Below are 72089 nucleotides of genomic sequence, written 5' to 3'. Positions count from 1 at the left end.
AGTAAGATGTGACCAGGGTCTGACTGGGTTTTTTTTTTTTTGTTTATTGTTTTTAAGAGGAAAGAAAATAAAAGAGAAAAGGAATCTAACCCTCTAGCCAGAAAAGAGAAATTTTGGAGGTATTATTAGCTTTCAGAGTTACTTTGTGGGTAACCCCAAGTTCAAGAGTTTGGAGATCTAGAGCAGAAGAAAAAGGAATTCCCTAAAAAAGGGTGTTTCTTCAAGAGAGAAGAGAATCAGTCATGTTCTCTCCACTATTTTCTTTTTTCTTTTTTTTTTTTTTTTTTAGTGAGGCAACTGGGGTTAAGTGACTTGCCCAGGGTCACACAGCTAGTAAGTGTTAAGTGTCTGAGGCTGGATTTGAACTCAGGTACTCCTGACTCCAGGGCCAGAGCTCTATCCACTGAGCCACGTAGCTGCCTCCCTCTCCACCATTTTCAAGAGAAGTGGAACTAATGTCATGCCCTCAGAGAGTAAAAGGCCTTGGCTTTTCTCTGTGCTATTATGGTGAATTATTGGGATAGTGTAATTGCCTGAGGAACAGCACTAAAGTATGTCTACACCACAGGATAGCACTTTGAGTCTGGAGGTTGTATTTCAGAACTTGTGGGAGGGAGAGACATGGAGGAAACACAGAGGATCAACCATAGAGGAGACAGAGTTGTCCATTGCTTACCAGCTACTTTGAGTCCCTTTACATATTTTCTACATTAGTTTATCAGCTCCTGTGAGTCCTTTGCATTTTATAAATTTTATGTAGTGTAAACTAAATGTTGTCCTATATGTGATACCAGCATTAGAGTACTTGTTACAGTATTGACATTTAGGTGGAAATACAAAGCTCGATTTAATTAATTAACAACAACAACAACAATAGCTAATATTTACATAGCGCTTATGTGCCAGGTACTATGTTAAGTAAAGTGCTTTACGATATTATTTCATTTAATCCTCACAACAACTCTGGGAGATAGGTGCTATTATTAACACTATTTTAAAGATGAATAAACTGAGGCAATGGAAGTTAAATGACTTAACCAGGTTCAAATAGCTAGTAAGTTGTCTAAGGTTGATTTTGAACTCAAGTGTTTCTGACTCTCAACTCAATGCTCTATCCACTGAGCCGCCTAGCTGCCCCATCCCATGTGCCCCCCCCAACATATATATATATATATATATATATATATATATATAAATAATTATTTTTTTTTTCACTGTAAACTCTAGAGGGCCAAGCTGTTGAAGTTGTGGATCCAAGATTGTACTTCATCTGACTCATGAATCCAGGGCTTGGAAAATAGAGACCTGAGCCACATTTTGACATATTACTCTATCAGGCAAAACTAATTTTTAAATGTATCATTTTGGGGGTCAGCTAGATGGCGCAGTGGTTAAAGCACTGGCCCTGGATTCAGAAGTACCTGAGTTCAAATCTGGCCTCAGACACTTGACACTTACTAGCTGTGTGACCCTGGGCAAGTCACTTAGCCCCCATTGCCTCGCCAAAAAAACCAAAAAACAATAAATGTATCTTTTTTTCATATAAAAATGGGTTTCCTACTCAAGATGATGGAGAATTCCCTGGAAACTCATCTTTACAAACAGCTGTCCAGAATTGGTGATCATAGAATTTAACCCCAAATAATTTTACAGATGGGGAAACTGAGAAGCAGAGAAGAGTAGAGTGACTTGTTCAGAATGACACATTTGGTAAATAGAAGGTCCAAGATTCAAACACAGGAGTGTGCAGCCTCTACATCTATGAACTTCCACTATCATCTCCTGGATTTAATTTCAGAAAGCCCAGGAGGTGCTGGATTCAAATTAAACAGGCTCAAATAAAATTGTTAAATTTTCAGTGTAAGCAAACACTACAGATCAGGGCCTGATTTGTTGTTTTGTTGATTGTCTAGACTTTTTTTTTTTTTTTTAGTAAGGCAATGGGGGTTAAGTGACTTGCCCAGGGTCACACAGCTAGTAAGTGTTAAGTGTCTGAGGCCGGATTTGAACTCAGGTCCTCCTGAATCCAGGGCCTGTGCTCTATCCACTGATTGTCTAGACTTTTAAAAATGTTCAAAAATGTTAATAATGCAGATTAAGCGTAAATGTGTGTTGTGAGTACTTTGGGGGGGGGTGGGGCAGGGAGCTGGTTGTTAAACATTTACCAGCACACTCCTGGATCTGTCCATCTTCAATTTCTTTCTAAAGCATTTTGTTTGGGTCTCTGCTATCACATTTTACCCTGGATCATTTTTTTTTTTTGCAGGGCAATGAGAGTTAAGTGACTTGCCCAGGGGCACAGCTAGTGTCAAGTGTCTGAGGCTGGATTTGATACCCTGGATCATTCTTATTTCTGCATGTAAAATATCCCTTCTCTTCGACTATGCTGTCCTTGAGGACAAGGATTGTGTTACTTTTTATTTTGGAGTGCCAGGCACTCAGAAAATAGCACAGCATCAATCAATTGATCCAAGTATAATAAAGGTTTGGTGAATTGAGTGGAATTGTTGGAATATCAACTGTCTATAATATAGAAACAAAAGGTCACATCTTCAAAGGGAAGAGATCGTGGCAATGATAATGAAGAAAGACATTTTTACACTCTTCAAGTCACTGGAAATTTAGGGTAGTTAATAATAGCTTCTATTTCTATATTGCTTTAAGGTTTCCTCATAGCAGTCCTGTGATATAGGCAGTGCAAGCATTCTGATGCCTGCTTTTTGGGTGAAGAAACTGAGGTCCAGAGAGTTTAAATGACTTGCTTTAGGTCACAAAGCCAACAAGTATCAGAACCAGTATTTGAACCCCGGTCTCCTGACTCTAGAGCAACAAGGTGGTGCAATGGATAGACAGCCAGCCCTCAAGTCAAGAGCACCTGAGTTCAAATCTGGCCTCAGACAATTACTAGCTGTGTGTCTCTGTGCGATTCACTTAACCCTGTTAGCCTCAGTTTCTTCATCTGTAAAATGAGCTGGAAAAGGACATAGCAAACTACTTCAGTATCTTTTCTAAGAAAACCCCAAATGGGGTCACAAAGTGTTGGACATAACTAAAATGACTCAACAACAACGCATGATTCTAGCAGCATGATTCTTTCCACTAGACCTTGGTTATTCATTCAGTGTGTAAAGTCCACATGAAATGTGATCAACAAAATGGTAAAGTAACTGTTTTCCACATATGACCCCAAACTAACAATCTCAAAACAAAAACAAAAAATATGGAAGTTGAATCCGTAAGTTACCAAGACAGAAACACCAAAAAAAGATCAAAGCCTCATAAAATAACACTGGGCAACGGAAATACTTAGAACTACTTTTGAGCAACCTTACCACAAAGCTCGTGATGCATACCCAGCCAGTCCAAGAACCCTTGAAGGCTCGTACTTTGCAATCTAGTTGTAGGCATCCATAACTGGTCCCCCTCCCCCTCCCAATTACAATGTTTAACTCTGAACCACATCCACATAAAAAGCAGAAGAAAATTATTTTGTACAGTCGCATAATGTGTTTGTTAAAGTTTTTTTGAAAAGAGGTGGATTGGGAGAGGTCAGCAAAATTCCTTATTTCATTCTGCCATCTTGGCTCCACCCTCTCTCCAGCCACAGGAAAGGAAGAGAATATAACTGGAAGTGGGCATGAGAACAGGGGATGAAATATGGCAGTACAGAGACAGCTAGAGATGTCCCTAACTCATAGAAAGGGAACTTGACATATATTTGTGCTAATTTTTTCCTCATGAAATTTACTTTAGGTGAAGAGTCTGATCCTCCAATACTTTTCAAATCGAATAAACAGAATGTTGAATAAATATTATACTATGCAGGAAAATGAACCCAAAAGACATCATGAAACAATAGTGAATATCACCAGAATGGTTCAAAAGAGAAATACAAGTTTGAAAAGAAGATATTAAGACTAAAATCAGATTAGGTATTGTCTATTATGTTTGTAGTTTTCCTGATATTGAAACAAGCTTGCATTCCTGGAATAAAGTCAACGTGGTTCTGATCTTTTGGATCTGTTAGTATCATCTCTTTGTTAATATTTTATTTAATTTTTTGTTGCATTATTTATTAAGGATAATGGTCTATAACTTTCTGTTTTGTCTTGCTCTCATACTTGTATGAAAGGAATTTAGCAGGAGACATTCTTCCCTCATTTTTGCAAAGAGTTTATATAATCTTAGAATTGATTATTCTTTAAATGTATAATAGAATTCATTTGTAAATGCATATGGTTCTGTTTTTCTTCTCCCCGGAAATTCATAAATACCTTCTTCATTTTTTTTTTCTGAAATTGGGTAATCTATATTTTATTCTATTTATCTGTATATTTTATATTGTTAGCAAATATATTCATACACTTATTCTAAGTTGTCAGTTTTATTGTCACAATTGGGCAAAATAATTTATAGTATTTTTCTTTATTTATTATTCAGTGGTTGTGAATTCTTTTTTCATTTTTTGGTACTGATTATGCAGTATTCCTCTCTCTGAGTGTCTAAATTAGACTAATTAATAATTTCTCTATTCCATTACTTTCTTTCTTTCCTTCCTTCCTTCTTTCTTTCTTCCTTCCTTCCTTTATTTATTTATTGTCTTCCTTTATCTATTTTGGTGAGGCAACTGGTGTTGAGTGACTTGCCCAGGGTCACACAGCTAGTAAGTGTCAAGTGTCTGAGGCTGGATTTGAACTCAGGTCCTCCTGAATCCAGGGCCGGTGCTCTATCCACTGTGCCACCTAGCTGCCCCTATTCCATTACTTTAAAATAAAAACTCACCAATTAGATTTATCAGTCAATTTTTGGTGGTGGTGCTAGTGTTTTTGCTTTCAATATTGTTAATTTCATTTAATTTTCAGAATTTCTTTTTTGTTATTTAGTTCAATTTTCTTTATTTCTTACTCTTCTAGTTTTCCTTCAGTTGCATGACTAATTGATCTGTTTTTTTCCTTATCTGTCTCTTTCTCTTTCTCTCTATCCCATTTAGAGACATAAATCTTCCCCTAAAGACTGCTTTGCCTTCATCTCTAAAGATTTTTGTATCTTTTCTTATTGTCATTTTCTTATATTAATTTTTTAAAATATTCTCCTTCAAATTATTGTTCCCCTAGAGCTCTCATTTAATTTTTAATCTTTTGCTCTAGAGCTCTTATTTCAAAGCATCAAATTTTAACTTCATTTTTTTTACTTCTCCTAGGGAAAGACATTATCAACTTTCTATTATCATTTGCTTTGCAACTGAACCATAATGATCACTGGTCCCTTTTATTTGACTTGCTTCTGGGTTCTTTCCATTAGACTTGCTTCTTTAAGTTCCTTGTCTTGTTTTTTCTTTCCTTGTATCACCCATGCTTAGCATAGTGCCTTTACACATAGTAAGCAATCAATAAATACTTTTTCATTCATTCATTTATTTTCTGACTCTCAGACCCTTTATCTACAAAATAGCCATAAGTACTCACACTAACTACCTATAAGTAGCACTTTTTTTTTTTTTTACTGAGGCAATTGGGGTTAAGTGACTTGCCCAGGGTCACACAGCTAGTAAGTGTTAAGTGTCGGAGGCAGGATTTGAACTCAGGTACTCCTGACTCCAGGGCCAGTGCTCTATCCACTGTGCCACCTAGCTGCCCCTAAGTAGTACATTTTTAACTACCTGCCTGTAATTAAGATTCACCATGAGGAAAGAATCAATCAATCAATACTTCTTAAGTGCCTAGTATTTTCCAGTCCCTATGCTAAGCACTGGAGATACAAACAGAAACAAAGACTCCTTAACCTCAAGGAACTTACAGTTCAGGGGGGAGACACATATACATATGTATAGATACACATATATACAAACAAACTACATAAGGATAAAAAGGCAACCATTAACAGAGGTGGGGTATGAGAATTAAGAAGGGATGAGGAAGGCTTCTGGTAAAAGATGGGATTTTATTTGGGATTTAAAGGAAGCCAGGAAAGTCAGTAGATGGAGAAAAGGAGTGAGAGAATTCCAGGAAAGAATTTAAAGTTCCTATATGATAGGAGAGTTCACAACTGTGCCATGTTGGTGATCACTTAGATCTCCATAAGAATGATTAGGTTTGGGGCAGCTAGGTTGCGCAGTGGATAGAGCACTGGCCCTGAAGTCAGGAGGACCTGCGTTCAAATATGGCCTCAGACACTTAACACTTACTAGCTGTGTGACCCTAGGCAAGTCACTTAACCCCAATTGCCTAAAAAAAAAAAAAGAATGATTAGGTTTGGGGAAATCTTTCATTTATTTAATATTTATCAAGGGACCATTATGTAAATACCACTGTGCCAAGCACTAGATGAGATAGAATGAGTAGATGTTATATCACTTGCCTTCATGGAGTACAGTCTGGTAAAAGGATAAAACAAATATTCTTCCTTACTATTGGACTAATTGTCCTTTTCTCCTTCTTCTCTCAATTCCTAACCATCCCTTTCTTCTAATACAAGCTCAAACCTCACCTTCTCCAGGTATTTTTCTTGGATTAAGGCCCAAATAATACATATGCTAATATCACACTCTGTTCACTCAACCTTTACAAACACGTAATTGAAAAGAAGTTATCCAGGTGACTGATATAGTCAGACTGTTGATGATGAGACAACATGATAGAGCAGAAAAAAGGATGGCTTTGGAGTCAGATGGCCAAGGTACAAATCCCAGTTACCCATGTGACCCTGGGCAAGTTACCTAACATCTTAAGAGAGGAGGATATTTCATTTTTTGTGTGTTGAAATCCCCCGCTGGCATTTATATAGCACTTACTGTGTGCCAAGCACTGTGCTAAGTAAGTACTTTACAATTATTACCCCATTTTACAGTTAAGTTAACTGAGCCAAATAGGAATTTAGTGACTTTTCCAGGGTCACATAAGTCTCTGAGCCTGGATTTAAACTAAGGTCCTCTTGACTCCAAGACTGTCACTCCACCCACTGCAGCACCTAGCCACCCTGGCATAGCAGGCCTTTAATAAGTGCTTGTTGACTGATTGATTGATTGTCATCTGTTTCCTCAGATGTAAAATATGTGGGTTGAGTTGCTTAACCTGTAAGGACAATTCTCAATCTGTGATCATCTTGTAGGTTCCAATGATTTGTCATTTTGTGCTCTCAGCAACTATGCTGAAGCTGGGCATTTTGAAGCTGATCTGTGTCTGCTATAATTCCTTCACAATTTGGCATCAACAAATCTTAGAGGTCAAGTAGTCCAACCCCCTGCCCCACATAAGAATGTCTCTAGAATGTACCTGACAAGTGATTGTACTTGAATTGCTTCAGGCAACTGAACTACCTTCCAAGAAAATCCATTCTTTTGATGGATAGTTCCAATTATCAGGAAGTTCTTCATGTTTAACCTAATTCTTCTTCCCTGTGGCTTCTCCAGTTATCCTAGTTCTCCCCTCAAGAGCTATACAGATTTCAGCTATTCAAAATCTATGACAGTCCTTGAAATACTTTCAGGGACAGAGTGCTCACTACCTCCATGATGAAGTCCATTCTCTTGTTGGATAATGCTCATGGTTAAGAAGCATCTCATTTTTCTTAATACAGAGGGTCCCAAAAGTCTTTGTGCAGTTTTAAATGTAAAGGTCTTGATGCAAAAATCTTCATGCAGGTTTAAGCTTTAAATAAGTTATTAAATCTTCATGAAGACTTTTGGGGCCCTTGTACATAAGTCAAATCTGCTTCCTTGGAGTTCCATTATACTATTCCACCTCAATTCTTTGGGTCTCATTATCTGCTCTAAAGAGGTAGCATTTTACTATTTATTCAAGGAGGAAGGAAGGTAAGAAGGAAACAAACATTTATTAAATACCTATGGTGTTCCAAGTATACTGCTAATCACTTTACAATTATTATCTCATTTGTTCTTCACAACAACCCTGGGAGGTAGGTGCTATTATTATTCTTATTTTATAAATGAAGAAAATCAAGCAGAGACTAAATGACTTGCATGATAGAGTGAATCCAGAATTTGTAGTCACAGGTGCTGACTTGAAGTCCTGATCCTGCTACTTCCTACAGTGAGGAATTTAACCCTTCTCAGTCTCAGTTTCCCCTCTATCAGAGGAGAGTTTTGGACTCAGTAGCCTCTAAGGCCCCTTCCAATGCTTCCAATCCCCAGTTGTAACAGGCTGCCTCTCTTTCCTGCTTCACTGAGGAACAGGCAGCTTCAGCAGAGGATTGTAGCCTAGGTGGCTTTGTTACCCAAGAACATGTAAAGTGTTATGACTTGGAGTGAAAACAGATAGTTAAGTGTAACAATGCCTCCATGGCTTCCCTATAAATCATGTTAACGCCACTGTTGCAGAAGCATCACCCGGCCCAGAGATGAAAGAGGAAAACATGTTTAAAACCGAAGATGACGACGCGAAGAGGCCATCAGCCCAAGGAGTGGGGCTTTGAGGATGAACATAAAGGTAACAGTCTGGTTCATTAGGTTTGTAGCATCATCTTGATGGGGGATGCTCAATAAACAGCAATGATCACACACAGATCAGGAGCACAAAGGGGACCATGTGGGTGGCAGGTATGCATTATTAATAAACTGCAGTGCTTATGTCTAGATGATTATAGATTCCCATGGAGACAAAAGAGGGGGGCGAACACAAAAGAAACATTAAGAAAATGGAAGAATGACACTGACAATAATAACTCCTATTCCTACATATGCCTACATATGCCTCCTATTCCTACATATGCCTACATATGCCTCCTATTCCTACATATGCCTACATATGCCTACACATATTCCTAAAGTTTAAAAAGCCCCATGAGGTAAGGTGCTGCAAGGATTTTTATTCCCATTTTGCAGATGAGTTTGAAAGGTACCTTGCTTAAAATGGCCCTGTGCATGTATTATTAGCATTGCTATTATAAATATTATCCCATCTTCTAGATGAGACAACTGAGGCTCAGGAAAGTGAATGTGCAAAATTGCCCCTCAAATGAGGGCACTGGATTTAATTGTTTCTGAGGTCTCTTCAATTATTTACATGTATGTATCATAAGGAGGGTGGAAGTCACAGAATCAGTTATAAATTCAGTTAACTGAATTATCATTTTTTAGAATTATGTTTTACATTTTCTAAAATTTTGAGTTTCAATTTCTTTCTTTTTTTTTGCAGGGCAATGAGGGTTAAGTGACTTGTCCAAGGTCACATAGCTAGTAAGTGTCAAGTATCTGAGGTCAGATTTGAACTCAGGTCCTCTTGAATCCAGTGCTGGTGTTTTATCCACTGTGCCACCTGGCTGCCCCTTGAGTTTCAATTTCTCTCCTTTCCCACCCCTCCCCCCACTGAAAAAAACAAGCAATATGATATCAATTATACATGGGAATATGCAAAACCTATTTACATATTAGCCATATCACAAAAAAGCAAAAAAATTAAGTGAAAAATAAAGTGAGAAAATTATTCTTCAATTTCCACTTAGGGTTCATCAGTTCTTTCTCTGGAAATGAAAAGAATTTTTTATCATAAGTCCTTTGGAATTTTCTTGGATCACTGTATTGATAAAAGTAGCTAAATCTTTTACAGTTGATCATCATTACGATATTGCTGTTACTATGTACAATGATCTCCTAGTTCTGCTCACTTCTCCTTGCATCAGTTCATATAGTTCTTTTCATGTTTTTCTGAAACCATCCTCTACTTCATTTCTCAATGATACTCCATCATGATCATATACCACAACTTTAATTATTCCCCAACTGATGGCCATCCCCTCAATTTCTAATTCTTTGCTACCACAAAAAGAATTGCTATAAATATTTTTTGTGTATTTAGGTTCTTTCCCTTTCTCTTGATTCTCTTTTGTGTTCATACCTAGTGGTATTGCTGAATCAAAAGTTACGCACTTTAGGACAGTTGGACCAATTCACAATTCTACTAACAGTACCTTAATGTACTATTTTACCTAATTCCTTCCAGCAATTTTCATTTCTGATTGGTATGAGGTGGTTCCTCAAAGTTATTTTAATTTTTATTTCTCCAATAAATAGTAATTTAGAGGGATTTTTCATATGACTATACGTAACTTTGATGTCTTCTTCTGAAAACCACCTGTTTATATGTCTTGACATTTTGTCAATTGGGGAATGGCTCTTATTTTTTAAAAAATTGAATTGGTTCCCTATATATTTGAGAAAAGAGATTTTTATCAGAGAAACTTACTGTAAATGTTTTTGATATTACTTCACTGTCTGTGGTACTTTTTTTAGCAAAATGTAGCTTCCCTGATTCTATCTTTTAATTAAGTCTATTTTTGCTTTGTCTGAGAAAATGGTTGTTACCCCTGACTTTTCTACTTCAGCTGAAGCATAATAGATTCTGCTCCATCTCTTTATTTTAACCCTGTGAGTGTCTTTCTGTTTCAAGTATATCTCTTATAAACAGCATACTGTTGGATTCTGGTTTCTAATCCATTCTGCCATCCACTTCTGTTTTATTGGTGAACTTATCCCATTAACATTCACAGTTATGATTACTAACTATGTATTCCTCTCCATCCTATGTACTTCTGTTTATCCTCCTCTCTCTTTTTATCCTGTTCCTTCTCTAAAGTCTGTTTTGCCTCTGACCATTGTCTCCCTTAATCTGCCCTCCCTTTTATCATCTTTCCTTTCTCTTATTCCCCTCCTATTTCCCTGTTAGGTAAGATAGATTTCTATAACAAGCCGAGTGTACATACACACACACACATATATCCATATCCATATATATGGATATATGTGTGTATGTGTATGTATGTATGTGTGTGTGTGTGTGTGTGTGTGTGTGTGTGTGTGTGTGTGTGTGTGTGTGTATATATATATAGAGAGAGAGAGAGAGAGAGAGAGAGAGAATTTCCTCTTTGAACCAATTCTAATGAGGGTGAGGTTCAAACATTGTAACCCTTCCATTTTCTCCTCCGTTGTAAAAGCTCTTCCTTGCATGCCTCTTTTATGAGATAATTTCCTCCATTCCACCTCTTCTCCCAGTCTATCTCTCTTTCTCCTTCCTTAACCTTTTTTTTTTTGAGATTATCTCAACAGAATAAGCTTACACCTATACCCTCTTAATATATAGACTTCTTCTAAATGCCCTAGTAATGATAAAGTTCTTGGGAGTTAAATGTATCAGCTTCCCATATAGGAATATAAGGAGTTTAAATTTATTGAATCCCTTATGATTTCTCTTACATGTTTACCTTTTTATGCTTCTCTTGAATCTGATGTTTGAATATCAAATTTTATATACAGCTCTGGTCTCTTCATCAGGAATGCTTGAAAGTCCTCTATTTCATTAAATATCGATTTTCCCCCCTGAAGGATTATATTCGGTTTTGCTGGATAAGTTATTCTTGGTTATAATACTAGCTCCTTTTTCTTCTGCAATATCACACACTTTCCATACCCTCTACTTCTTCAATATGCAAGCTGCTAAATCTTGTGTGATACTGTGACTCTACAATATTTCAATTGCTTCTTTCTAGATGCTTTCAATATTTTCACCTTAACTTTGGAGCTCTGGAATTTGGCTATAGTATTCCTGGGAGCTTTCATTTTGGGATTTCTTTCAGGATATGATTAGCAGATTCTTTCCTTTTTTATTTTACCTTCTGGAATTAAGACATCGGGGCAGTTTTCCTTTATAATTTCTTGTATTATATTGTCTAGACTCTTCTTTTGATCTTAGCTTTTAGAGAGTACAATCATTCTTAAATTATCTTTCCTGAATCTGTTTTCCAAGTCAGTTGTTTTTCAGATGAGATATTTCACACTTTCATCTATTTTTTCATTCTTTTGACTTTGTTTGATTGTTCCTTGGTGTCTCATGGAGTTGTTAGCTTCCACTTGACCAACTCTAATTTTTAAGGAATTATTTTCTTCAGTGAGCTTTTGTATGACTTTTCCCATTTTGCTTTTTAAAGAGTTTTTCTCTTAAGTGAATTTTTGTGCTTCTTTTTGTACTTAGTCAATTCTGTTTTTTAAGATGTTACTTTCTTTAGTATTTTTGTGCCTCTTTTACCAAGCTATTAATTCTCTTTTCATATTTTTTTGCATCACTCTCATTCCTTTCCCCAAATTTCCTCTACCAGTCTTATATTTTTCTTGAACAATTCTAGAAATTCTTTTTGAGCTTGTGTCTATTTGACATTTTTCTTCGAGGTTTTCCTTGTAGCTGTTTTCACTTTGTTGTCTGCTGAGTTTTTGTCTCAGACTTTCCTGCCACTGCAGTAGCTTTGTAGGGTCAAGTTCTTTTTTGGGGGGGGTGAATTTGTTCATTTTTTCAGTCCATTTCTTAAATTTTAAATTTATGTTAAAATTGGACTCTTCTTACCTGTGGGTGGGGAGACACTGTCCCAACTTCAAGCTCTTTTGTGCTGCTGCTTTCATACCTAGTTCTGGGAATTTATAATCTTTCAGTGCTTTCAAGATGATGTAATCCAAGAAGAGGTGTGTTCCTGGCTTCCCTTGTCTGTGCTCTAATCTTTACCCAGGAAGGGCTCCTGCTTCCCTTCAGTCACTAGTGCTAGTGTTCTTTTTGGCTCTGGAACTATAATCAGGTGTCCTAGCCCCTGAAATTAAAAGTTCTAGTGTTCTTCTCTGCCACTGAACTGCAATCCAGGGTCCCTTGTGACTGACCATAAGTGCTCCTTTCTTCCCTGAAACTGTATACAGGCAATTGAATTGCCAATCAGTACAAGCTGCACCCAGTGCCAGCAAAGGGTCTCCTATAATCTTTTTCTGACCAGTTATCTGACCATCCTCACTGTCTCTGGGATGGGAGGTCCCAAAGCTGCTGCCTGTACAGCCACCTCCAAGACCCACTGCAATGCTATGCTCCGGGCTGGCCCCTACCCTGGTGTCACAGCGTTCTCCTGCTGACTTCCTAAGTTGTCTTAGGCTGGAAAAATATCTCACCTTGATCTTTTGCTGGCTCTGCTGCTCCAAAATTTGATTTGAGGCATTATTTGAAAGTTGTTTGGAGTGAAATGTTGGAAGAATGTTTTTGGTTGCTGCTTCTACTTCACCATCTTAGCTACATCCCCCTCCTAACCCTAGATTATCTTTTAGGTGACATATTTCCAGATTGTCCACAAAAATAATGTATGAGAGACATTTTTCAAATGTTCTGCTAAAATAATAATAAACTATAGGGATAGGGAATGCCCTGGAGAAGATATTCCCTCTACCAGTGCAAGTTGGCAAGTTCTCTGTAACTTATAGTCTTAGAGAGTTGCCTATAGAGTTGAGAGATTAAGTAACTTGTCTCAGGTCACACAGCCAGCATGTGCCTCAGGTAGGACTTGAAACTGGTCTTCCTCTCTCTCTCTCTCTCTCTCTCTCTCTCTCTCTCTCTCTCTCTCTCTCTCTCTCTCTCCTATATCTGCCTCTCAGGTAAACTCTATCTACATTATTCTCCTGATCTACTAATCCCGTAGCTCTATCAATAAGGGACATATTCTTTTTTTTTGTTTTTTTGGGGGGTTTTTTGGGTTTTTTTTTTATTTTTAGTGAGGCAACTGGGGTTAAGTGACTTGCCCAGGGTCACACAGCTAGTAAGTGTTAAGTGTCTGAGGCTGGATTTGAACTCAGGTACTCCTGACTCCAGGGCCAGTGCTCTGTCCACTGAGCCACCTAGCTGCCCCTAGGACATATTCTTAATGAAGCCATACTGGCTTTTTATAATCACTGTTTCCTTTTCTAGATGTTGACTAGCCATCCATTAAATAATCCATTCTAGAATTTATCTAGCAGTTGAATTTCAGGTAACTGACTTATAATTTGAAAGCAACATTCTCTTTCTGTTTTTGACAAATACAACATCTGTCCTTCTGTAGTCCTACAGCAATTATCCATTCCTTAAGAACTTTTAAACATGATTGACAACAAGTTAGCAATAACATCTGCCAGTCCCCCCACCCCACCCCCCACCAATATCTTAGCATATTATTCTGGACTTTGTGGCTTGAATTAATCAAGGGCAACTAGGAGAACTTTTACTATCTCTCTATTTTTCTCAGGTTTCAATGCCCTCTTAGTCATTTCTCTTATGTCCTTTCTAATTCAAAGTTTATTCTCCTTGACAGATAAAACAGAAGAAAAAAGAGTTAGACCCCTCCCTTTTTCCCATTGGTTGTTGTAATCATGTTTTCACTCCAAGGAGCAATCTTATTATTTTTTTGATTCTTCTCCCACTCTTAACATAGTTGGGGTATTTTTTATACTTTTAACATTCTTCACCAACCTTAGGTCATTCTGTGCTTCAATGTTCTTAATGCTATTCTTACAAGACAATGTTATATTTCTGTATTCCTATTGTGCCACCTGCCCTTACTTCCATGTTCTGTATATCCTTTTAATATCTAAGTTAGGTGATCACATCAGCATTCCTGACACATACTAAATGCTTAATAAATGTTATTTGATTGATTGTCTAGATGTCAGAATCAATTATGATCACTTAATTGCTGATAGTGATGGCATCCCCAACGATCTCTTTAGACAGCTACTCTAATTCCTGCTCACTGAAAATATATCTGTCCTTCTGGAGGTAGAATCATAGGCTACGGGATTCTATCCCTTCTTTCTCTTAGCCTTGTGAAATCTGTTCTTCCAAAATCTAAGATACTTGTTAGATTAGATAGCTTTCCTTTCATTTTATAATACAACTTCTAAGGTAGTCATTTCCCCCTGGGGTTCCCATCATTTCTACATCAGCAATCAGATCTTTCTTGCCTACATTCAGAAGCGGTGATGAAAATGCCACCTGTGATCCCAAGTCCCCCAGTTTCATCTCCAGCACTTTACAATTCTTTTCTATTTTCTAGATTCCCCTGACATCATTTGTTGCTATATAAATCACCAACAGTAGTTAATGTTCCAGGAAAGCCCAGACTTCTCTATTATTAATGTCAGGTCACAGATATCTGCCTCAGTACCCCTTAGCAGGAAGTGATCAACTTACTCTTAATCACAACTTCTTCTGATGACTCCCACCTGATGACACCTATGGATTCAAATTTCAAATAATTTCTCCCTGATCCCTTATCTGATAGGATAGTTGCATATCACTCACTTGGTTTCAAGTGTTCAGAGATCCTTCTCACATATCTCTTCAATGTAGCATTCTTTTACCCCATCTTTTCCTTTAAATCTTTTTCTTCTTTGATTCTACATTGCTGTCCCTCTTCCTTTTTATTTTTTAAAGAAAAAAGAATATTTCACTGTCCTTGGAACTGTTCAGAATAAAGAGGTATTCTTTGATTTCTTCACTTGGAGCCATAGATAATTGCCACCTGTCTGTGGTGATAGGATAACCATTATGCAATTGATGCAGGCAACTCAATGCAATGGCAAGATTTTTCCTGCTCTCCATACTTGCTGTAAGTGAGATTCTCAGTCCTTTATCATTCTTGCCAGTAGCTCTTGTGCAACAGAAATCCATATAAAGTTCACCTGGCCTGTGATAGAGACATGCCTAGGAAGTAGGGGGAGATCACAGAAGGTGCTAGGAACACAGCTGTCACTGACTTTGAGACACGGGATTATTATCACCTAGGTTTCTGATGTTCTCTGATTTCTGATGAGCCCAAATACATACAGCTTCCTCAGGAACATGGGGAATGTAGGAAAATCATGATATTGATGAATCCTTTTTTTTAATGGCCTCTTAAGGTTTACAAAACAATTTCCTTATAAATGATGCTCTGCATAGGTTTTATGGCTATGGAAAATGCGTCTCAGAGTGGGAAAATCACTGGCAATGCTCACATTGCTGGTAAATATTAGAAACTTTAAGTTTAATGCTCTTTCTACTACATACCACTACAGGAATTCAGGGAAAACTATCTAACAACCCTAGATGTCCACTCCCATCATGCCTCAGAGAGGTCCCACTTGCCCCTTTCTCTCCTGCTTTTTCCAAGAAAAACAGCCCTGCATTTACGATATAATGGGTCAACCCAGAACACCAGCCCAGAGAGCTTTGATCTGCTGCCTACAGGCATCCAGCCTCAGAGAGATATTAGTGCCCTACTCCAGGCTGTTGCCTGAGGCTTCGAACTTATTACCCCTTCTTCTTATCATATCAAGATGTCCAAATGCCTTAAAATCCCATAAATCACAGATGAAGCCTATCTGATTCCCAGATCAGTCACACTGTCTGTTAATGTGTGACTTTAGACACCTGGAGTTGGGACAGGACAGAAACCACCCCCAGGACTAGCCCTTTTACCTCTTTTTGACTGTGTCTGTCAGGGTCTCCTTTAAATCTATTTTCCTCCCCAAGAGCAGAGGCCTCCCAGACCCCCTCCAATCCTTACCTAGAAACACTAGGAAATTTTTCTTGGTTTTGACTCTCCCAAATTAAAAGATTTATTACCATGGAGGGCCCCAACTCTATCTGCCAGGGATGTAGAGCTTTCCTATAAGCGGGGAAAAGACTTAATTGCCGCTTTGTATGGTTCTTTGAAGTGGAACAATTCTCTTGGAAGAAATTATGCCCAGGAAAGAGTCCGGAAATTTCTAGTTCTTCTAAGTGATCACATTATACTGCTGTCGAAATGCTCGTCAGAATCCAATATGATTACTTAATTGCTAATAGCTAGTGATGGCAGCAAACATTTTTTGGATTGATGAAATGGAAACACAGGTCCCTAATGTTTGCTCTGACTCAGGAGTAAGACTAGTGGAGGCAGAAAGGAATAAATCACCGCCAAGCTAACGAGACCCCTTTGGCTGGGCTACCAGACACAATGGTTTACTTAAAGGCAGTGGGCTCTGAGAAGAAATAAAGCATTTTTGTAGACTCTTGGGCTACAGTTGTGGAGGGGTTGTACTTTTCTATAGAGGGATTGCAACATCCATCTGTAGATATAAGCAGTGTGTGCTGGAGCCAGCTCTGACCTATTCAGGGGAGTTGATTGTCAAATATTTGTTGTGAGCATTTATACCTTGGAAATCAACAAACCAAAGCTTGATTAATTGTTTTGTTGATTATCTAGAATTAAGAAAGTGATAGAGAAAATATTAATGATAGAGATTAAACCCAAAGTGTACCCTGTGTAACCATTTTGTTTTCTGAGAACCAATTGTTAAATATTTACCAGCATAAATGGTTAAAATGTTAATCTCCCTTGGACTTGTGCTAGTGTTAGGTATATGACAAGAGATGACTTACTTCTCTCAGTGACCCTGGGCAAGTCACTTAACCCTGTTTGCCTTTGTTTCCTCATCTGAAAATTGAACTAGAGAAGGAAATGGTAAACCACTCCAATATCTTTGCCAAGAAAACCCCAAATAGGGTCACAAGGAGTCGGACACAATTGAAAAATGACTCAACAACAGCAACCCAGTGTTACTGTGAGAAGCAAGTGAGATAATAATTATAAAGCACTTACTTAGCACAGTTCCTGGCACAAAGTAAGCTCTATATGCATATTAGCTATTATTACATTTCTTCTCTGGGGCCTACACTGGTTATTGCAATTGCTCACTATTGAATTCTTTTCATTTACATTTTTATAGTCATCATCTCACACTATTTTCTCGATTATGCTTATTTAAATTTGTATTTGTTCATAGCTTTAGAGCTGAAATGGACCTCAGAGATCATCTAGTCGAATGAATATTTAACAAATGATGATCTGAGACCCAGAGAAGTTAAATGACTTGCCCAATGTCTCACATGTAGTAGGCAAGATTTGAACTCAGGTCTTTTGACTTCGGAGCCAGTGTTCTTTTCACTGTTTCAAGTTGTCTCAGATGTGTCTTTGCATATTGCTCAGAATTCTTCACATTAAGTGTTTCTTTTGGTAAATTACTGTTCCATTACAATCATATACTACATTTTATTGTCATCCCCAATCACTTTGTGACCAAGGTTTAGCTACAATTAAAAGTACTTATTTTAATATTTTGATAATATATAGGACTTTTCTTTTAAACTTAGGGTCATAAAGTTAGAAGTGACCTTAGAAGTTTACCTTCCCCCCATTTTGCAGTTAAAGAAATTGGGGGGGGGGCGGTGAGCAGCTTGGTGATGCAGTGGATAAAGCACTGGCCCTGGATTCAGGAGGACCCGAGTTCAAATATGGCCTTAGACACTTGACGCTTACTAGCTGTGTGACCCTTGGCAAGTCACTTAACCCTCATTTCCCCACAAAAAAAAAAGAAAAAGAAAAGAAACTGAGGCTCAGAGAGGTTAAATACCTTGCCCAAGGTCATATAGATCATAAGCACAAATGACAAGATTTAAACCCGGGCCCCCTCCCTCCATAACCCATGTTCTTTCAATTGTACCATGCTATCTCTAACCTCTTTAGTCATGAGTGGCCATGGGATTCCTGGCTAAAGGATATAAACAAAGTTTAGTAAGTTTCCTTGTTTGTTCTAAGTTTTTTTCACAAAACAGTTGGACTAACAGTTCTACCATAATTGGTGGTCCACAGTCCAACCTCAGTTTACTAGCACACCTGTCTTCTTGCAGTCTCACCAACATTAACCATTTCTATCTTTTGCCTTGTCTGTCAATTTCCTGGGTATGAAGTGAAACCTCAGTTATTCTGATTTGCATTTTTCTTTATTATTATTATTATTATTAATTATTGTCCTGGAGCAGTCCTTCATGTGGTTAATGACAGTTTGTAGTTCTTTTTTTTTTTATTTTTATTTTTTGGTGGGGCAATGACTTGCCCAGGGTCACACAGCTAGTAAGTGTCAAAGGTCTGAGGCCAGATTTGAACTCAGGTGCTCCTGAATCCAGAGCCAGTGCTTTATCCACTGTGCCGTCTAGCTGCCCCCAACAGTTTGTAATTCTTACATTGAAATCCATTTGTTTATAGCCTTTGATCACTTATTTATTGAGGAAAATGTGTTATCTTCTCACTGGAGCCCCCAAACCTACCTTGGGCATCCCTGCCCCCTCATAGAAATATTACAGATCAAATTCCTTCAGGTCAGGGTTGACTAGCTGACCCCAGGGGTGCCTTCCATTTTTTAGATTTGGATTGCTTCAGGTGCTTGTTGAATGATACTTTACATCCTCCCTTTTCTGATGCCCATCTCTAAAGCCTCATTTGAAGTGGGTCCAGGAGATCCAAGCTTTTTAGAGATTCCTAGGGAATCATTTGCTCTAGCAGGTTCTACCAACCTGTCCTTCCAAGTAAAGGCCTGGAGACAGAATGTGGGGCTGCTCCCCAAAGACTCAGCAAAGCCCAGTACTCAGAAGCTCATCGCTAAAGGATGGGTCTAAAAGGGAAGAATTTTTTCAGCCATAGCAACTCATGAAATTATCTAATAAGGCATGAAGGGGTTTGTGAACTGTGTTAGGGAAAGGAGCCCCTGTCCTGATGAAATCAGGGACCCTTGAAGTGCTAACCCATTAAAGACCTTATCAATTGGCTGAGGTACATCATCAGAGTGCTAGGGAGGAAACCTCAAATGAGGTCATGGGGCAAAATGTCAGGCAGGTCTTTCCAGACAATGAAGCAGTTTTGTTTTATCTCCTCTTCTGCTGGAGTGGTAGCAGCTGCCCCCCCTCCCCCCGCTTTTCAGTTCTCTCTCCTTAATTGCAGAACACAATATTGTAGCTTAATATAAAGAACTTAATAATCAGACCTGCCCAAGAGCAGAATGGGCTTCCTCTAAAAGTAGTAAACCCACTGTCACTGGGGGTATCCATGCCAAGCTCCGCATCAGAAAGGATGTAGAAGAGATTATTCTATAAGCAAGATGGGTAGTGGATACAGTGCTGGATCTGAAGTCAGAAGGACCTGAGTTCAAATTCTGTTTTCATCATTTATAAGCCATGTGACCATGGACAAGTCATTTTACCTGTCAACCTCAGTTCCCTCATCAGGAAAATGGGGATTTAAAAGGTAAGGTTCAAATGAAATGAGGTACATTTCTTTACACACATTAAACCCTACACAAATCATATGCTTTCCCTCCTCCCATTCCTTTGCTCATACCAGTCCCAACTCCCAGAATTCTCCCCATTTCTACCTGTACAAAGCCTAGCCCTGGTGCTGCCTTCTCTGTAAAATCTTCCTCCAGTAGAAAGAATCACTTCTTCTTCTGAACAAAGTGTACAGACTCAGACATCACATTTTTCCTTGTTTGAATATTATCTTTGAATGTCTTACCTGTTACTTATTGATTCATTGTTTGTTCATTCATTAGTGGTCCCCACTTGTGATGTCATTGATGTTGGGAATTCCCTCCACCAAAGTAGATCAGCATCAGTCCTGCACCTTCTGGTCTTAGGTGAGAGTTGCTTGGGGGTACTGAGGGATGGAAGGGTGACTTGTCTAGGGTCACACAACTGTGAGATTTGAATCCAGGTCTTCCATCTCTCCATTCATTACCTCACAGTCCTTCTCCACTTGCCTATTGTCTTATGAAACACTGAGCTGCTTGAGATCAAGGACTGAATTTAATTCATGGGACTTTGCATATTGAATAAATACATTGACCTATAAATTGAAATGAAGAGTCTTACCAAGGTTCAAAGAATCAGTTGTACATGAATCATAGGGGGATGTGTGCCACTCCCCTACTCAATAAACTCCCTTGGTTATTGCCTCTAGGAACAACTATAAGCTCTTCCGTCTGGTGTTTAAAGCCCTTTACTACCTGGACCCAATATACCTGTCTACCCTCATTATATATCACTCTTTTCCATGCTTTACAACCAAGCCAAACTGACCTCAGCATTCCTCATGAAAGCTATTTCATCTCATCTCTGCACCTTCTAACTGGCTACAACGCATTTCTCCTTACCTCCACTTGCTAGAACCCTTTGTTTTCTTCACAGTTTGGCTCAAGTCCTAGCCTTCTACGTGATGCCTTTCCTCAAACCCCACTTATTAATACTCACTCCAGAGAAAAATATGCATATTTATTTTATAGACAGATAATGCATTTATTAAGGATGTATTATACATCAGGTACTGTGCTAGGCACTGGCAATACAAATACAATCAAGCAACAAAATTCCTATCAGTCAAAAAGCTTATATTGTAATAGAGGAGGAAGACTATAAATCAAGGATGGCACAGTGGATAGAGCTTGGAGTGGGGTTGGAATATGGAAGATGTATTTTCCAAGTTTCAAATCTGGATTCAGACAAGTAATAGCTGTGGGACCCTGGCTGAGTCACTTAACCCTGTTTGCCTTGGTTCCTCATCTGTAAAATGAGCTAGAGAAGGAAATGGTCAAGCACTCCAGTATCTTTGTCAAGAAAACCCCAAATGGGTCACAGAGAACTAAAAACAACTCAATAACAGTAGCAAAGGTAGCTGGGAGGGTGGAATAGAGGTTGTAGGAAAAGAGGAAGTAGGAAGTCAGAATTGTGGCAGCCTGGGGCTAGCAAGATAAGGTAGAAGCCTCTATATTAGAGCCAAGGTTTTGGTGGGAGGAGGATAAGAATTATGGCCAGAGAACAAAACACTGTTTTGCTCCCTATTGACCTACTTCCTTCTTCAAATGAGATAGTATTTATAAAGAAAAAATGCTTAGCACAGTGCCTGGCATATAGGGTTGTTTTGTTGTTTGTTTGACTTTTTCAGGGCAATGAGGGTTAAGTGACTTGCCCAGGGTAACACAGCTAGTAAGTATCAAGTGTCTGAAAAAGGATTTGAACTCAGGTCCTCCTGAATCCAGGGCCAGTGCTTTATCCACTGTGCCACCTAGCTGGCCCCACTATATAAACTCTTATCTCCTTCCTTTTTCCTTCCCTTCCTTATTTTCTCAACTCATACTTGAACTGATGGTCTGGGTCACCAAAGGGCAATTATTACCACTATCTCAAGGTCTTAGAGATAACTCTGAGCATTGCTGGGATTTTTAGTACTTTAGCTCATGAGCCCTCATAGGTGTGCTTCCTCTTAATTATTAGGCAAATTTAATTAACTTTTAGAAAGGACACTTGGTAAGCAGGTATTAAAAAGACAGTTGTAATAAAAACAATTCTTCCCAAACTGAAGGCATACTCTCCCCCTGCACACAAGTTTCCTGAGAAGAGTGGGTTCAAACTTAAGGCATGAAGGTAGTAGGACATACATGTAGAGAACACATGGAACAAAAGGGGAATTCACAGCTCTTGGTTATGGGGGGGGGGGCGGCGAGGTGTCCTTTTCTCTGTTCATAGAATCCTCAGTGAGATCCCTTTGGGAATATCTCTCTGCTTGGTTCTAAGGGCCAGTGCCTTTCTAGGATGCACAACCAAGTATTTTGCTTAGTCATAAGAGGTCATTATCCCTGAGCGGCATTCAGGTGTTGCCTCTGTCATTGGCCACTATCATTCCAGTGACTGATGCTACTAATTTGGGGTGAGGGGTGAACTCAAGAGAAGCCCTTCTCTCTACTTCACCCCTCAGACAATTCTCTAAGCCATCCTTCCCACTTGGCTAACTGAAACTGGAATGATTGGCTCTGAACTATCTTACTATTTTCATAAAATACTACTACTAATAATAATAACCTTACATTTATATAAATCTTTAAAGTTTGCAAAGCATTTCACAAATGTTAATCTCATGTTATCCTTACCATAACCCTGGGAGGTATTATTCCCATAATTATCCCCATTTTACAGATGAGAAAACTAAGGCAGACAGAAACAAGAGTCTGAGACTGGATTTGTATTCAGGTCTTCCTGACTATAACTTCACATGTAGACTAAAGATATGCCTGATTATTTCATCTAATCACAAGACATTTCCTATGCGTTATCATCTGTTTCTATCCAATGTTCAAAACATTTTCTTCCTCTCAAATTGATTAAAAACTTGTTTGGACCCTTGTTTATTCTTTTGATTGATCAATTATCTCCTCATTTCCTAGCACAGTGCCTGGAACATAGTAGGTGCTCAATAAATTGACTTATGGTATCCAAACCTCATAAGGATTAGAGATGACAAAAATCCAAATGGCCTGCCTCAGTACATAGTGAATTTCCATTTAGTGGAGGTCTTTATGTGGATGCTAGATTGGTCAGAGATATTGTAGAGGAGGGATTCTTAATCAGGGGTCTGTGAAATTTTTAAAAATGAAAATTATAACTATGTTTTCATATGAGTAGCTTTCTTTGTAACACTATGTATTCTATTTTATTAATTTAAAGAAATATTCTGAGAAGGGGGTCATAGGATTCACCAGCCTCCCAAAGGGGTCCATAATACAAAAAAAAAAAAGAGGCTAAGAACTGCAGGTATAGAGGACATTTCTGCTCATATGTGGGCTGGACAAGGGAGCCTCTGATGTCCTTTCCATCTTCCAGGTCCTGGGATTCCAGTGCAGCCTGAGTTGGACTGGGATACATACCAATGAGTGCTATACAAGTATAGAACCTGGATCCTTTGGGATGGTAAAGTCTTCCCCTTATTGGCCACTGAGCTGGATTAGTTATCCCAGAATGCCCAAGTCCTTCCAGTCTGAGCTGTGTCCCCAGAAATGGTCAGAGAGCAGAGCTCATCACTCCTGGGTTGCACTCAAATCTTCCCCCGGTCCCATAACATATAAAATGAATCAGTGGAAAACATCCACGGACCCTTATCCCACTGCTCAAATATAGATCTGCTCCCTCTCAACTTTGCACATTTTCCATTCTCTTGAATGAGTCTACCCTTCACTGGGACCTCCCCACGTGGCCTCTGTGCATGGAGGCCATCATTCCTCTGAGAAGCCAAATGACTGTCCAGATAAAATCCCCAGCACCATTCCAGCAGAACAGGAGACTTTCTCCCTGGCCCCCACCCCCACCCCCAGACATTGGGCCATCTGCCTGAGCCAACTAAACACAGAGCTCCCAGCTGCTCCCAAGGAGATGGCAGCTTTGTTTGCCATGCCATTGGGGAAAAGCAAACAAACAAACCCACTCACCAGCTTTGTGAGAGCAACGCATTTGGAAGCTGAGCCAGTGTCTCAGACCAGAATAATGGCTCGAGCTGCTGTAGGTTTCCACATTTACAAAGTCTTCTGTCTACACAGCATCACAGAATTTTAGCCTTGGCATGGACCTCATACCCCACCCATACCCAAAAGGAATTCCCATAACATTCTACCCAACAGGTGTTCCCTGAGACTCCACTTGAGGCTTCCGAGGCTCAGGAACCCACCACTTCCAAAGGCAGTCCATCCCACTTCTAGCTACCTCTAATTGTTAGCAAGTTTGTTTTTTTCTCCTGATATCAAACCTAAAATGGTGTCTTTGTGATTAAACCCTCTACAGTCATCAGAACATGTTTAATAAATATTCCATTAGCCCTTCACATATTTGAAGACAGTTATCCTATCCCCTCCAACTCCTACTGTGTACTCTGTGAGGTGTTGTTCATCCTTTGTTCCCAGAGAAGACCAATGATGTCAGAAGGGTGAAGCCTTGACTTGCAAGTGAACTGGATTTAATTGAGGCAGAGCTGTGCAAACTCACTAGCCTTACTCTCTCCTCCAGAGTCATGTTAAGGCTAAAATTCTAGCTATACTGTCTTAAAAAATCTAATGAGTGGTCACCAATAAATTATAAGCTTTAGCAAAAGTTAGACTTTTAAGCATTTATTAAGAAGAATAAGAATTTTGTAAAGAGAGAGAGAAAGGCCTAGATTCCTCTATCTATTAAAGGGAGAGAGCATTCCTAGCTTCTCTCTCTGCCAGAGTCCACAGGAAAGAGAGAGAGTCAGAGCGCCAGGCTCCCCCTTCTTCCTCCCACAAGCAAACGTCACTTCCTGATGCCAAAGAAAAGACGCATGGTCTTGCCCTCAGAAACCTTCACCTCATGGTGGAGCTTTTCTACAGTAAGTCTCCAGCAGATGGCGTCATTCCAATCGTTAGTCATAATGGCAAGACTCAGGTCAAGACTATTGGAGATAGCCCCACAGTGGGAGACCTTGACCTTTTTAAGCTAAGGTCTTTTCCAGGTCTTAGTTTTTCTGAGGAAACACCCATTCAATAATTAAAGGCTAGGTAAGAATTGAGGCATAAGATGGCCTAGTTTGCCTTCATAAAAGAATCCATTAGGGAGGGGACGACTCTCAGAATTTCTGACCAGAACAGAAACAATTGCTTTTGATACTCACTCTGGGCCATCAGAACCCAAACAATGACCATGTGAGACTTGAACTGGGACCTGTTACTGGCCAAGCAGTGGGAGCCAGAGTAAACTGGGTTTAAGGTAGAGTCAAGTACCTTCATTTGAATCCCAAATGGGCCTTATCAAAACCTAGTTTTCTAGAGCTCTATTTTAAGAAATCATAAATGAAACTACATGGGAGGAAAGAGGTAATTGTCCAGGTTTTTTTGCAGGGGAATGATAGAATAAATAAGTAGGGAAGAGAAAAAAAATCTAGCCACCCAAATCCAAGATATTTTGTGAGGCTTAAGTGATCAGACTTTATATTCCTTTGGGTAGAGAAACCATATGTGAGGGTGTGAGGGTATGATTCCTTATGTGGATAGATAAAGAGGGAGGGACAGAGGGAGGGAGGGAGGAAGGAAGGAAGGAAGGAAGGAAGGAAGGAAGGAAGGAAGGAAGGAAGGAAGGAAGGAAGGAAGGAAGGAAGGAAGGAAGGAAGGGACAGCGTTGTCCAACTGGAACTGGCCAGTTGGGTCCTCAGTGTGGCAATTACTACTGCTCACAAATTGTTGTTTGTCCTTCATTCTCCAAGAGGACCAATAACATTGAGAGGTGATATCTTGACTTTCAAGTGAATTGGATTTAAGTGAGACAGAGCTGTGCGAAGTCATTAGCCTCACTCTCTCCTCCAGAGTCATCTGAGTCCATTGGCAAGACATAGATCAGGATCTCTGGAGATGACCCCACACCCTGTGAGGTAGTTAGTAAAGCTTAGACTTTTTTTCCTTCTGGACCTGTGATTTCATTGGTGTGGGGAATTTCTAGTGAGGAAAATCCCTCTACCAATGCATATTGAGCAACTTAGCTACAATTTACAGTCTTATGCCTAGTACACTGAAATAAACTTGAGGAGTAGTTCAGTTGTGTGCAAATGTGTGTGCACGCATGCATGTGTGCATGTGCATGTGCATGTGCGTGTGCGTGTGCGTGTGCGTGTGCGTGTGTGTGTGTGTGTGTGTGTGTGTGAGAGAGAGAGAGAGAGAGAGAGAGAGAGAGAGAGAGAGAGAGAGAGAAGAGTAATTTGAACCCAGGTCTTTCTGACTTTTTTGACTTTTTTCTGACTTTTCTGACTTTCTGGTGGAGGCCAGCCCTCTACCCATTCCACCCTGGCTACCTCTTTGGTGTGACAGATTAAACCATGATTTCACTGACTTTTACTCAGTTTTAATGAGAAAAATGAGACTTGGAGGTGAGGAAGGTACTTGTCCAAGGTCACACAGTTAGTAAGTGGTAGAGCTGATATTAGAACCCAGGTCTGCTGAATGCAAGTGGAAGGATAATGGGTGAGGAGACCAGTTGAATCATGAGGCCATGTATGACTTTGACTTACATGGAGAGCACCAGCCATGGGAGATCAGAGGGCTCCAGAGTGGGAAGTAAGGGTATATAGGTTGCAAGGCAACTCATGATGGAGACCAGATGGCATAGTTCAGGAGAGTCTGGACTTCATAGAAGTAGGGAATGTTATGGGAGTGAGACTAGATGACTTTGGGGTCCTTTCTGAAATAAGGTTTTATGATCCCATGATTCTAATTTTAAGGTTGTTTGTTTGTTTGTTTGTTTTAGTTTTTCCCACTGTGGTCCACTTCTGTGGGGAGAGAGGAGAAAAAATGGAATTAGAGATAAGATCCTGCTTTGGTGAGGTATGGGAACCTAAAATTAAGATTTCAACCCATCAGCTCACCCATAAGCATTATTAAGACCCTCTCAGACAGTCTATTCAGTACACAGGGAAGTAAGAAAGCACTGTCCTTTGGTCAAACAGTTCTCTGTCCCTCAGCACAGTGCCAGCCTAAATGTCTTTTTCTTTTTTATACCTTTGTCTACATGGGACCAAGACACCTGGGATGCCTCCTCCTCTCAATATCTGTCTGATCTATGGTTAGAATCCTGTTGATCCTCCAAGGCCCAGCTGAGAGGTCCTATCTACATCTCCTCATTTGATTTTATGACTGACCACTGAATAGGAAAAATCGCTTCTTAGAGCCAGAAGGGAACTTGGGGGCATTTAGTTTAGCCTTTACCTGGAATTCCTCCTCATGATATCCTTGACAAATGGTCGTGGGGGCTGTGAGACAGCTAGTTGACACAGTGAATAGAGTACTAGGTCTAGAATCCAGAAGACTTGAGTTCAAATCCAGCACTGATCACTTATTAGCTATATGACCTTATATACAAGTCACTGTGAGAAATGATTGTTTCTGTCTTGTATTTAATAACTATTTATTGAATTAGGATCAAGGTTTTTCCCCTTTTCTACTTCCTAATCCAGAAATCAACCAGTCTGGGAAATCTTCAGCAAAGACTTACCCCCATACTAAGATCTAATCAAAGATAGCAGAAGAAATTCTAAATTTGGGCTAATGAGTGCACTCCTGCTCATTGTGTTTGCTTAGAAAGGTCTGGGAAGTGTTGATTCTCCCTTTTGTCTGACAGGTGATACGGAAATTAATAAATCTCTTTGACCAAAAGTTGTGTGACCCAAGTCACTTACCCCAATATCCTCATTGTAATATTGTCCACCCTCTCATTGTAATATTCATTCTCTCATTAATTTATTAACCAATCAGAGTTGATTGCCACCTTCAGGAATACCTACTCTTTGAAGGGCATAAAAACTTTGAGCCTACTGCCATGAGGGGTTTTTGGTCTAAGAGGGATGGTTAAATGACCATCCTTTTATTACAATTTTGGCATTATTTTTAAAATGATTAAATTACCCAGAAATTATGTCTCTTGAACCTTTTTAAACATCACATTACTTAACCTTTGTCTGCCTTAGTTTCTTCAACTGTAAAATGGAAATAATAATAGTACCCAACTTCCAGAGTTATTGTGAGAATCCAGTGAAATATTTGAAAAGTGCTTAGAACAATGCCTGATACATAGTAGTTGCTTAATAAATACTTCTTTCCTTCCTCTGGCTAAATATCTCCACTACTGCCTCATTCCGCTGTTGCATAGTGCTGATCTGATTGTTAGGCACATCTAGCTCAAATCGGCCTTCACAGAATCAGAGTAGGACAGAACCTCAAAGATAAACTAATCCAACCCATACTTGAGCACTATATAAATGTATGCTATTATTATTATGGATATGTATTAATATCATATCAATTCAGATTAGTAATATTAATGAAAAGCAATTAAGAGCGTGCTGATGGTATTGCTTCTGACAGATGGTGCTTCCCTGAAGAAGAAATCAATTGCAATGATGGTACTTCCTGAAACAATTACCCCTTGGACTAAGGGTTGAGCAAACTCAATAAAGGAGAGAAGGCTAGCCAGGGATTCGATGGAGCAGAACATGGGGCACGAGGAGTGACAGAGCAGATAACAAATCTCACCCAGGCGAGGGGGGGGGGGGAAGGGGTTCAATGCTTTAAGAGGCAATGAGGACAAACATGGGCTAAATGGTCACTTGATCCTTCATACATACGCACATATACTTGACAGAATCATGGGATTCAGAGATGGCAGTGATAATAATTGGGATGAAATCATATCTGTTAAGAGCTTGGCACAGCGCCTGGCACAGAGTAAGTGCTTATTCCTATTCCTATAAGTACCTATAAGATTGAATGAGCATTTTCCACAACTAGAACCTGGGGGGTGGGTAATGTATTGATGATGATCTGTTTTGTAGAAAGGGACAATGAGAGAGTTCATAAGATCATCGAGTTTGAACTGGAATGGACCACAGAGGCCATCTACCCAAACCTCCTCATTTTATTATATGAGGAAACAGAGGCCCAGAGAGGTGAGGAGTCTTGCCTCAGGTCACACAGTAAATGGTAGAACTAGGATTCAAGACCAGATCCTCTGACTCCAAACCTGGGGCTCTCTCCCTTACTCAATTCTGGTATCCCAGTGAGTAGAACACAGGCAATTAGGCCAGAGAGGGAAGGAAGGTCTAGAACCCAGACCCATGCACTCCAAAGCCAAGGTCTGTGGTTTTGTTTTTTGTTTTGTTTTGTTTTTTTCCTGTAAAACCAAAGTGTCTTTGAAAAGCTATCAGTATCCTTTATTGATTAATAATACCACATTCACAGTCTACTTTTCAAAGATCTCTCCACTGGTTATCACTCCTGATCCTGACATCAAGGGACCTGGGAAGGTGTTATCTCCATTTCACAGGTGAGAAAACTGAGGTTCAGAGAAATGAAAGACCTTAGGTGAAATCATTTGGGACTTCATCAGGTCACTCTTTGATTCCAACTCTAGGGTTCTTTGCACTGGTAGCACAGTGATTAGAGCTCTGGGCCTGAAGTCATGAAGATCTAAATTCAGATCTAACCTCAGATACTTCCTAGCTGTGTGGCCCCTGGACAAGTCACTTGCCTCAGTCTCTTCAACTGTAAAATAGCAATGATCATAACACCTGCCTTGCAGGGTTGTTGTGAAGATCAAATGAGATGTTTGTAAAGGATTTGCTAAATACTTGGTACATAGTAGGTGCTTAATAAGTGCTTGTTCCTTTCCTTTCTTTGCATTACTCCAAGTGGTCAGCTAGAGAATGCCATCACTTTAGTTTACCTTCTTGAAAGAGCCTACCAAAAGAAGAGAACAGGATGATAGAGAGCCTGGGAGGTAGGTCCATGATCTAGTCACTTAACCCCAATTGCCTTAAGCCATCTGGGCCATCTCTAATCATCCTGATCTATATCTTGCCACTGGACCCAGATGGCTCTGGAGGAGAGAGTGAAGTAGGTGATCTTGCACAGCCCTCCCTCACTTAAATCCAATTCAGTGCAAATCATGACATCGCTCCAATGTCATGGTCCTCTTTGAGACCAAAGGACAAACAACAATAACAAGGAACATGATCCAGTGAGCTTCAGAACAAAGCCAGAAGAGGCTTTGGCTACATTTGTTTTGTTTTGTTTTGTTTTGTTTTGTTTTGTTTTGTTTTGTTTTGTTGGGTAATGAGGGTTAAGTGACTTGCCCAGGGTCACACAGCCAGTGTCAAGTGTCTGAGGCTGGATTTGAACTCAGGTCCTCCTGAATCCAAGACCAGTGCTTTATCCACTGCGCCACCTAGCTGCCCCTATTTGGCTACATTTGTGATGATGTCATTGTCCCTAGAAAGCACTCTCCACATGCTACCTGAGTTTCCTGGGAACAGAATTTTTCCTTAAGGAGGACTACTTAAGTGTAGCTAGATTAGAAGGGGAGGAAAGGAACTGCTAGTACCTGGGCAGCCTTGGGTTCACTCAACCTCAGTTTCTTCATTATTTGTAAAATAAGAAAGTTGTACCATGGTCCCTTCCAGCTCTAAAACCTTGGTTCCTCTTTTACCTGGTCCAGTGGGATAATTAACAAAAATACTAATACTAATAATTTTATACTGCTCTTTCCAATTCTGATCTAGTACAACTCTGTCATTTTATAGATGAAGAAACCAATCACAAAAGAAGTTACATGACTTACCCAAAGTCTCACACAGAGTTAGTGGCAGGTCCTAGACTTGGACCCTGGTCTAAGTGTAATGTGCTTAGCATTGTGCTTGGCACATAGTAGGCACTTAATTACTGCTTGTAGCTGGAGCAGTGGATGAAGTGCCAGGTCTGGAATCAGGAAGACCTGAGTTCAGCTCCAGCCTCAGGCACTTAATAACTGTGTGATCATGGGTAAGTCACTTGCACTCATTAAATAAGATTCCTCGGGCAGTCATGTGAAGAAGGACAGGCTGAAGAGGGGACAGACCAGAATCAGGCTGGACCAGGAAGGATTAATTCTGGCAGAAGATGACAAGGGCCTAGGTGAAGGGAGACAGTGGTGGGGACGCAGTGGGGCTGTGGGGAGGAGGAGACAGATTTCCAAGCTGACCTCGCTGGAAAGTGGGCTGAGGGGGGATTGTATGATGAGGAGGAAGAGGGGAGAAAGGAGAGTCTCAGAATTTTTCCCAAGGTCTCAGTCAGAGGGCTTCACATCAGTGTTTCAAAGGATCTTGCCAGGATGCCTGTGTTGGCGAGAAGGAAGTAGTTCCTGAAGAGCATCTGCAATGAATGATGCTATAGAACGGCCTCTTCAGAAGCCCCTTTTAAAGACTGAAGGGCTCTAAAATGAGAAATTAAAGGATGTGTTGAGGCAGAAACCAATTAAATGCCAAATACCTGAGGCAGTAGGATTATCAATAGCCAAGAGCCCATCAAGGTAATGGGAGGGAAGAAAAGAGGGACCTATGGAGAGAGAAATGCTTTTAAGGAAAAGAAATGGCACTGCACAGCCTGTGGGGGTGGGGGAGGAAGCTTTTAAATCTCCACCTTATTTCATGTGTTTCTGCCTTTGAAATGCAGCCACAGGGACCCACTGCTTCCACAGAATCCTAGCCCAACAGAGCTAGAAGGGCTCTTAGAACTCAGAATGTCAGAGCTGGGAGGGACATGATAAATAGTATGACTTGACACATAGTAGGCACTTAATATATGTTTGTAAGTGATTCAATGGATTCATAGCACATGGAACATCAGAGTTGGAAGAGTCTCTTAGACACCTGGGAACTAGTTCATCATTTCCCTCTTTAAAGAGAAAAACTGAGCTTCAAAGAGGAAATAAATTATCCAGATTCACAGAACCAGTAAGTGTCAGAACAAAAAGTCAAACCCTAAAGTTCCTAACTCCATGTCTGGAACTTTTCCCACTATCATACTCACATTGTCCTGGAGGCCACAAGGACACCTTTGGGAGATATATGACTCTCCTTCAAGTAATTTCTATGTTTCTCCACAGGCTCATTTTCTTCTTCCGACAATGAAGATGTAGGACTAGAATAGAACTAAGGGTTCTCAATCTGGCATCCATACATTTTTTTAATATTTTGATAAATAATTTTATATACTTGGCTTCCTTTGTAATCTAATGTGTTTTATTGCCTACATTTAAAAACATCATTCTGAACACGGGTTAGAGACTAAGAATCCTTAGACTTGATCATCTCTAAAGTCTCTAGGGCCAACTAGGTGATACAGTGGCTAGAGTGCTGGGCCTAGAATCAGGAAGACCTGAGTTCAAATCCAGCCTCAGATATTTCCTAGCTGTGTGACCCTGAGCAAGTCACATAACCCTGCTTGCCTCAGTTTCCTCATCTGTAAAATGAGCTGGAAAAGGAAATGTCAAAGCACTCCAGTATCTTTGCCAAGAAAACCCCAAATGGGGTCATGAAGAGTCCAACTCAACTGAAAACAACTGAACAACAAAGTCTCTTCTAATTCTAAATTCTATGATGCGTTGGTCCTATTGTTCCAATTGTGACATCCAGGGCCCTCCATTATCTTAGGCCAAGGCTTTCCACTTCCCCTTTTAATAATGATAATAAAAGCCAGAATTTATACAGTGCTTTAAGATTTGCAAAGCGCTTTACATAAAAGATCTCATGTAATCTTCACAACTACCCTGGGAGGAAGGTGCTATTATTATCCCCATTTTGCAGATGAGAAAATTGGGGCAAGAGAGATTAAGTGAGGCAAGGTTAAACTGAGGCAAGAAGTTATGCTTCAGACAAATTGAATGACTCAGCATACCCCCAAAATATTCTCTGCTATTCCTCCTCCGCATCTCTGTGTGCCCATTTCCATCACCTCACATGCTATTTCTTTTTTCTTTCTTTTTAAATTTTTTTTTTTTATTTTTAGTGAGGCAATTGGGGTTAAGTGACTTGCCCAGGGTCACACAGCTAGTAAGTGTTAAGTGTCTGAGGCCGGATTTGAAATCAGGTACTCCTGATTTCAGGGCTGGTGCTCTATCCACTGCGCCACCTAGCTGCCCCTCTTTTTTTTCCTTCCTTCCTTCCTTTCTTTCTTTCTTTCTTTCTTTCTTTCTTTCTTTCTTTCTTTCTTTCTTTCTTTCTTTCTTTCTTTCTTTCGCAGGGCAATGAGGGTTAAGTGACTTGCCCAGGGTCACTCAGCTAGTAAGTGTCAAGTGTCTGAGCCAGATTTGAATTCAGGTCCTCCTGAATCCAGGGCCAGTGCTTTATCCACTGTGCCACCTAGTTGCCCCCACATGCTATTTCTTTCACCTCAGATACCCTCCCTCCCAAGCTCCATCAGTGATTCTTGCCCATGTTTCAAGACCTTTCTCACATACTCCTTCTCCCTGAATGCCTGATGTGGAAGTGTTCTCTTCCTCCTCCGTACCAACCACCATCTTCTGTTATTCTCTTACTGAATGATTCAATTCAACAAACACCACCTAACTTCCCCCTGTGTGCAAAGTCTTGTGCTGGGTTCAAGCGAGATGGGGATTTGTAGGGAGAAGAAGGGATGCATAAATCCTAGCTCCTGTGCCATGGAGTTCACACTCTATTGGGCTATGAGACTTAGATACACCAAACTACAAACACAAGGCAAAGTTTGTATGGTAAGGCTGTAAGAGGGATTCTAAGTGCCCCGAGCTCAGAGATATCCCTTCTGGTGGAGTGTGTGTGTATGTGTGTCTGGAAGGTAGGGAAAGTGTCATTAGTGGGAGGCACCACACCCCCAAACAAATCTACTAGCACTAACACCAGGGTCCCTTGGTATAAGCTTGTCTCCTGAAGGTGCTGTCAAGCCAGTCAGAGAGTAATTAAAAAGTGTTAATAGAAAATGAAAGGAGAACAAGGGAGCACTAGCTTCCCCCTTCCCTTTTTCCTCCAGCAACTCCCCCTTCCCTGCTCACCCCCATGTGGATCCAATCATGGAATCCTCAGTTGCCTTGACCTCTGGGTCTGGGCCTGGACCTGTCCTATCATGTTCCTGCCATTCCCTTTCACTTACGGGTCTCTAAGCTGAAAAGGCCTTAGAGATCATCAAGTCTAGCACCCTCACTTAATTTAATTTATTATTTGTTTAATTGATGTTTTTAGTTTTTATACCATCATCATTTACTGTTATCTCTCCTCCCCAAACTGAACCCTTTCTTAATAAAACAAAAATAAAAACAAACAAAATTAAGCAAAACCAATAGATAAGGCCCCCAGGTCAGACAAACCTCCACCTTTTTAAGAGAAGGAAGGTGATTTCATAATCGTCTCTCTAGAACAGAGTTTAATCATTATAATTTCATAGTGTCATGGATTTAGAGCTCATTTAACAGATGACGATGGCTAGCATTTACATAGCACTTTGAGATTTGCAAAGCCCTTAACAAATATCCCATTTGATCCTTCCAACAAATGTGCAAGTTGGGTGCTATTATTAAGCTCATTTTTACAGATGAGGAAACTGAAGCAAAGGGAGGTTGAGTAACTTGCCCAGGGTCCTATGGTAAGTGCCTGAGGTAGGATTTGAACTCAGGTCTTCCTGATTCTAAAACCAGCCTTCTATTTGCTAAAAAGCACAGAGAATAAAAGTGATTTGTCCATGGTCACAGCAAATATCAGAGGCAGTTTTTGAAACCAGGTGTTCCTGACTCCAAGTCCAGCATACTATCCTTGCTGTCATGCTGCCTTTCAATTATGCCTTTAGTGTTGTTTTCATCTTTATTTGATGTGTACAATTTCTCCCTGGTTATTTTTATTTCCCTCTGCATCAGTTCCTACAAATCTTTCTCCACATTTCTCTGAGTTGCTCATGGCCTCTTTGTAATTCTTCATACGAGACATTGCATTTCCCAGACCAATTCCTTTGAACCAGTTGCTTGACCCCTGTGCCTGGAAGGCAACTCTCTCCTTACCTCCACCTCTGAGAATCCCTAGTTCCAGATAATCTCTAACTTGTGTTCAAGCTCTTTTTGTGTTAGCCAAACAATGGAAACTGAGGGGATGCCCATCAATTGCAGAATGTCTGAACAAGTTATGATATATGATTGTAATGGAGTACAATTGTGCTATAAGAAATGATCAGCAGGAGGATTGGAGAAAAACCTGGGAAGACTTACATGAACTGATACAAAGTGAAATAAGCAGAACTAAGAGAACATTGTATATAGTAACAACAATATTGTATGATGACCAACTGTGAATGTCTTAGCTATTCTCAAGTCAATACAATGAATCGAAACAATTCTAAAAGACTCATGATGAAAAATGCTACCCCCTTCCAGAGAAAGAACTGATAGAGTCTGAATGCAGATCAAAGCATACTGTTTTTCACTTTATTTTTTGTATGTTTTTTATCTTTGTTTTCTTTCACAATATGAATGATATTGAAATATGTTTTGCATGATTGTACATGTATAACCTATATCAAATTACTTACCATCTCAAAAAAAAGGGAGAGAAGAGAGGAAGGACAAGAATTTGGAACTCAAAATTTTTTTTAAATGAATGCTAAAAATTGTTTTTACACATAGTTGGGGGAAAAATAAAATATTATTCAAAAAAAGGATGACTATTCTATCCTAGTTGAATATAAACTACTTGAGGGCAGGGGTTGTATTGTTTTTTTGTCTTTGTATCCCTAACACCATTTTTGTTGCTGTTGTTCAGTCATATCTAACTCTTCATGACCCCATTTGGAGTTTTCTTAACAAAGATCCTGGAGTGGCTTACCATTTCCTTCTCCAGCTCATTTTACAGATAAGGAAACTGAGGCAAACAGGGTTAAATGACTTGCTTAGGATCACACAGCTAGTAAGTAATCTGAGTCCAGATTTGAACTCAGGAAGATGAGTCTTCCATGACCCTAGGCCCAGCACTGAGCCACCTAGCTGCCCCAGGGGAGAAGATTTACCCAAGGCCAGGGGAAAGATTGTCCTTTCCTGTAACAGAGAAGTTGGGATTTGAATCTGGAAGAGGGCTACCATATACTAAAAAGCCAAGATGGTTAATTCCACTGTATCTGGACTACAACGGGATGGGGGGTACAGTATTGCCAGAGTTTCAATAACAGCTAGGGAAATCTATTTAAAATCAGGAAGTAAACTGAATGGAATACCAGGAAGCTACATGGTGGTATGACTGAATTTATCTCCCCAAAGCTTTTTTTGGTATTCCTAAATCCCCTGTCTCATAGCCAATATGCTGGTATAGTCAGAGGCAAGAATCATCATATTCTTTCCTAACTCAGTGACATCCATCAGACCAAGGGCTCCTCCAGCTGAGGTAATAAATAGCAATGCTTGAATCTGAACCCATGTCTGTTCCTACTCCTGACTGCACTCCATTCAAGTTAGGTGATCTTTCCACTATGTCAAGCTATTTCCCGACTCCTTTGGAGCCTAGCCTTAGGAACCCCTTCTATTCTCGCAAATTGGACCATTGGTATGATTTAGAAGAAAGCTGAAACCCTGCCTTCCTGCCTCAGAGAGCTTGGCAACAACCAGCATGTGTCTAGTCTGACCAGCATATTGTCTGAGATTCTGCTGACTCGTCTGCTATTGGGACTAGAGCCCATTGTGGAAACAGTCTTCGCCCTCCCACACATCCGGGAAAAATTATCCACAGCCCAAGACATCTTCATTTTTCTCTGTCTAGGGATATTCAGGCTGAGAATGCACAACAGAGAATGTATTGGACAGAAGATACATTGCTCTCCTCATCTACTCCTCTGGATCTCTCCAAATCCCATGCATTAAGGCCAAATTCAAGCACCACCTCCATGAGGTCTTCCTCAATGCCTGTGAAGGAAGTCACCTAACTGTGCCCAGTGAATCCCAGCTGGTATTAACTGCTGCTATGCAGCATTCCTTTTTTCTCCCCCTGGTTAACTCTATTGTACTTTTTTTTTTTTTTGGCAGGGGCAATGAGGGTTAAGTGACTTGCCCAAGGTCACATAGCTGGTAAGTGTCAAGTGTGCAGTGTCAGATTTGAACTCAGGTCTTCCTGAATCCAGGGCCGGTGCTTTATCCACTGTGCCACCTAGCTGCCTCCTATTGTACTCTTTATAGCAGTTGTCCCAGGCCTTCTCCTCTCTCATCAAATCCTCACCTTCACCTTCGGTCACCTCACTTGAAGCAGACAAACCCCACTTTACTGAGAAAATTGGGTTTACTGGTCCTCAGCTCCTTCATCTTGCATGTAGCACACCTACAAACCCTTCTGCATCTTCACTTTCCCAATGCCAATCCATCAATACCCCCCCAACTTCGACTCTCCGCATCTTTGTTCTACCTAAGCTACACAAGGATGATAATCTCTTTGATCTCATTATCACATACAAATGTTCCATCTGCACAATCTGTGTCTTTGAAACTCTTCCATATGATCCTGACGTCTCCTTCTATGTTGTGAATGAGATTTTTCCCACCCCTTAGTTATAAGTGATTTAACTATAGACTAGAAACTGTGATTTAATGTGTAGATATTCTTTAGTAGCTTAAGCTAATAATAATGAAGGAAGTAAGACAGATACTAGGAGAACAAATTCAAATGCTATATCGCCATCCAGTCTAGAAATCATCTAAGTGAAATTCATCTATTTGGCTTACAATCATCTAGTTTCCCCTCTTGGGGGCAGCTAGGTGGCGCAGTGGATAAAGCACTGGCCCTGGATTCAGGAGGACCTGAGTTCAAATCCAACCTCAGACACTTGACACTTATTAGCTGTGTGACCCTGGGCAAGTCACTTAACCCTCATTGCCCCATAAAAAACAAAACATACACACACACACACACACACACACACACACACACACACACACACACCAATCATCTGGTTTCCAACGTAGGAGAAACCAAGCACAGTGGATTCCACCTTAGTGGCCAACAACCAAGGTAGCATCATCTTAAGTGGAACGATGAAATCCAATGGCCTAACCACTTGGATGATGAAAGACTGATGGTTTCTTTCTCCCTGCTTCAGACTCTCTCAATAAACCTATTTTCTTTGGCTTGGAGACTTTGGTTTTTCTTCCTCTAACCCTGCGACTTAGAAATTTTTGCAACAATGTCCCCCCCCCCCCTCATTCTTGCTATCACCACCAGTTGCTCCACTCCCTTCCTAGGTCACCACCCCTTCTCTGAATTAACTTTCTTCCCTTCAAAATTGTGTGCCTATTATTTCAATTCTAAAATCCCATTCTCCCACATCCTAGAATCATTCATTCCTTTTCAAATCCAGTCCACGGTAACCCCCACTGTTCACCTTCTCCACTCCCACTTACCTACTGCTGAACACTAGTAAAGTCATACTACCAAGTAGGGTTTATTTTGTAAAACATAACTATATAATTGAATATAAAAATTTAAATGAATTATAAAATATATAAAACAATATGTGAATATATTATAACATATTTTATATTATATTTATATTATAAAAATGTATGTTATCTGAAACAAACTTTTTAATATGATGCCTAGATGTGACCAGTGTAATCTGACGAGGGCAGAAGATAAAGAAGCTGTCATTCTTCTCATTCTAGATGCTACAATTCTCTTCTTTCTTCTGGGTATAACTTTGCAACTATGAAATGCCTTAAAAAAATTAAGAAAAAGCCAAACACAAGCTACTATTCCCTGTGCAGCCAGTGGTTGTCCTGAAGGCAACAGAGATGGGCAAATGTAGACTGACTTTTGCCCACGTGATTCTCTCCAGCCTGGCCCTCTGCACATTGGCCCAAAGTCAGGCAATGTCTTCTTGGCTTTACATAAGCCCCTTTACAGTGATAAATGACGTCTTTGGCAATCCTGCAGCTCAAAAACATTTCAAGCATCAGGTGTGGACAAATCACCAAGATCTTGGCAGGAGGTTCTGACAAAGGCAAGAATTAATTTAATTTCTCTAAGATCCTCTATCTGAGACATCATCTTTCTGCACATACCTGTTCCATGAATCCAATCTTCTCACTGCTAGTGAGCCCCACCCTCCCTCAAAGGGGCGGGATGTTATTGGGAGCGGGGAGACATGTTCCAATGGGCCAGTCTACAGTGAGCCTGTGTCTACACAGGCAAAGTGAAGAGGCCAAGTGGAACAGTTATCTAGGTAATTGGAAAACTCTCGTGAATCATTAGGGACAGACAAATCCTTCAACATGATTTCTCTCCATTCTTTGCTTAATGGAATGTTTGTAAAGCTCTTCTTCCACTTCTCTATGTACCACAGGCTCATAGATTTAGAGCTAGAAAAGATCTTAAAGGCTATATAATCTAAACTTGATTTTTTTTTTTTTTTAGTGAGGCAATTGAGGTTAAGTGACTTGCCCAGGGTCACACAGCTAGTAAGTGTTAAGTGTCTGAGGTCAGATTTGAACTCAGGTACTCCTGACTCTAGACCTGGTGCTCTATCCACTGGGCCGCCTAGCTGCCCCTAAACTTGATATTTTATTAAATGGAGAAACCAAGGCTCACAGAAATTGAGTGACTTGCCCGATGTCACTCAAATCGTGTCAGAGGCCAGATTTGAACCCAAGTAATCTGATTCTAAATCCAATTCTCTTTCCTGGGCAGATGGGTGGTGCCATAGTGCATAGAGTGCAGGGCCTGAAGTCAGAAAGACTCAGCTTCCTGAGTTCAAATCTGGCCTCTAATGCTTACTAGCTGTGTGACCCTGGGCAAGTTGCTTAACCCTGTTTGCCTCAGTTTCCTCCTCTGTAAAATGAGCTGGAGAAGGAAACGGCAAACCACTCCAGTATCTTTGCCAAGAAAACTTCAAGTGGAGCCACAAAGAGTCAGATATGACTGAAACAACTGAACAATTCTTACTGCCTCCCCACTAGATGAGGTTTCACCTCCTCCACAGAATTTTCCATGACCATTCTAATCTTCATTGGTCTTTCTCATATCCAGAAGACTCTGAGAGACAATGATAGGGCTCTGCACTTGAACTAGGTAGACCTGAGTTCGCATGCTGCTTCAGACATTTTTTATGTCTGTGACTTCTGATTCTCCTTCCTGATCTGTAAAATGAGGAGATGGAATAAATGACTTCCAAGGTCCCTTCCATCCTTTCCTGCACTACTCTATGATCTCTTGAGTTATTCTCTTTTCCATGTTCCAGTTCTCCTTACCAGTCAGAGTGGGAGCTTCCTGAACACAAAGGCCTGGGTCTGATCCTTCTTTGTCTCTACCAGGCTTTGAGGGCATGGCCTTTCCTTGTTTCTCAGATAACAAGGGAGCACAGGGCCTAGCACACTGTGGAGCTCAGGAAAGATGTGTTAATTAACTCTGATGACTAATACAATTAAGTGCTTCTCTCCACTGGGACTTTACACAGTCTTGGTGAGTTAGACCAGAGTTTCTCCAACTTAAAGGTACCTGAGGAAAAACACAGACTACTTATTAAGCAAAGAGAGGTAAGTTTCAGACACATGAAGGTCCATCCTATTTTGGGCACAGTGGGATACAAACATTAATTTTATTTTGATCCATTCATTCCCTTGAAAGGCATTTATTAATCACCATGTCTGTGAAAGGCATGAAGATATAAAGACAAAATGAAAAACTGTCCTGATCATCTTGGACGAAATCTGCTATTGGGATGTCTCATTCATTTGGATTTCTTTCTTTTTTTTTTTTTTTTTGTGAGGCAATTGGGGTTAAGTGAGTTGCCCAGGGTCACACAGCTAGTAAGTGTTAAGTGTCTGAGGCCAGATTTGAACTCAGGTACTCCTGAATCCAGGGCCCATGCTCTATCTACTGTGTCACCTAGCTGCCCCCTCATCAGGATTTCTACAAGGAATCAGAAAGAAAACTCAAAGATATCTGTCAGGGCAACTATTAGAAACATGGATTTAACATGGGAAAAAGTAGCAATTATTGGCCATCCTCAGTACTGGATTTGGATTTAGAAGGGTTTTAGTAGTTATCTAGTCCAGTTCCCTCCTCTAGGCCCAATTGACCTGTCCAAGGTCATGTGAGTAGTAAAGAGCAGAGCTGGTATTACAATTTATGTGTTCTGACTTCAGAACCAGTTTTCTTTACAATATATCTTGAAAGAATTGTGCCATGGTGGTCTGATATAGTGGAAAGAGGCTTTGATTGGAAATCTGGTTATATTCGAATTCTAACTGGGACATCGATTCAACATGTGACCTTGGACAAGTCATTTCTTCTAAACCTATGGTTTCTCCCTCTGTAAAAAGAGCCTTGCCAGCTTGAGAATTTAATGTTCTGGACTCTAAGGATTATTTCAAATCTCTCAGTCTATGGCCTTCTCATCCCCAGAGAAGTATAGTCAGAAAATACCAATAGCACTCATTTTGTTTGTGTGTTTGTTTATTTGTTTTTATATTTTGGGCAGGGCAGTAAGGGTTAAGTGACTTGGCCAGGGTCACACAGCTAGTAAGTGTCAAGTGTCTGGGGCTGGATTTGAACTCACGTTCTCCTGAATCTAGGGCTGGTGCTTTATTCACTGCACCACCTAGCTGCCCTCTAATGAGTTTTTAAGGGGAAACTAGAGATGTTTGCACACATGACCAATCCATGAGGCCTCTCTTAAACCTTCCCTCCACAGATCAGAATGAGATCCAGTCCTGGGTTGAAAGGATGATGGCCTTGACCCAGAGGGCATTGCTAAGATATTTGGCTGGGGTTCATAGGCAGAATCAACATCTGGAATAGGGAATGATATCAGCCATGAGCTGACAGGAACCTCCACAGATTCCCTTCCCTCTCTTTCTAATCAAATTCAGAAATATCTCTAGGATTTTCCTCCTGGCTGTGCCCTGACTTTTCATGCCTCTGCTGCAGTCTCACCTTCCTCACCCTAGAAGAGCCATCTATTCTTCCAGTCTGTCTTCCCATTATTGAATTCCTCTCAGGGCTGCCATTTTGCAGGGCTAACCTTCATTCCCCTCCCACTTGTGATTCAGTCTTTCTGGACTTCAGCACCATACCCCCATAAGTACTCTTATCCCCTCTCCTCCCACTTTTGGCTCTCTTCCTCTTAATTAGGTAAGATTTTGTCCGTGAGGACAGAAAATGTCTTTTTTTTTTTCTCTTTTTGCTTATATTTGTATGTCTTCTTCCCCCCTCCCCATTCTTCAGAGCTTAGCACAGTATGTAGCACATCATGAGCACTAATAAATACTTCTTGTCTTGTTTAGCCCTTCTAGCCCCTCACTGTCAGAGGAATGAGCCACACAATCAAAACCCCTACAAGGACCCTCAGGGGTCATCTAATCTAACCTAGATCTGAGCAGGAATCGTATCTTCTGTCTCCCTGACAAGTACCCATCGAGGATCTATTCAAAGACCTCCAGTGATGGGAACTTTACTTTCTCTTAACACTTCTAATTGTAAAAAAAATATATTTTCCTCATATCAAAGTAAAATCTTTCAGCAGCTGTCACCCATGCTCCTAGTTCTGCCTTCTGGAAACAAGTAAAATAAGTCTAATTACTTTTCCAAATGGGTGATTTTTTTTTTCTTTTCTAGACTGACTATCTCTAGGTCATTTAAATGAGTCTTATGTTTTCAAATTGTGATCTTCAGACCTACAGGAGTTCTCAAGACCCTTTTAGAGGTCAATAAATAAAACCGAGCCATCTTAATTTATTTTTTGTTTGTTCATGTTTTTTTTTCATTTTATTTTTCCTCAATTACATACAGAAACAATTTTAACATCCATTTAAAAAAACTTTGTGTGCCAAATTTTCTTCCTTCCTCCCTCCCCACCCTCCCCCCTTTAAGAAGGCAAGCAATTCAATATGGTAGATGTGTGTCATCTTAATTTCTAATATGGTAAATATCGATAGCTATAATTCACATAACTAAAAGATCCCAGGGTAATCCTCAATAATTTTTAAGAGTATAAATGAGTCCTGAGACCAGAAAATTTAAGAGCATGATCCTTGGTTCTCTCACTAAACTAAAACTAAAACTAAAACTAAACTAAACTGAAGACAGTTTACTGGCCAGGTCTGCCTGATCAATGTCTAGTAGGAACATATCCCTCTTTGCCAGGCAGAGGGGGTACTAGAGTCTCAATGGAAATACTAGGTAGCATTAAAGGGAGTTTTAGGAGCTGGGCTCCCTGTGAAGCATCCCTTGGGATACCCCATGGGGGTGCAGTACCTGTCCTTACTCTTAGAAGCCCTCTGGACCAGAGGGATTGTGAAGGGCTTTAGGAAGATGTGGACTGGTATTAGTAAAAGTTTCCAGGTGTGTCTTTATTCAGCACAAGTCAAGAACTGTTTGGGGCCTGTTCTGAAGTCTGTGGTGAAATACTGGGATGGAGACAGGTGAACTTCCCAGTGAAACACCCCTTTCTTTCTTCCTTCAAAGACTCATCTAATTAACATCTAATGTATCCACCTAGAAACAAGTGGGAAACAGAGCCTTCCTTGGGTTTGTGACTTGAAAATATGCCTCACCCAGTGACCAGGGTGGATCAGGCCAGATGTAAACTGAGCCATAACAGAGGTCAGAGGCACACGTAAGCTTTTTGAGAGTAAGAATTGTTTCCCTTCATTGTACTATATCCTTGGCCCCCAAAACAGTACCTAGCATAGATGTGTCATGGGGCGCAGAGCACCCCAGAATTTCTCTGGGGCACACCGAGGAATCTTCTCCTTGAGAAACTAAACCAGAGGACAGATAAGGCCTAGAGGAACCAAATCGGACTGAGCTAGCTTGGGATTCCTACCCTTCATTCCGGTCTCCCTTATCCTGGGGAGATAAGTTTGGGTGTGGCTTCGGCCTTTGTGTTCTGAAGAGGGATCCGTAGCCACCCCTCACCCAATTCCTCTAGTCACTACTAGTGGGGGATGGTCCTCCACTCCTCACCCAATTCCCCCAGCTACCACCAGTGGGGGATGGTCCACCTTCATTAAAGGAACTTTTCACGGGCAGATGGTCCACCCCCATCAGTCCTTTATAAAAGTACCTTCCGGTCTCCTGTTCGAGGAGATTTGGTACCTCTGAGCCATGTGCTTTATGCCAAATCTCCCCATGAAAAGTCTAAGGATTTCTTTCATGGTTTCCCTCCCCCCACCCTTCCCTTCCCTTGCTCCTAAATAAACTATCACCTTGTTCTAACTATGTTTTGTGTGCAAGAGGGTGTAATTCTTTAAAGAGGAATTCCCAAGAACCCCAACCCCAACCCGTACCCCATTTTCCCACTATATCAGATGCTTAATAAAAAGCTGGTTGACTGATTGATTGATCTCTCCCAACTAGGGCTTTGGGTGAGTCCAGTCTGAGTAATTTCCTTTCTCTAGTGACAGGAAGTGTTATGGTGGGAAATGGGGTACAGGTTGGGGTTGGGGTTCTTAGGAATTCCTCTTTAAAGAATTACACCCTCTTACACACAAAACGTAGTTAGAATAAGGTGGTAGTTTATTTAGGAGCAAGGGAAGGGAAGGGTGGGGGGAGGGAAACCATGAAAGAAATCCTTGGACTTTTCATGGGGAGATTTGGCAGAAAGCACATGGCTCAGAGGTACCAAATCTCCTGGAACAGGAGGCTGGAAGGTACTTTTATAGGGGACTGATGGGGGTGGACCATCTGCCCATGAAAAGTTCCTTTAGTGAGAGAGGACCATCCCCCACTGGTGGTAGCTGGGGGAATTGGGTGAGGAGTGGAGGACCATCCCCCACTGGTAGTGACTAGAGGAATTGGATGAGGGGTGGCTACAGATCCCTCTTCAGGACACAAAGGCCGCAGCCACACCCAAATTTATCTCCCCAGGGTAAGGGAGACCAGAATGAAGGATAGGAATCCCAAGCTAGCTCAGTCCGATTTGGTTCCTCTAGGTGTTGTCTGTCCTCTGGTTTAGTTTCTCAAGGAGAAGATTCCTCGGTGTGCCCCAGAGAAATTCTGGGGTGCTCTGCGCCCCATGACAGGAAGGAAGTCTTGTAATCACAGAAGACAGAAAGCCAGTACTGGAAGGAACATTTAAATCCCTCTGCAGCCTGTTTCCAACCTACCTTTCCAGTCTTATTGCACATGATTCTCCTTCATACGCTTTACCTTCTAGTCAAACTGACCTTCTCACTCTTCCTTACACACAACACTTTATTTTCTATCTCTCTACTTTTGTAAAGGTTGTGCCCCAAGCTTTCAATGCACCCTGGCTCAGAACTGGAAGGATTGATGTCAGCTACAACTGCATTTGCATTCAGAAGGATCAATGTGCCCCTCCCTGGGTTCTTTTCCTTTTTGTACTTATCTATTCCCAAACAACTCATTGAAAAGGATTGCTTGGGATGTGGAGCATGGGTGAGGGGCAGCAGGCCCTGTCTCCCACCCTGCTTTGAGGTGGTCCTGAAGGATTGGAAGCTCTGTTTCTTTTATCTCTTTGTGTTTATTCTTTCTTGATCTTAGGTGATTGAGTGTCTGGAGATGAAGTTGACCAGGTTATGACCTTGTGAGTTTCAAAAGGTCAGAAGAGACATCCAATGCTTCCTTAATAACCTTAGTGGAGGAGACCGTTGGAGCCAATAAAGGTAGGAGTTGGGTCTGGTGAGGAGCCAGATATGAGGAGTGACCTCTTGAGCCTGCCAAGCAGTATATTGAATGGGAGGCCAAAACATCCCATCCTTTAAGAAACTAACTCAGCTGAGTGAGGGAGCGACTCATCTAAAAGCTATACATACACAGAAGTAAACTTGGTGGGGACTCCAATTAGAAAAAAACAAGGATGCCCCCTAAATAAGTGCCTCATTATCTTTATGCTTTAAGCTTCAACCCAGGCAACCCAAGAACTGAGGGCACCCCCAAATCTGGGATTTTAAAAGAACTTCTGTCCTTGCCATACCAACATCCCTTTGTAAACTGATTAATCCATATGTAGGGGCCACACTGGAGAGGGGCCAGTGAAAGATATTTTCAGAAAGCACAATCCCATGGATTCCTTCTAGGACCCTAAGAGGAGCAAAAGTAGCAGCCCCTTCTTGGGAGCCAACCCACCAGTTAGATTGGGAGGTTAGGAGGGTGAGTCCAGGGTAGGCACTACATGCATATGAATTTCACACCAGTAGGAGAGAGACAGAGACAGAGAGAGAGAGACAGACAGAGAGAGGGAGAGATGAAGACACAGAGACAGAGAGGGAAAGGCAGAAAGAAACGGAGACAGAGAAAGATAGAGAGAAAGAAACACACAGAGACAGAGAGAGACAAAGACACAGAAAGACAGAGATAGAGCGAGAGAGAAACACACAGAGACAGAAAGGGACAGAAAGAGACAGACAGACAGAGAGAGAGACCGAGAGAGAGAGAGAGAGAGAGAGAGAGAGATTCACATAGAGACAAAGACAGAGAGAAATAGACACATACAGAAAGAAAGAGAAAGAGAGAAATACACATAGAGTGTTGTATTAAAGGAGAGGAGAAATACACAGAGAGACAGAGATAGAGAAAGACACACAGAGACAGAGACAGAGAGAGAGGAAAACAGAGATAGAAATAGAGAAACTGAGAGACACAAAGAGAGAAACTGAGAGCTATTTAGTAGATGTAGATCTCGAAGGAGAGCTAGCTTCTCTCTAAACCAAGAAGACCTGGGTTCACTTACTGGTTCCATGACCCCAGTAACTCACAACTCTCAGTGCCTGAGGCAACTCTCTAAACGCTAAATTGGAGAGAGGGTGCTGGGTGCTGACCAGTATAGGTAGAGGGAGCTGCCAATACCCGTAAAATCCCAGGTCTAGACTCCCTGCGTTCTTGTCTCCCTGAAAAAACATAAACTCCTTGAAGGCAGAGGTTCTTTCATTTTAACGTTTATATCCCTAGTTCCTAGCTTGGTGCTAGGCCCCTGTTAGGAGTTTGGTAAATAGCTGTTTGTTGATTGATTTTTTTCATTGATAGAATATGGAGCACGGAATTTTAAGGTTGGAAGGAGCCTTAGAACATAAAATGCAGACAGTCTAGTCAGAAGTTTGCAGCTGCCAGGCCCAGCCACCCATTTGCATTTTAAGTATATATGTGGGCTTTTTCAGTTAAAAGAAACATAAGAGTCTGTGCCTGTCTGTTTGATGGCTCACTGAAAGGAGAATCCCTTTCTAAGAACAATGAAGGAGGAGCCTGAGGGGAATAGCTTTGAGGTCCAGAGGTCTCAGGCACTTCCTACCCACCCCCAGAGTATAAACCCTGCATTGGGGTGCCAGGTTTTTCTTGCCTTGCAAGGTGATAATGAGCTAATCTGATATAATCTCATCCTGCTAATGGGCCAAAAGGCCAGAGAGAGAGAGAGAGAGAGAGAGAGAGAGAGAGAGAGAGAGAGAGAGAGAGAGAGAGAGAGAGAGAGAGAGAGAGAGAGAGAGAGAGCGCGAGCACTAGTGCTCCTCCTGGCTCTACTTGTGATTTCCCCAACTCTGTGAGGTTAAAGCAGAGGCCTCCTGGAGACAGTAAAAGTTCATCTTTCTACTGTGCTTGTGTAAATTGAATAAAATATTAAAAGTCTATTCACCAGGACAGATGAAGTTGATGTAAAATCACTGGCATCAAATTAACAGATGTGTATGCTCACTCACAGATAGATTTTTATTATAATAATAATACCAAAATAGCCACTTGTATTTACATAGCACTTCAAGGCTTACAAATGCTTGGCATACATTATTTAATTTCATTTTCACAGCAACCCTATAAGGCAGATGCTATTATTGTCAAACCTCTTTTACAGAAGAAGAAACTGAGACTCAGAGAAAGTTTTTATCACTTGCCCAGGGTAAATGATTAGTAAGTGTTTGAAGCAGAATTCCAAGCCTGGTGCCCTCTCTAGAATTGCGTGATAACAATAATATCAGTACTAATACTAATTATTACTACTACTACTACTACTAGTAATAATAATAACAACAGGGGCAGCTAGGTGACTCAGTGGATAGAGCACCAGCCCTGGAGTCAGGAGTACCTGAGTTCAAATTCGGCCTCAGACACTTGACACTTACTAGCTGTGTGACCCTGGGCAAGTCACTCAACCCCAATTGCCTCACTAAAAAAAAAAAAAAGTAACAACAAAAATAATAATGATAATGGAGTTTGAAAAGATATAATACAAAAAAATTACCTCCAGAAAGAACTTACTAACTCCGTGTTAAAAGGTTGTGGATCCCTGGTCTATCCTAATCTCATTTTACAGATACTAAAACTGAGGCCCACAAGGTAAGGTGACAGCTAATATCACAGCCCGACCTCAGTTCTGTTGTTTCTAAGTATTTGGTTAATAGCAATTAACTAAGTCTCCCTAGGTTCGCAGTTTGGCACTCCAGCTATTTTATGGATGAGGAAAAGGGTCAGGAGTAGGTATAGGACCTGTCCTTAGGGAACTCACAGTCCCAGAGAGACAGACTAGGGCTCGACCAGGCACTTGCCCTCAGGCAGCTCACAGTCTAATAAAATGGAGAATAAAGAGGGGGCAAAAGAAGTGGATTGGGCAATAATGCCCTCGGGAAACTCCCAGTTGATGGGAAGCAGAGAAAGATCAGATCTATGCCCTGTCCTCAAGGATCTCACTGACTCAGGGAGACAGAGAAGGTAGAGGGCAGACCTGGTCTTTGCCCCTGGGAGTGCTGGTAGGGGACATGCAAGAAATAACCGGATGACAAACTAACCAATAACGGTAGAAAAACGTCATTTGTGGGGAGGTAGGGCAGTGTCCATAGGGCAAAGGGAGGAGGAAGCATTTCCATGACCTATTTAAAGGGACAGGATAGGTGGTTGTCATTTGTTGTCATCTTTACTGGGTCCATCGAGTATACCTGAGCACCCTAAGGGGTAGCCAACTTTCCATTTGTCATCCAGGTGAAATTTCAGTTTCTCCTAGAGACTGGATAGAGAATCATAGAGACATGACTCTCAGAGCTGGGAAGGACTAGAATTTCCCCTGTCATTTGGGTTTATAACCTCTTTCCCATCCCTTACAAGGGATAGCCAATCACTTGAACTATAGTGTAGCTTCTAACTCCCAGCATCTCTCATATCCCAATTCTTCCTCCTTAATTTAACTGAACCCTGATTCAGACTGTTCCTCCTGGTTCATCTTTCTACCTCTGGACTGGTGCCTGGTTAAGAGCACTGAATTTGAAGGACCTGGGTTGGAATCCTGTCTCTGTCATTTCACTGTGTGGCACTGAGAAAATCACTTAACCAATCTGGGTATCAGTTTCCCCACCTGTAAAATGAAAGAGTTGGACTGGATCATCTCCAAAGTCCCTTCTAGCCCTAAGTCAATGAGCCTATGACTATTGTAATAATAGTCCCCGCCTCTTATTTCTCTCCCCCATTTCCCCCATCTATTCTAGCCTGAACATACTACCTGAGAAATTTTCCAAAAGACCACATCACTCCCTTATTTAAAAAACATTGGGGGCAGCTACGTGGCACAGTGGATAAAGCACCAGCCCTGGATTCAGGAGGACCTGAGTTCAAATCTGGCCTCAGACATTTGACACTTACTTAGCTGTGTGACCCTGGGAAAGTCACTTAACCCTCACTTCCCCTCCCCCCCCCAAAAAAAAACTAGAGAGGGAAATGGCAAACCCCTCCTGTATCTCTGTCAAGAAAACCCCAAATGGGGTCAAAGAGAGTTGGACAGGACTGAACAATAACAAATCTCATTCATGCAGCTCCCTAACATTTCCAACTCTTTGTTACATTGTCTCACCTGCTTGCTTCCTTCCCCTCCCTAAAACTAGAATGGGCTTCTCTTCTACCTCTGTTGAAGTCCCTCCATTTAAGATCCAACTCTAGTGCTAAATCTTCCACAAAGCCTTCTCCGACCTCCCCAACTGGAAGTGATCCTCCCTTCTTCAATTTTTACGTCGTGCTTGCCTGGCTCCTCTCTTCTTTGCCCTTTGCTCAGTTCTCCCTTACATTATAGTGATCCCCATTGATATCTTTCTCACTATTGACTTGTAAGCTCCTTGAAGGAAGGGTCTGTATACCCTTTGCCTTATATATTTCCTGCACTGAACACAGGACTTTGCACGTAGTAGGTGCTTAATAAATCTTCAGAAAATCTAGAGGATGTTCCATGAGAAGTAAGGGTCCTCACTTAACCAGGGCTACCCAGCCTTCCCTGGCATCAAGTGAGAAAACACTGCTAGCATAATTAGAAGTCTTCCAGGATGAGAGAAGCCTTCCCAAATTCAGAAGACCAGCATGGAGGAGGGTAATCCAGTCTTGGATGGGGTTTGAAAGGTACTTCCCTAGATAAGCCCAGTGGCAATAAGAAGAGTGAAATCTCACACCTTTTCTCATCAATCTGATCTGGCCTCCTTCCCACCTCCAGCAAAGACAATGAATGTCCCACCTTGGGTTCCGTGGAATCAGGGAAAGGGACTGTGTGGGTTGAATTGGCTAAAGCCAGGCTCCCCACAAAGCCTCTCCCATCTGGCTCTGTAGTCATCTCAGCCCTTGTGGTGGAGCTGAGGGGCAGGGCAGGCCAGGAGAACAAGTTCCGTTGAAGGGCTGAGGACAAACCCACTCTCTTGCTCAGAAACCTCAGAGACCTCAGCTATGTTTGAGATATGGAGCTGGGCCCTGGCCAGAAACTAAGGAGCCAGAGACTCCCTCGGCCTCTCAGCACTTCCCAGAGGCAGCCCTGCCAAGGCTGGGACTCTACACTCCAGGGACTGGGGAGAGAAGAGGAGTCCAAGGAATATTCTTGAGCATCCTCAGTCCTTCCCTCAGGAAGTTTTAAGTCTAAGAGACTCAGAAGAGGAAGGACTGACCCTTCTGGGAGGTGGGGCAGGGCAAGGAGAAGGCTTATTAGAGAACAGTGTCTCTTCAAGTGTCCAACTGTTTATGCCGTGAAATGAGGACTAAGCAGAGAGAGAATTGGGATTGGAGTCAAAAGACATTCATTCAAATGCCTCAACTTTGCCACATACTAACCTAGGTTATCTTGGACAACTCACCTACCCCTTTGAGCCTCAGTTTTCTCATCTGTTAAATAGAGGGGATGGGGTCAGACTAAGTGACCTCTGAGTGACCTTCTGCATCTCTAAATTTAGTTTACTAACTAACATTTACTAACAGTAAATGAATGAAGACTCAGTTCTTCTACCCCAATTGGGTATTCCTCCTGCAGGGCACTGCCTATTCCTAGGTGTCAGCAAAAGATTGAGGCTGCTTGTGGTGCAGTGGATGGAGCAATGGCCTGGAGTCAGGAGGACCTGAGTCCAAATCTGACCTCAGTCACTTACTAGCTGTGTGATCCTGGACAAGTCACTTAACCCTGTTTGCTTCAGTTTCCTCATCTGTAAAATGAACTAGAGAAGTGTAATGATTGAAATGATGCCACCTACTGGAGACTTGCTGTGGGAAAGCTCCACCATGAGGAAAATGCCTCAGAGGGCAAGGCCATGTGGCTTTTCCTTGGTGTCAGGAAATGACGGTTTGCTCATGGGTGCTGTCTATCAAGGCTACCAGCCAATCAACTTGAGGAGCCTCCTATTTTCTGGGAGGAGACAGGAAGGAGGAAAGAGAGCCTGCGCGGAGATCTCTCGCTTTTTTTGGGTTCCTGACTTGATGGTGGTGGTGGTGGCAGAGGATTTCACAGGAAATTTGAGGAAAGATAGGAATGCCAGGCTGTTGGAATTCTGTTCTAAATCTTTTTCTTTCTATTTTTCAATAAACCCTTAAAAATCTAAACTCGTTTTATCAGTGATTTTAGTCAGTTTCCCCCAAAACTGGGGGAACAGATTAGAATCCACATTTAGAATCTTAAATTACACAGAAGGAAATGGCAAACCACTCCAGTATCTCTGCCAAGAAAAACCCAAATGGGGATACAGAGAATTGGACATGACTGTAAAATGATTCAATAGCTAGCTGACCATAGCTAGACAGTAGATTCAGGAAAACCTGAGTTTAAATTCCACCTCAGGCATGTAAAAGCCGTGTCCCCCCTCCAGCCCCCAGACAAATCAAGCAGGCCTCAGTTTCCAAGCCTCAGTTTCTTCATCTGTAAAATGAAGCTGTTAAACTCAGTGGTTTAACTCTGAGGTTCTTTCTAACTATAAATCTAGGATCTTATCCTACAACTGTCAGAGACCCAGTACCCAGAGGCAGAAAGGAAGAAGGTACATGTGGGATGAGAGCTATGTGGTTCTCTGACTTCCTACAAGCAATGCCAGGTCATGTAGATGCCCTCAAGGTCCACTGACTTGGCAATGGGGTTGCCATGAAAATGAGCCATGGGACCCTTTTGGTGGAAAGTAGCCAAGGTTGGGTAATTTTAAGTCCTATTCCTCTGTGCCTGAAGCCCCAGGAGCAATTCTCACAACCTGTTTAAAGATGCATCCTCCTCCCCTTCTCCCACCCTTTTATTTCCCACACTGAGACAACTTGTCAGGCCACCCAAGGATTCAGCCCACTCTGTAGCAGCATGTTGTATCATCAATAACTCTACAGTCAGGAAACCTGAATTCAGGATGTGGGTCTCTGTTAATTCCCTTAACTTCTCTGGGATTCAGCATTCTCTCTAAAAGTCCTATGTCAAGAAAATCTCAGCAATCATCTTGTTTGTGTATGTGTGTATTTTAATAATTTATTATTTTTTTTTTTGGTGAGGCAATTGGGGTTAAATGACTTGCCCAGGGTCACACAGCTAGTAAGGGTTAAGTGTCTGAGGCCGGATTTGAACTCAGGTCCTCCTGAATCCAGGGCTGATGCTCTATCCACTGTGCCACCTAGCTGCCCTTTGTGTGTATTTTCAATTTGACAAACATCAATTTAGCTCTTTTCTCATGCTCTTCTTATCCAGTACTTCAAGGGATATTGTTTATTATTTGTGAAGTGGCTCATAGTGATTGAGACTGGACTTATGATTTATTGGTATAGAGAATTCTCAAATGAGAGAACTCATCCAATGTAAGTTCTCACCCTTTCTGCAATTTATAGTCTTAGTGGGTTGATAGAACACTGAGAGATTAAGGGATTTTCCCAGGGTCACACAACCAGTATGGGTCAGAAACAGGACTTTAACTCAGGTCTTCCTGGTTCCAACACTAGCTCTCAATCCACTACACCACTACCACTCTGCCTCTTATTGATTATAATTGGCTTACAAACTTCCAGAATGACTGTGAAGACCCCTAAAAGACCTTATAGTCTAACCCTGTCTTTAGCCAATAAGGAAACAGAGCCAGAGAGGAGAGTGACTCAGTGGTTAAGGCTGGTACATGAGCCCACACCTCTTCCTTCTAAGCTTTGTGCTTTTTTTTTTTCTGTCAAATAATGAGCATTAAAACCTATGGGCCACAGACCCTGGAGGGTTATGGAATTGTTGCAAACTTAAGCGACTGCATATAATAAATAAGCAAATATACCTTCTGCAAACTAAATTAACAATACATCTAGACTATACACATATTACCATTTTTAAAAAGCATGTAGATGCCATTGGGACTAATAAAATACAAAATCATTTAAAAGAACTGCTGAATTCACCGAACCTTTTAGTCATTACATTTGTCGCCACATTTGTAACATTGCAGTTCCCAAGGTGCCACATGGGGAAGGAAAAATGACACAAAAACCAAACTACAAAGAAAGATAGGAAGATAGGCTAGAGAAGGCTAAGGGCACACAGTGGAGGACCACGTAGGAGGCAAAACAACTTTTAGCATGGTGAGGGCATCCACTCACAAGCTATCTAGAAAAGGAGCCTATAGGAAAGGCTTACAAAACAAACAAGACTCAGACATTATCATACCCCCCAAAGCCAGCCAAGGGCTATCAATAACTACAGCTCTATATGCCCACCTAAATTCACACTTCTACGAAATGTTTATGAGAATAATCTACATACATTTCAAAGGCTTCTTTGATGAAGTAAGAGGGCAAGTTTATGCAAATGATATTGTAGAGCAGCCCACACCTTTATACAACTGAGTGAAAGGTTTACATAACAGGATCCCACAGTGCTTTTTGTTTGTTGACTATGAAAAAAGCATTTGTCTCCACAGGACAAAACACTTTCTTAAAGATTCTCCTCTGGCAAGGGGTCTCCCAGGTATGTGTCAAAATCATAAATGATTCCTTGAGATATTCAACAACAGAGAGAACTTTGTTCAATGGCCCCTGTGATGTTGAACATCAAGCAAGTGAACTGGTATGTAGATGCTCTTGCTGAAGGTATTTGTCACTGTCAATGGAAATGTCCATCATAAAGTTAAGATCAAAGAGAACTTCCCTAGAGAACAGGGTGTGATGGAATCTCCAAAGCCAAATCCAACCTCCTCACTTTATAGATCAGGAAACTGAGGTCCAAAGTGGTTAAATGAATTGCCCAGATCACAAAGCTAGGTTCAGGTATCAGAGGTAATAGTCAACCCCAAGCCTTGTTGACTACAAGGTCAATGCTTTCCATCCACCACACTTTACTACCACTGAGGGTGGAAAGGTCCTTCAGATACTCTTGTTTGTACAATGTGTTGTGCTAATCGCATCAAGCCCTGCTGCATGGAAAAACCTTTCCTGTAAGATCCATAATCACTGAAAAGACTTGCTTGAGAATCCACATAGGAAAAATCAATTGGATGAAGAATATCTATTGTCCAGGCAACTGATTGCACAATCTATGGCAGTCAATGTTGTTCAGTGATTTTTCAGTCATGTCTGACTCTTTGTGACCCCTTTTGGGGTTTTCTTGCCAGAGATGCTTGAGTTTCTCCCGCTTATTTAACAGATGTGGAAACTGAGGCAAACAAGGTTAAGTGACTTGCCCAGGGTCACAAAGCTAATAAGTGCTAGATTTGAGCTCAGGTCTTCCTAACTTCAGGTCCAGTACACTCTATCCACTGAGCCACCTAGCTGCCCCCTAGAGGTCAATGAGTTAGACCTCAAATGTTTTTGGTTTTTGTGGGGCAATGAGGGTTAAGTGACTTGCCCGGGGTCACACAGTTAGTGTCAAATGTCTGAATCCAGATTTGAACTCAAGTCCTCCTGAATCCAGGGCTGGTGCTTTATCCACTGTGTCACCTAGCTGCCCCCTAGACCCAAAAATTGAAAAGGAAAAGGAAAACTATTAAGTAAACAAATCAATAAGCATTTATTAAGTGTCAGACACTGTGCTAAGTGATAAGGATACAAAAAAGGATGAGAACAGCACTTGCTCTCAAGGAGCTCACAATCTAATTAATTGTTTAAGTTGCCTTTGGCAAATTTCACCTTTCTTTTCCAGGCTCCAAGCTCCTCCCTGAAGGGCCCCTTCCCCAACCCCTACCCCTTTTTAGCACTAGTTTTCTTCTGATGATGTGATTTGGCTAAATATGATGAAATTCTACAATCTCCACTTAAAGGGCAGTGGAAATAGGTGTGATGAACATGAACACCTGCAAATGTGGCCTTGCATGGCAAAAGCTTGTGAAGGATGTTGGCCAAGAAATGTCTGCTTGGAAAGAAAATGGACAGGTCCCTGTATACTCTATTATTTTCCATTCTTTGTTCTGCTCTTCTCTTGGTTCAACTCTTGTCTCTCTAGACTTTTCCACCTACTCCCCAACAGCTTGTTCACTCTGGAGATACTGCTGCCCCTGGGCCCTCTCCTCTGATTGGAGAGATCTACCATTGGACTGAGGACCACTATTTCATCAATTGCCCAGGACATTCATGCTCTCTTCACCCTTAGATCCTCTCCCGACTCTCTGGACTTTCTACCTTGTCCCAATTTGTTGTACAGTCATTTTTAGTCACATCTAATTCTTTGTGACCCCATTTGGGGTTTTCTTGTCAAAGATGCTAGAATGGTTTGCCATTTCCTTCTCCAGATTATTTTACAAATGAGGAAATGGAGGCCGACAGAGTTGAGTGACTTGCCCAGGGTCACACTGCTGGTAAGTGTCTGAGGCCAGATTTGAACTTGGGAAGATGAATCTTCCTGATTTCAAGGCCAGTGCTTTATCCACTTCACCACTTAGCTGCCCCTGTCCCAACTTAGGAACTTTAGCACCTACCCCTTCCAGTTTCATTTTATGTATTGTCTTCTCCCATTATAATATAAGCTTCTAAAGAGTAGGAACTCTGTTTTTTGCTTGTATTTGTATTATCTCCATTTAGAAATGTGTCTGACAAATAATAATTGCTTAATAAATGTTCTATCTATCAATACAATGTTGGGACCTAGAAACCCCCACCCCAGTACAGGTGGAGCTTTTGCTGAACATTTATGGGCAGATATAAACCAAGAGCAAACAGGGAGGGCATGTGTGGACTGGTGATAATCTGTATATCCACATTACTGGACATAATATCCACATAGATTGGCTCTATCAAAGTATCAAAGCAAGTGTTTTCTTAAGCAACAAATACTGAGGGCATAACTATTATTGTATGGGGTACCTGATGTTTTTGACATTAGAAAGGGGTCCTCATGCTAAATCTACTATCTCCATGAAGTCTCAAGCTTTTCTAGGCATCTTATCCTATCAAGTTTCCTGATAGAAGAAAATTGTCATCCTTTCTTCTCTGTAAAGAGTATGATAAAAAAAATCAAACATTTGTACTCTTCCCTCTTCAATGTTAAGTAGACAAAGGGAGTAGCTCACTCTCGGATGGTAGCAAATCATGGAGACATGAGGCCAGGGAGGTCTCCTCAGCCTTATTTAGGGTAACTTCCCTCCTATTGGCATCTCTCATAAGCAAACATCCTTCACTAGCAAATGGCTCCCACCAGCAGTTACCATTTGTGGCCCAGGTCACTGCTGTCCTCTTGGAATAACCCATAGCTGGGCTCTGTGGCAGCCCTCAGCAGCAAGCCTGGGCACATGTAGATCTTCCCAGGGATAGCTCAGCAAAGGAAGAATCTGTATGAGGTTAACAGTCATGTAGTACAATGGGAAAAAGTCTTGCCACCATAACTTTCATTTTCACTTATTACTAACCCATCCCTGAACTCCATCATCAAGGTCCCAGCCCCTGTGTGACCTTCTTGTTCCTTGAGCCTGGTTGACTTCCTGAGCTCTTCCCCACCATTCTTAATTATCTTTCCCCCTGCTGAAGCTCTGGCAGTTCTTTCCAAACACTCATTTTTCTCTCCCCCTTCTCACCCCATCACATATATACTCTAGGTCATAAGAGAGTATTTTCTAAAGCCGAATCACAAGGGAAAAGAGAATAAACAAATCCAGAAATAAGACACCAGGCTAAGGTGATTAGAAGCATGGGGACCAAAAAAACTACTCGGTGTCAGATTATGGGGCCACTAAGCTTTCTTATCTAATCCTTAGCTAAGGGCCTGGTCTGGCCCATCCTGACTTCCCCCCTTCCCCCAAGGTGCAGTGAATCTAGCTGGCTCATGACTTCAGACAAGAGTAATGTCTTTATCCCCTGAACAGCCTTCAGCTCCCCAAATGCACACATTTTGGGGATACACAGCAAGAATACATAGTGCCTATTGAGGAAAGGCCATTGGCTCTGTTAATTAACAAGGGAAAATTGTAAAAGGTTATCAGAGGCCTCGAAGACTCCATAAAACCTCAGGTTTATGTACAATACTGTCCTTCAGGGAGAGAGATTGTTAGCTTGCTCAGCAAAGTAGCATAAATAAATCTGTATCCAGAAAGGTAGACCTGTATAAGAAGGTTGCATGCTCTGTGTGTATGTGTGTGTGTGTGTTGAATGTGGATATGGAAATTCATTGAAAATTTCATTTGAGAGGCAGAATGTTATAATAGAAACAGCATTGACCTGGAGTCAGGAAGACCTGCGTTCAAATTCTGCCTTAAAAACAACTATCTGCATGACCCTCAGCACAAGTTTGCTTGATTTCCTTATCTGATAAATGTAAATGACAATAGCTTGCTACCTCAGAGTTGCTGGGAGGATCAAAGGAGATATTTATGTAGATATTTATGCAAACCTTGAAACACCATATAAGTGTCAGTTAATGCTATTATCTCATTTGTTCTGTTGTCCCTCACTTAGGTAATAATTCCATGAGGTTAGGAACATCCATCCAATAGAGAGCTTTCTGGGGATGGAATCTTGTGTGAAGGATCCAACCATGTGCCTTAGCTTTTGTTCACTGGAGACAGCTTCTGGAGTCAACTATTCCATTTGGAGCCAGTCCAGCTGACTTTAGTCCTTTTTTTCACTTTTCCCTAATTTTAAGTATTCTTCATCCCTGGACCCCAATCCAAGATCTCAAGTTCCCTGGGACTTCTTGGCCCTTGTACTGATGGGGTTCCCTGGGCTTAGAGATCTCCCACATTTGAACCCAAATTTTTCCCCTCTTTCTCTTCCCCCTACTATCTATACTCACCCCAGATCTAAAGAACATACTTTATAGATTTTGTTCAGATGGACAAAAAGACAATATAAATTCAAAACTAACACACTAAGGCAGATCATCAAATGTTTTGATTAGTCCCTGACAAGGTGGTATCTAAATTTTGTCATTTAGGCTCATAGAATCATCAAGCTAAACCTGGAAGAGACTGTAGAAACTATTTATTCCCAGTTAATTCTTAACTAAAGCTCCTTAGGTCCAGATTGGCCCATCATGATCTTTTTCTAGACTAGGGATGCATGGCTCTTTCAAGGATCTCAATGAAAATGGTATTTTCAGCCTCAGAAGATCTAAGTTAAAGATGGTTATAAGGGACTCAGTTGGTGGGAAGAGATGGGACAATCCAAGGAAATCTTAGCCTTGAAATTTGGGCAGAGCCAGGACTCATGTGGAGGTCTTACCAATCATCCTAATCTGTTTCACTTATGGACTGCATTGAGAGGTACTGAGTTCCCCATCAGAGGAGCTCTTCAAGGGAGCTAGAAGACCACTTGTCAGGAATGTTGTAATGGTGATTCCTTCTTCTAGTATGGTTTGGAAAAAAAAAAAGCCTGCCTCTTCTTCTTCCAGTGCTGAAATCATATTTCTTCTAGGGGGTTAGACTAGTGATTATTAGATAAAGCCAGAAATTGGTATAACCTATACCTCAGAATAAGCCCATACCTTCAATCAATCACCCAATCAGTAAACATTTGTAAAGTGACTACTATAGGCCAGGCAATGTGCTTCACATTGGAGATACAAAACAATGTCTGCCCTCAAAAAGCTTAAATTCACTCAGGGCTTTAGTGGTCTTATGGCTATACTTCTTCCTACATAATCACTTGTCATCTAACTTTGAATCCCTAAAGAAATATAAAGAGGGAAGAGAACAAGCATTTATTAAACACCTACTATGTTCTGGGGACTGTGCTAAGCACTTTACAAATATAATCTCATTTGATCCTAACAACCCTGGGAGGTAGGTGCTATTGTTATCCCCATTTTCCAGTTGAGGAAGCCTCTATCTAGAGGTTGTGACTTGCCTAGGATCCCACAGCTAGTAAATATCTTAGGCTAGATTTGAATTCAGTTCCTCCTGACCCTAGGGCTAGCACTCTATCCACTATGCCACCTAGCTGCTTCATCTATAACCAAATATAGACAGTGTCTTCTCTAAACTAAAAAACAGAATGCAGCCTCACTCCAAACAATACACAGAGACAATCCATCATCCGACATAAAGGCCTTCTTTCATCTTACTCTTCCTCCAACCCCACTAACTCTCCAAAGCCCAAGCATAGACAATGCCTTTTTCTCCTATTCTTCTCACTGAGCATACATAGGGGATGAGAACACAGCTTCTCCCATCTAGAAAGTGATATCCTATGAGAAATATTCTGTGAGTAAGGGGAAAGTTCTTTGTAGATGGGAAATGCCCAGGGTGCTAACCTTTGACAATACCCAGGAGCTGGATTGAGGCCTAGAGGTGCTCTGGCTGTGAGTCCAGGCCTACCTCAGGACTGGATTACACATGACCTATGGTTCTGGCCTGCCTATTCTCCTCTGATGCTCCCTGTTAGTTTTGAAGGAATCTTGCTTGAAACAGCAAATCAGAGATAGTACTGATTAAAATTAATAGGGCTGAAGGATCAGTGCTGTGTTTTATGTGGGGTTTAAAAGATTAAAGATTCTCAGATAGTCACACTGTACACAAATCACATTTTGCAAGCATCTCTGGGAAAAATTCCCAATGAGACTCTTAAAACAAGTTAAAGGAGCCTGCTTTATTTAATTAAAAAAAAAGAATAAAGCAAAAATAAAGGTACCTTCCAACTTTCCTGTGCTTTGGATGGGGTTAAATCCTAATTCAATTTGCTTCGTTCTATTTTCTAATGAATAAACTGGGTCAGGAAAAGTTATTGGATGAACCTCCTATATAAAAGAAAAGGACAAAAAGAGATGTCACTTATATATATATATATATTTTTAGTGAGGCAATTGGGGTTAAGTGATTTGCCCAGGGTCACACAGCTAGTAAGTGTTAAGTGTCTGAGGCCGGATTTGAACTCAGGTACTCCTGAATCCAGGGCCAGGGCTCTATCCACTGTACCATCTAGCTGCCCCTTTATATTTTTAAAAAAACTTTCAATCACCAGCATCCTTTTAACCTGCTGGTTGATAGTACCCACCTGTCAATATGCTGAATTTTATACATAGGAATGTAGGCTGTGATTTGAGTCCCCAGATAAGATTGGGGTTGTTACTCATCCATATTCCTTTTCTTCTCCCGACCTTACCTCCATCCTCAATCCAGCTTCTCTCAGGACCAATGGAGCACACTTATTTGTTTCTTTTATTTTTTTTTAATTTTTTAGTGAGGCAATTGGGGTTAAGTGACTTGCCCAGGGTCACGCAGCTAGTCAGTGTTAAGTGTCTGAGGCTGGATTTGAACTCAGGTACTCCTGACTCCAGGGACGGTGCTCTAGCCACTGCGCCACCTAGCTGTCCCATGGAGCACACTTATAAGGCAGTTGGTCTCGGTGAGGTTTCAGTCAGAGCCCCACTGTACAAATGTCTCTAAATCATGCATGCTTTGTCTCCAGATGCATGACTATACTCATTTATTCATTTAACAAGCATTTATCAAGGACTTTTTATTGCAAGGCTGGGGATTTTTATTTTTTTGTTTAGACCCATTATTCCATTGGTTTAATGAACTATTGGTGAGGAAATTCCTTTTACCTGCTTCAGATGAGTAACTTTTCTGCAACTTGTAGGCTTAGGGAATGCCTAAGGACTCGGAGAGGTAAGATCATTGCCCCGAGCCACATGGCCAGTATGTGAAAGAGGCAAGACCTAAACTCAGGGCCTCCTGTCCCCAAGGTTGGCTCCCTTATCCACAACATCCTGGTACTTCTTCAAGGATGGGAATTCAGAAACTAAACGAAAACATCTCTTTGCCTCAGACAGTTTGTCCAAAGTTTCCTAGGCTACTCTGTCTCTGTACCAGATCAGCTGGTTTTCCTTGTGAAATCCATCATTATATCTTTTCTGACATCTCCTGCATGTACAACTATGTGTTTATTCATTCATTTACTCACTCACTTACTCACTCAACATTTATTATGAGCTTACTGTGTGTCAGGCACCATGTTAAGCACTGGGGATAAAAAAAAAAAAGGCAAAAGATAGTCCCATCCCTTAAGGAGCTCACAACATGCAAACAATATATACAAAGTAAGATATAGCTAGGATAAATAGGAAATAATTAACAGAGGAAAGGTACTAGAATTAAGAGGGGCTGGAAGAAGCTTCCTATGGAAGATGGGATTTTAGCTGAGACTTAAAGGAGCAGAATAGACCACAGGCCCTGCCCTCAGGGAACTCACACTCTAGGTGTGACAGAGAAACAGACTTGAATACCAACTTCAGGAAGCTCACAACCTAAGGAGGGAAGAGAATCACAACCAGAGAACAGTTAAAGGTTGGTAGAGGGCAGTGAGTGAGTGAGTGAGTGAGTGAGTGAGTGAGTGAGTGAGTGAGTGAGTGAGTGAGTGAGTGAGTGAGTGATCAGGGCTCCTCTGAGAGGCTGAGATGATAATCACTTATAAGGGGTCAGAGAACAGGGAACCCATTGTGGGAAGTTGTTCAAATTCGTGTTTCTCTGCCGCTGAGCCAAACTTGTTTCTGTTTCCCACCTCTGCCTTTGATAAAAGTTTTCAGACTATCTCTGTCTCTTTTGATGTTGAAATCACATTTCTTCTTTGTGGTTATGGTGGTGATTATTATACACTTAATCAGGAACTGGGGTAGCCAGTCTTGACTGTCATGTTTCCTAGACTTGACTCTACATTCCCGCAAAACCACAGAATCTCAGTTTCTCAGGGATAGAAGTAGCTTCAGAGAACATTGTATATCTAAAAAGGATTTCTCCCTAAAATATACATGACAAATGGTCATTCAGACTCTACTTGGAGACCTCTAGTAATTGGGCAATTAGGTGGTGAAGTGGATAGAGCACTAGGCTTGGATTCAGGAAGACTCATCTTCCCAAGTTCAAATCTGGCCTCAGACATATACTAGCTTTGTGACCTTGGACAAGTCACTTAACCCTGTTTGCCTCAGTTTCCTCATCTATAAAATGAGCTGGAGAAGGAAATAGCAAACCACCCTAGTATCTTTGCCAAGAAAACCCCACATGGAGTCATGAAGAGTTGGACACAACCGAACAACAACTACAACCCATATCTGCCTTCAGTCTTATCTTCTATCCCCAGTTGCTTTAAATGATCTTCATCGAGCATGGGCTGCAGTCCTACTTGCATCTGGCACTGAATTATTAGACATGTTTCCAGTAACATTCATTTCCATGAAGTCTGCACAGACAAGCCCAAGACATGTCGAGTTCCCCTGCAGTGTCTCCTTGTAGGCACTGTGTGTTTTGGATCCCATCCTTGCAAACTGTGTTATGAGGCCTGGCTGGTTCCACGGTGCCATCACCCATGTCAGCTTTTCCAGGGCCTAGAGCCAGGTCATTGATTTTTTTTTCTTTTGTGATTCAGTTTTCCAGGAAAGCTCTGCTGGAGCATCTGGTTTCTAGCAAAGTCCTCTTTTGATGAGACAAATGTAGAGCAGAGCTGAGCAAGGCTGCGGCTCCAGCAAACCACACCAAGCCGTGCCTCCGAGGTATTAAATAGCTACCCCATGCTTCATTTCCCTCCCTTCCATTTCCCCTCAGGATAAAGGAGAGATCATTAAGTCCTAAATTTTCTAGTTCCCAGGAAAACCTCTATCCCAAAAGGATTGCAGTACAGCAATCATGCTGAGGATATAAGAAATAATAATAACAACCCAACATGTATGTAGACTCTACTATGCACCAGGTATTGTGCTTGGTTAATAATACAAATATCTCATTTGATCCTTAAAACCTTGGAAGGTAGGTAATTTTTATTATCCCCATTTTACAGATTAGGCAAATGGAGGTTAAGTGACTTGACCAGGGTCACACAACTAGTAAATGTCTGAGGCAGGATTTGAACTTCAGAACTATTACTCTATCCTCTGTACCATCTTGTTGTTGTTTAGTTTCTCTTTCAGTCATGTCCAACTATGATTTCATCTGAGGGTTTTCCGGCAAAGATACTAAAGTGGATTGACATTTCCTTATCCAGCTCATTTTACAGATGAAGAAACTGAGGCAATCAGTGTTAAGTGATTTGCACATGGTCACAGTCAACAAGTGTCTGAGCCCAGATTTGAACTCCCTGCCCCAGGTCCAGCATTCTATCTACTGTACTACCTAGCTGTCTCAATTACAGATTGACAGAAAGATTCACTTTTGAATACCTCCACCAACCTATTTCTGTTAGCCATGTCATCTATTATCTACTGCTCACTGCTCTTCTACATTCCTTAAGGACAGTTCAGCCTAAGGTCTTATGGTCTGGATGGAGGTGGATTCAAATTCCAACTCTACCACATTTTGCATTTGTCTGGTACTGTGTATGTCTCTCCTCTCTGAACTTCAGTTTCCTACTCTAGTAAGTGGGAATAATAATTTTTAAGCATGGAGTTGAAATCAATCTACCCTGCTTAGCTCTGATACATTTACTATTATTACTATTATTATTATTATTACTATGTCCAAAAATTTATGCTTCAATCTGCACTCTAAGCCTATCTCACCTCTCTGTCAGGAGGTTGGCAGCATCTTTCATCATAAGCCATATGGGCTTGTGGAGGTTTTGTGGAAGACTATCGTATGACCAGAGTTTCCAAGTCTTTCGGAGTTATTTGTCTTTACAACATTGTTGTCAGAATATAATTTGTTCTCCTGGTTCTGTTCACTTCACTCTGTATCAGTTCATACCAGTCTTCTATTTTTGTCCGAAACCAACCCCTTCATCATTTCTTGCAATACAAATGTATTCCATCATATTCATATAGCAAAACTCATTCAGCCTTTTTCTAATTGATGGGCACCTGATCAGTTTCCAATTCTTTGTTACTCCAAAAAGACCTGCTATAAATATTTTTCTACATGGGAGTCCTGTTCCTTTTCCTCTTTCTTTGATGTGTCATGGACTACTGAGGATATGATTGTACCCATTTTTCTTACTGTATAACTTTTAGTAAGTAACGTTTATTAAAAGTTAATTGCCCAACTAACATAATCATAAAGAGGAGGACCAAACCAATGAGGGTTGGTGAGCTATAACAGGAGAAGCTTTTCTCTACAATCCTTCAGGGTTACCTCTAGATTCTCAAAGGATAAGTAGCAAGTATGCCCTGGGGTTGTAAATGCTTATACTACCTACTTTACAAGGTTGTGGTGAGTAAGGTATTCTGCAAAACTTAATGCATTCTGGGGGCAACTAGGTGGCAGGCACAGTGGATAAAGCACCAGTCCTGGATTCAGGAGGACCTGAGTTCAAATCCAGCCTCAATTACTTGACACTTACTAGCTGTGTGACCCCAGACAAGTCACTTAACCCTCATTGCCCCACAAAAAACAAAACAACAAAAACAAACAAACAAACAAATAAAACCCTAGTGTATTCTGGAGGGATGTCTTGGAAATCTCATCATGTTTTGAGAGTAATAGCTAACATTTCTATAGGCTTTTGATTTCATTGCTATTGGGAATTCTCTAAAGGAGGAATCTTCTATCTATGCAAGTCAGCACCTTTCCTGAAACTTTTAGGTTTTAAGGGTTGCCTAGAGCACTGAGAGGTTGAGTGAATTGCCCAGGATCACATAGCCAGAATATGTACAAGGTTCTAGGTACAGGTTTTCTTTTCTTTCTTTCTTTCTTTCTTTCTTTCTTTCTTTCTTTCTTTCTTTCTTTCTTTCTTTCTTTCTTTCTTTCTTTCTTTCTTTCGATATGGGGGAAAATTAGGTACGGGTTGGGTTAGGGATTGGGGTTCTTGGGAATTCCTCTTTAAAGAATTACACCCTCTTGCACACAAAACGTAGTTAGAATAAGGTGATAGTTTATTGAGGAACAAGGGAAGGGAAGGGTGGGGGGAGGGAAACCATGAAAGAAATCCTTGGACTTTTCATGGGGAGATTTGGCATAAAGCACATGGCTCAGAGGTACCAAATCTCCTGGAACAGGAGACTGGAAGATACTTTTATAGAGGACTGATGGGGGTGGACCATCTTCCTGTGGAAAGTTCCTTTAGTGAGGGAGGATCATCCCCCACTGGGGGTAGCTGGGGGAATTGGGTGAGCAGTGGAGGACCATCCCCCACTGGTAGTGACTAGAGGAATTGGGTGAGGGGTGGCTACAGATCCCTCTTCAGAACACAAAGGCCGAAGCCACACCCAAATTTATCTCCCCAGAGTAAGGGAGACCAGAATGAAGGGTAGGAATCCGAAGCTAGCTCAGTCCCGTTTGGTTCAGCTTATCTCTCTAGGCGTTATCTGTCCTCTGGTTTAGTTTCTCAAGGAGAAGATTCCTTGGTGTGCCCCAGAGAACTTCTGGGGTGCTCTGCGCCCCATGACTCACTCTTTCTTTCTTTCTTTCTTTCTTTCTTTCTTTCTTTCTTTCTTTCTTTCTTTCTTTCTTTCTCTCTCTCTCTCTCTCTCTCTCTCTCTCTCTCTCTTTCTTTCTTTCTTTCTTTCTTTCTTGGCAATGAGGGTTAAGTGACTTGCCCAGGGTCATACAGCTAGTGTCATGGGGCGCAGAGCACCCCAGAATTTCTCTGGGGCACACCGAGGAATCTTCTCCTTGAGAAACTAAACCAGAGGACAGATAAGGCCTAGAGGAACCAAATCGGACTGAGCTAGCTTGGGATTCCTACCCTTCATTCTGGTCTCCCTTACCCTGGGGAGATAAATTTGGGTGTGGCTGCGGCCTTTGTGTCCAGAAGAGGGATCCGTAGCCACCCCTCACCCAATTCCTCTAGTCACTACCAGTGGGGGATGATCCTCCCTCACTAAAGGAACTTTCCACAGGAAGATGGTCCACCCCCATCAGTCCTCTATAAAAGTACCTTCCAGTCTCCTGTTCCAGGAGATTTGGTACCTCTGAGCCATGTGCTTTATGCCAAATCTCCCCATGAAAAGTCCAAGGATTTCTTTCATGGTTTCCCTCCCCCCACCCTTCCCTTCCCTTGGCCCTAAATAAACTATCACCTTATTCCAACTAAGTTTTGTGTTCTGAAGAGGGTGTAATTCTTTAAAGAGGAATTCCCAAGAACCCCAACCCCAACCTCTACCCCATTTTCCCACTATATCATAAGCGTCAAGTGTTGGATTTGAACTCATGTCCTCCAGAATCCAGGGCCAGTATTTTATCCACTGTGCCACCTAGCTGCCCCCCAGTACAGGTTTTCTATCCTCTCTACCATGCCACCTCTTTCTCTTAAGCTTTTCTTTGTAAATAGAACTTTTGAGCTTTCATAGGGATCTTTTGAGGGAGATAGAGCAGATATTATTGCTTCCATTTTATAAATGAGTAAACTGAGGTCCAGAGAGGGTTGAGAGTCACACTGCTAGTAAACAATAAAATGAGGACTTGAACCTGGGTCTTCTGGTTCCAAATCTAGCTACCTCAGTTCCTGATTGTGTCCACTAATCACAACCAAAGGATTGTAGAGATCTTCAGATAGCTGCAAATAGAAGAAACATGATCTTAGCTTTGGAAGAGCCAATGACAGGCCTCTAGACCAATTCATGCCAGAAGCAGGGATTCTCACTAGAACCTCCCTGAAAAGTGGCCTTCCAGCATCCTTGAGGTGCTCAGTGATGGAAGAACTCACCACTTCTCAGCACAGCCCATAAATAAAACAGACCTGGATGATTGGCAAGATCTCCATGTAAGCCCAGGCTCTGCCAAACACTCAAGGCCAAGGATTCCTTGGACTGCCCCATCTCCCCTACTAAGTGCTCCCTGATCCCTCTATGTCCCCTATTTTCCATCAACTTCCCTGTATCCCCACACTTCTTGTCACTGAGCTAGTGTTAAGGGACCAGAGGAAGGGGGAGTCTGAGTTAGTGAGACTGGGTGGAGCACAATACTCTTGGCAAGGAAGACCTGATTTGAGGGGCTCTGGGAATGGGCCCTTGCCCAAACCTCTCTCTCTCTCTCTCTCTCTCTCTCTCTCTCTCTCTCTCTCTCTCTCTCTCTCTCTCTCTCTCTCTCTCCCAGTAGCTTGGCATACTTTCTGACATTCCATCATTAGCATTTCATCCCTCTGGGAGAAGGCATTTGGCAGGAGTCCCATGTGATAGTAAACACCTTTGAAAGGGTAACCTGTTAACCCATCATTAACCATTCACACCTTAATGGATATTAGCTCATTATATAATCAGTAACTAATTCAAATTGCTTTTCCCCCAGTAACAATGGCTATCCCCTGCTGTTCAACCTATCTCAATGCATGATCTGTTAAATGTAGATGATCCTCAGAGATCTCCTGTCCTCTCTCATTCCCTCAGTACAGATTCAGAAGCTTTCTCCTTTAGCTTCAATAAGTATGCCACAAGTCCCCCCACCCCCACCACACCATTTTTCCTCCCTTACACAGAGCTCAGAATACCTGGTTTCTAATCCTAGCTTTGGGGAAGCTGCTGCCTTGCCTCTGGGTCTCAGTTTCCCCATCTGCAAAATGAAGACATTGGAATAAACCAGGGGTTCTTAACCTTTTGTGTGGAACCCTTTGGCATCATGGGGAAGCCCAGAGACCACTTCTCAAAATAATGCTTTAAAATGCATAAAATATGTAGGATTTACAAAGGAAATCAGGTCCTGTACATTGAAACAAAATAGTCAATTAAAAAAAAAAACAAGTTCGTGGACCCCAGATTGAGAATCCCTGGTCTTGAAGGGGCAGAGCCAAGATGGCAGAGGAAACACTGTAAGTCTCTGAGCTCCTGACAAATATACCCACATACCTCAAAAACAAACAAACAAACAAACAAAATACCATAAGACAGCTCCTGGAGCAGCAAAACCCACAAAAGAACAGAGTGAGACTATTTTCCAGTCAAAGATGGCTTGAAAAGGCAGCAGGGATCGTCTGCTGTACAGGGTGAGAGAAGAGCACAGCACGCAGTGCAGATCCAGCCCCAGGCAAGCCGTGCCTCCGGAGGCTCTTAATCTTCAGCGTCAGTGGCCTTTTCTAAAACTCGGCTCGTGGACTGGTGAGGGGGTCCAGCAGTTGGCTGGGAAGAAACAGTAGGGGAGTCTCTGCTGGAGCAGAAATGGGAACACTGTGGTGTTACTCAGGCAGTGGACTTAAGCGTCAGTGGACCAGTGGGGGAGGGGCACAGGCACAGCAAGCTTTCGACCATAGAGAATCATATTTAAATCAGATTTCTGCTTCTGGGTTAAAGAGAAAGCAGCCCCATGGTTACTTACAGGCCAGGCGGGTCAAGAACGAGCCTAAACTGAACCATTTGGGACCCCCTGTAGCTTGGGACAGTACATCCTAGAAGCAGGGCTCCACTGTGAGGAGTTAAAAGCCAAGAAATAATCTGGCAAGATGAGCAGGCAGACAAAGCAGCTCACCAAAAATCCTCGGTCTCAGTGGCTTCTAAGACCCCTCCCAGCTTCCAACATCCCATGTTCTGTAATTACAGCAGTCAAACATTGTTCAGGCTGATTATCATGCTTGTCGGGAGTGACCTCCCCAAACTCCCCAGCCAAGCCTCTCATCCTACCTGTGTGGTTTCTCTTTAAATCTGAGGACATCATTCATCAAGCCCAGCTGCCTGTCAACTTTTAATACTTCTAATTGCCAATCCACTCCTGCATAATCATAAAGTCTTTTAACATTTCACTATCCCCCAGGAACAAAAGTGTCCCCTTGCTGGGATTGTGACCTTCAGAGGTTTCTGAGAAGGTAAAGCATCAGTCAGCCTGTCATTGGGAGCAAGCTTTCCTCTCCCCAATTCTACACTTCTTGTTGCATGTAGTATGGTGCCTTGTACACAGTGGGTATTTAATAAATGCTTGTTTTATTGGATTAGATGGTATCATTGATGATCTTCATGTATTTTTTGCAGTACTGTGGAATTTGGGGCATTTTAGAAGCAGTTTGGTATAATGGCTTACAGGTCAGGGATTTGATTCCTGGGTTTTCCTTACTATATGTATGACTTGTAAAGTCCTCAACCTCCTTGGGATTCAGTTTCCTTCATCTGTAAAAGGAAGGGAATGGAACAGAAGACCTCTGTTAGAGGCAGATGGTGGCACAGTGGACAGAACACTAAGCCTAAAGTCAGGAAGACCTGAGTTGAAGTACAGCCTCAGATACTTAGCTTTGTGATCCTGGGCAAGTCACTTAAACTCTGCCTGCCTCAGTTCCCTCAACTACAAAATGGGGATAATAATAACATCTAACTTGCAGAATTGTTATGAGGATCAAATGAGATATTTGTAGAAATTCTTAGCACAGAGTTGGTGCTACCTAAATGTTTATTCCCTTCCCTTAAATTTCCATAAATTAAGATTTAAACATGAAAATTTTCCATTCTAGATCCATTTCCTCATTTCTAAAACAAGGATGTCAGTCAAAGTCATCTCTGATAGGTATTCTATCTCTGACATTCTATTTGTTTCCCCAATTAGTACAGTGCTTGGTACATTTCAATCATATTTGACTCTTTGTTACACCCCCCCCCCTGCTCCCGCCATGGGGTGGTTTACCATTTTCTTCTCCAGTTCATTTTACAGATGAAGAAACTGAGTCAAATAGGGCTAAATGACTTGCCCTAGGTTACCCGAGGAGTTAATGTCTGAAGCCGGATTTGAACTCAGGAAGATGAGTCTTCCTGACTCCAAACCCAGAGCTTTAGCCAATGAGCCACCTCACCGCCCTTGCTTGGTACATAGTAAATGCTTATTAAATGTTTTCTCCTTCCACTCTTTTCTATGTTCTGAATTTAATTCTAGCTCAAACAGTGTATGGATCTATATTTAAAGTTGGAAAGGACTTTATAGTTCATGACATCCAATTTATAGGTGACCAAGAATTCCTTCTCCAACATCTGTGATAAGGAATCTGCCAGCCTTTGTCAAAGGCCTTCAAGAAGCCAGAAGAACCTAATGCCTTTAGGACAGATCATTCCACTACTGGACAGCTATAATCATGATGAAGTTTTTCCCTATATGGAACACAAATGTGTATTTGAGAGATGTTGCAAAGGTGAAATGGGCAGACCTTGGGGATAGAGATAGTGAGGAGTTGAAGATGATATTCAGGTTGCAAGCCTGAGGGATTGGGAGGATGGTATTGTTCTTAACTGTACTAGGAAAGGTAGGAAGGGGTGGGGTCTAGGGGGAAAGATAATGAATTCTATTTTGGACATCTTGAGTTTAAGGTGTCTACTGGACATTTCACTTGACAAAAATAAAAACAAATATTATTTATAAAAATACAATAAAACATTGATAATATCCCATTTTAAAAATATATCAAGCGACAGCTAGGTGGTACAGTGGATAGAGCACTGGCCCTGGATTCAGGAGGACCTGAGTTCAAATCCAGCCTCAGACACTTGACACTTACTAGCTGTGTGACCCTGGGCACGTCACTTAACCTTCATTGCCCCGCCAAAAACAAAATACACCAATATGTAGCCCACAGAGGTTTTTATATATGGGGTTTTATTTGAGTTTGACAGCACTAATGTAGCCTAGATCTCTCCATCTTTCCCCTTCCATCTGTGTTCCATATTCTAAGGTTTCTTCCAATGTCAGTATTCTGTATTTTATGTTCTAGGGAGGCAAGTGAACGGAATGGAATCCTGGCCCTGCAATCAGGAAGAACTGATTTCAAATCGCACTTCTGATACTTGAGTTACATGACTTTTGATAAGTCACTTAGTCGGAGACTTAGTTTTCTCAGCTGTAAATTAGTGATGATGCCTTAAATGCCCATCACACAGGATTGTGAGGCTCAAACAAGATGAATTGTATTTACAACCTCTAAAACAAAGCTTCTTAAACTGTGGGTCACGACCCCATGTGGGGTTGCATAACTGAATGTGGGGGTCACGAAAGATTAGCAACAGTAAAAGGTTATGTAGACCTATTTTATATATCTCGAAACCCAGGGTAGGGTAAAAATTGCTCTGGCGAAAAGGGCTAACAAGTGGGAAAAGTTTCAGAAGCCCCGATCTAAAATACTGTATAAATGTCGGGTTTTACTGTCCTAAAGCCCCCTCGGGCCCCAGTGATCTATGCTGTCAAACATCTTCAGGGTCAGGCACTCTATGGTCTGAGGGCGAAGGCCCATTTCAGACTCTGACATTGCTCAATTCTTAATCGCTTGCAAACAAATAATGAACTCTTACTTAATGCATGGGCTCCACCTGTGGGCCATATCCTTTATGAAGCTTTCTACCCCCATTGATGGATCATCGGAGAAAAATCTACTCCTTTGAGGGCTAGTAGAAGGGATTTTAAAGAGACTCAGGGCTTAGGGATGAAATCATTCTTTAGGATCCAGGACATGTATCTCTGTTCCTTCCGGAATGTTGTGGTTTTCTACTTCCTGTCAGCTTGTAGAGCTCACCCAGACCTCCTACTGTTGTGGTCTTTTGCTAAGGCAACCATTGAGCACTGAGAGGTCAAGCTTGGGTTTACTCATTCCTTCCCTGGCTCAACCAGACTATGAGTTCCCCAAAGGGCAGAGAGACAGGTCTTCTCCCCCTCATTTTTCTGCTCCCCATCCCTCCCCCACAATGCAGTCCTGTGACTGGAGGAAATAAGTTACATTTATTTCTTTCGACTAAAACAATTCAATTGGTGTTATTAAGTATTTATGAAGTACCCAATGTGTGCAAATATATAAGGCAAAAGGTCTGGGAAGGCTAGCTTGGCTGAGTGGCTGATTGTGAGAGCCTCAGGAGAGGGGAGCTGCTTTTTTGTCTTTGTTTTTCCTGGAGAAGCTGCTTGGAGAAATGGAAGAAA

This window comes from Dromiciops gliroides, chromosome 2, assembly GCF_019393635.1.
Source record: "Dromiciops gliroides isolate mDroGli1 chromosome 2, mDroGli1.pri, whole genome shotgun sequence".
Taxonomy (NCBI): domain Eukaryota; kingdom Metazoa; phylum Chordata; class Mammalia; order Microbiotheria; family Microbiotheriidae; genus Dromiciops; species Dromiciops gliroides.
Note: the sequence above shows the minus strand (reverse complement) of the source record.